General features: G+C 36.8%; 1 protein-coding gene and 1 long non-coding RNA gene across 5 annotated transcripts; one reads left to right on the forward strand and one right to left on the reverse strand.

Moving 5' to 3' along the window:
• Window positions 1-13970: 13970 nt before the first annotated feature.
• PEX2 (peroxisomal biogenesis factor 2) lies at window positions 13971-37310 on the reverse strand. 4 transcript variants are annotated; one of them, XM_088176488.1, is made up of 2 exons: window positions 36608-37310; window positions 13971-18470 (listed from the first exon to the last, which is right to left on the reverse strand). In XM_088176488.1, exon 2 carries the CDS (start codon window positions 18449-18451, stop codon window positions 17537-17539), a length of 915 nt encoding a protein of 304 aa, XP_088032614.1. In that variant the 5' UTR covers window positions 18452-18470; window positions 36608-37310; the 3' UTR covers window positions 13971-17536. The 4 variants fall into 4 exon arrangements, with proteins under 4 accessions (XP_088032614.1, XP_014726193.2, XP_088032617.1 ...); XM_014870707.2 differs by having other exon boundaries at window positions 37092-37226; XM_088176491.1 differs by lacking the exon at window positions 36608-37310 and adding an exon at window positions 29015-29030.
• A 285-nt stretch (window positions 37311-37595) lies between these two features.
• Window positions 37596-56246, forward strand: LOC148225510 (uncharacterized). Its single transcript, XR_015804534.1, has 3 exons — window positions 37596-37814; window positions 47266-47409; window positions 56052-56246. It is a non-coding gene; the product is annotated as an uncharacterized LOC148225510 (long non-coding RNA).
• The last annotated feature ends 15843 nt before the right edge of the window (window positions 56247-72089 follow it).

A 72089-nucleotide genomic window follows, 5' to 3' on the forward strand; every position in this document is an offset into this window, starting at 1 on the left:
GTGTCCTGAACTGGCAACTCTTCCTTTTCTTTCTCTCTTCTGTCCCTAATAGACAGATATACAAATTACAAATCACAGTACTAAAATTAAATGTCCACACAGCACCTGGCATGAGTCTACATGTTGTCTAATTCCACTCCTGTGACATTCCATGTAAAACTGTATTGATGGCACCATAGCCTGCACCACAGCATGCACAGGTACTCCTTCTGCCAGTCCTTCCATGTCTCACAGAGATCAACTTACACATCTTACCTTTATGCATGAAATGAATATACTTTTTGGAGGGTAAATGCTGTTCAAAGAAACAGTTGAACTCTATTAAAACAGCCTTGAAGGTAGGAGGGAAATAGCAGAAAAAGCCACATTTACTTTGATGATACTCTCACTGCTCAGCCAAAATGCAGGAAATGCGGCTCCCAATGCTGTTCAGAAACAATCTGAATTAATTTGTGGGTATTTTGATGCAAGTAGAGATAAAGACTCAGAAAAAATTCGTTGTGTGGAGGAAGAACTTCACAACAGCAAATCTTTTTCCTCAGCTACTGAATCTTAAATTCAAAGTTCCTTTGTGTGTATCTCTGTACCATAACTCATCCAACAGTATATATACTGTATGTTAGGTATACATGCAGGATATTTCAGTCAGTATTCTAAACTCTTCATGTAAATCCTGTTTGTTTGCTATGTGTCTGCAAAGAAGTTCCCATCTGTGAGGCAAATAAGTAAGTAGAATTATGTCTTTAATTTGCTAAAAACAAGTATTATGTAAAATAGAAGACTGTTTCTCATGAACAGTAGACAAATGATTTATTATATAATATATTAAGGTTTACATTCTGAAAGGATTTTCTGGACTCAGGCTCCAAAAGCAAGTAAAGTAGTGTATTGTAAGCTAAAATGGAAGTATTTTTGCTTTTACTAAAAAAAAAATGAAATGACACATTTTGTCTTGTGTCACGTCTCAGATTTGAACATAAAGGTACAAAAAAGAGTCTACTTTTTATTAGCACATAATAAAATAAAATCTTACTATTTGTGGTGAACTTTAAAATCATTTGGAGATCACACAATTGAATATAATTTAGGTCCAGTAGATAACGATGAAGAAGAAATAAAACAAATGCAGAAACTACTTCATTTAACAATGCATCAAATACCATAATCTCTTTATTGTTGACTCAGTTGTCTTTGACATCTATGGAAGCTGGTCATCAGTATCTCCCAAAGGTTGAACTCCAAGAAGATAGAGAACAGGCAGTCAACTGAAGAATAAAGAAGAGATATTAATTGATATTAAGTAGTTCTGACAAAATATTACTTTGTTACTGTTTTAGCTAGAAAAAAAAAAGGAGAACTTTCTCTGGGTAAGCACAGTGGTGAACCTACAGAGAAAAGAAGTAAATCATTAAAAGGACACATCTAGGTGCTATAAACTCTTATGTCTTTGACTGCTGACTCTCCTGCAGCCTAATCTAGAGCTGGTGCTGCCTCCTCACAGGTATGTGTGAGTTAAACTTCCAGGAGGTGTAAATCACAGAAATAAAATCTCTCACTTCTAAGCATTGTTATATTAAAAATATGGATATAGGCACGTGCATCTCTTACTGCTTCCTGCTGTGTTTTATTATGATACAGAGTTGTCAATGCATGTTTGGGGATCCTGGTGCCTGTCTGCTGAAATGCACCTTTCAGGAGACATGGGTGATAAGATAGTTGCTATATAAATCCCAAGTTCTCTTAGACACAAGCTGGACATTGTCATGCTCTGCTCTCCCCAAGCACTTGTACTTTTGGATATGCATAGTACCAGACTTAGACATATCTAAGAAATTTGCAATAGTAATAACATTATTGGTAGAAAGCAAGGTGCCTACATATTCCATCCTAATCTGGATCATTCTCTTGGATTTAGCTGTTGAAATACTTTTTTTGAACATATACATAGAGCCTGTTTGAGAACTAATCACATTTAATTTATTTATTATTTAGTCTTTTTTGTGACTAAAAAGTTTAAAATAAGTTCTCCCTTACATATTCCTAGGAAACTACTAATTTCTACATTTCTGCTTTCCGACCCCATACAATAACTATGACATTTATCCAGTAACTGCTGCCCCAAGGTTCCTGAGGAGTGGAAACTCTGCTACGTATTTTAGCAAATAAGTCATCTAAGGTACAGGAGGAAAGAAAGTGCATTAACTTATACAGAGCTTTTACTTTGATTTTTCCTTTACACAATAGAAATTAATTATTTTTGCTAGTTGTTGGTGATTATTCATGTTGTATTTCTGGTGAGTTTGGATTCATTAACTAAAATACATATTCAAGACCTGTGTTAAATTAAATTGGAATATAAACAAAATAGGCAATCCAGAATAATATCATATCATGTAAAGATGACTAAATGGTGATAGCAATCAGAGTTCAAACAAATATATTTTATTAGTGTTTTTAATTTCTCTCACAAAATAATAAACAGTATTTTTTTTCTTATTCACTTTTCTTTCTGGTAGGTGATAAAGGCACTGTTCAAGACAGGAATCTGTAGTGTCAGCCCTTTTCCATTTGCCCAGGAACCCTTACTCCAATCAGAAATAAAATGGTTAAGTAAAAAGCAAAAAGCTTGGAACTGTTAATGGAAGCAACTATAAACTTTGGATGTAAAAACTATTTCAACATTAGTGCTATCTCAGTCTTTTTTTGGTTTGTTTGGTTGGTTGGTTGGTTCTGGGTTTTTTTTCGTTTTTTGCTTTTTTTTGTGCACACAAGGCACACTTGCTGTTCTTCATTACAAATTAGCAAAATCTTTCTTTCCTAACTGTATTATTTTACTGGTTAGTGGACAAACTATCAGTTGCAAACTGGGTATATTCTTTCTCAAATTTGAGCTGATTATTAAAATCATATTTTAAAATTGTTTTTAAGAAGTAAAACATTGGTTCAGTTTACACTGTCTCTGTATAAGCTGTCATTTCAGTTAACATCACCAACAATCTATTTTTCCTGCACTGTAATTGCTTTAGGCATGACTATTTTCTCATTGCATGCAGCTACTCTTGATTATTAGAAATAATATGTATTTAGATATAAACATATTCATATAATACTTGATTAGAAATATTTAGTTTAGAATTAGTTAAGTGAAGGCTTGGTTAAAAGAAATGTCTGGATTTATTATTTATCAAGTAAAACCACCACAGAAATATTTTATGCTTTTATGATTTTTCCACATTTAAGATAGAGTGATTATTTTATTTCAAACTACCATTATTTCAAGAGCATTTTGTGATTCCTGTTCTGCTACTATAGACTTTTTTCCCTAGAAGACTAGCAAGATTTGTATCTAGCATAAGATTTTGCTGTCACTAGTAGGCTGAGTGATCAGCAGCCAGACATTGGACCAGTATCTCATTTCCTGTCTTCTGCAGGTGTCTATTGACATAAAGGAAGCAATTTCTTCCTGGCAGTCAAATTATTTTGCTTGGTTTGGATGGACAATCTTGTTGACTGGTTTTCTTGACACTGACATGAATCAATAAGGACACAATCCATTCTATGTTCATGAAGCTGAGGTGGTCATCACAGTAAACTGCTTATTATGCATTACCACTTACACCTAAATGTGAGAGAAGAGAGCCAATGTCTTATAGTTTCAGATTCCAAGCTATGGGACAAACTCGGATTCCTGGTTCCAAGAATCTAAGGACCATAAATCTTGCATGCAAAATATCATGCTAGTGTTTTCAGGGCATGATATCTGTTTAAATTGATATAAATTAAATCAGCATGTGGACACTGTTAGAGGTTTTGGTAAAATAAATCCTAGGACCCTTTTGTTCATGCCTTAATAAGTTACCTTTTCATTTAGGCTGAAGTTTCTTTACCATTAATTTATTGCTTAGTTTTCTCTCATTTTAATGTGCTACATATACAACATCTTCTCCAGTATCTTACCTTTAAATCAATTTGTTGCTTCCAAAGCAGTTGTCTCACCTTACCTTAGTTTCTACAACATGTCTACATGAGTCTCTAATAGCTAAATAATTTCCTTTTATGTTCTTTGGTTTTACACTTACTGGGTTTACACATTGGAAACATTTTCTCTTGCTTCTTAATATCTAGAAACTTCTAATCAAGTACTCTTGAAACTGTTGTGTCCTTCAGTTTTAACTGCTTGACTTGGTTAGCTTTACCTTGAAGACTTTCAATTCTCAATGGCTTTTCAACATATAAATTAAATATTTCACCTGAAATTTGACTGAACATAGATGCTTTCAATACCTTTACTCATTATCTGTTAAGTATGTTCATTAATCAACATTTCCTATTTTAAATAAAAATGTATTATTCTGACACTTGTGATTATGGTCTCCTAGCAACTTTCTCCAAAATGTCGTTTTCATTTCTATGGTCTAAGGCCAGAAAGGAGTGAAGATAACCCTAATTCAGCATGTGGTTTAATCCTTTTCTCCATGTGGTATAACTTTAATTTGTTAAAGGAGCTGATATCTGTAATTTCATTGGACTAATGATAAAGTACAGTATTAAACTTCCATTCTACATGTCAGTGTAATCTACATCATAGAAAGAAAAATCTTTTCCCATATATTCACTTGGACCCTGCAGTTAGCAGGCTGATTGTTTTTCACACAGAAAACTCAAGCAAAGCATCTTAAAGGAAAAACTTAATTCAATAAGTTTTTTCAATACCTCAGTAAGAATCAACTTTTTTCCATTTTACACACTGCTCTCCTCAATCCAACTGGCTGCATGAGGTAAATTTTCTTGTCCCCAGTTGCCAAGTGCCTTCTTTTTCAAGTCCTCCTTAAGCATTTCTCTGAAATTACTTCCTCTTCTTTTCATTTGTGTCCCTTTACCTATTGTTCTTTTTTTTCCTCCTGGAACATATTTTCATGTCCTGTCGCAGCCCATTCTTACAAAATTGTATAAACTCTTCTCCTTAGGTGCCCGATCTTACAATCTCTGGCACCCTGTGGGACACCTGCACTGCTTTCAGAAGAGAGAATTCTGTAATTCTACAAGAGTAGATCTTAAAAACAATAGTTCATAAACCACCTGTGCTGGTTACACCTGGGGGAGGGCAGACTCACAGAGGTTTTTCTCCATGAGAACTTCCTCTGTGAGTTGATGGGACCAATTGGAGGCTGGTTTGGTTATTGACAGCCTGAGAAACCAATTGGAGAAAGTTATTTTGCTCTGTGAAAACACATTTTGAAGGAGGTAACCGAGAAAGAAGCTCTCTTTCATTTCCTGTTTTGTTCAAGGTAACTAAAATGGCCCGGGCCCTTCGCCGGGGCCAGGCTGAGGTGGGCCCGGGAGGCCGCTGGGCTCTGTTTGCAACCGGGGGCCCCGATGGGCAGGAAGAGAAGAGGCTCATTTTTTAAAATCTTGGCCCCCCAATTCTCCCCCACGGGCCCATGGCTTGATGGGGCCCTGCTGCCACCTCAGAACACTCCACACGGCTGGGGAAGGCGGCTGGGCCTCCTGTCTGGGGAGCCGGCATGGCCCGGCAGGGAGGAGAGGTGGCCATGGGCAGTGGGTGCTGCAGCTGAGGCCCAGGGAGGCTGATTAAAATCTTAGCCATCCCCCATCTCCACCCTCCCAGCACAGCCTGAAATCCTGGCACAGCCTCTCCAACTTCTGTGTGAAACTTTAACTCTCTTAGTACTTGGATAAGACTTGCAGACCTCCAATCCTCCTTTAAATGAGAGGGAAAAGTAGATACACCAAAGTCAGTGAAGAAAGAGCTAAGTTTTTTAGATGGAAGGAGAATGAGGAGATGCTGTGAAGATGGCTGAAAATCCTTTTGTAACTTGTAGGGATGAACTGATATTGCACTGAAAATTTCTATAAACCATGGAAAAAAGACATGGGGGTTGGAGTGTTCCATTTGATAGATCATTTGACCAAAAGCACCTTTAGAATCTTTTGTCCCAAGGAAAGAAGGGGATCTCGATTTTTTGAGGATGAAGCATGAACAGAGAGACAGAGAGATGAAGAGAACTTTTGCTTTAGAACAGTCCATTCTTAACGGTAATACTCCATGAGTTTAACATGGCCCACAGGCACAGCTCTGGGAAGGCTGTGAAGTTGGGAGGAGTGTCACGGTTGCAGATTCCTGGACAGCTGCTACTCGTGAAAGTGAAGTCAAAAGAAAACTGTTTCTTCCCCCTCTTGGGAAAGAAATCCCTATAGCCAAACAAGAAGAAGCTCCTCTCCCTGAAGTGAACTGAATAAGATTATTTAAGTGGGAAACTAACTGAAGTGTCTTTGTATGTTGTTAAGAAGGAATGGGTGGAGGGAGTGGTCTGAAGATCTTATTCTGAATTTACTGTTTTCTTTTTCCTTGTGTAGTTAATAAAGTTTTTTATACCCTTATAAGTTTTGGGCCTGCCTTGCTTTTGCTCCTGGTCCTGTCTCACAACAGAAAATGAGTATATTTAAACTAGCAAATCAAAACTATAACATTATTGGTGCATTGGCCGAGAAATTCAAATTAAACTAAGACACCACCATATATCTTTATCTATGTATAAACTTACATATGAAGAAACACATTCTTCCTGCTATTAGGGTGCCATTTTTCATTTTTCACCAGACTTGAATTTAGGGCTGAACAGATCTGTTTGTGCTGGATTGCACTTACTCCATAGCTCCATCTTCATGGATACACAAGGAGAAAGTATGACGAATAACAACATCAGTGTTCATCCTTTCTATGTAAACCAGAGCTGTGAAATTAAGTATCTGATCCTGTTCTTGAATTTAAATTTGCTAGTCATCCATATTGTTTACAACACATTTTAATACAGGACAAATTCTGTAGCTTTTTGAAGAAGTAAGAGCCTGCATATGCCCAGGTCTTTAGTATGGGCTCAAGCTTTTTTCCTATAATCTGCATAGGGCAAATATAGATAGTTTGAGTGCACTGTCCTCTAGGAGGTATGACAAATTCAGTGTTTCTTTGTTGAAACAGTTAACATCCTGGTCGTGTGTGGTTTGGAAACAGATATAAGTTTAGAAAGAAAGAGCCTAGGAGACAGGTTCTTAAGTCATGCTTCAGCCCAGTCTAGGCTTTACCCCATTGTCTTTGCAGAGAAAGAACTTGAATGGGAATGAAGACATTATTTCTGTAGCACTGTTTTTAAGAAATCATGGATTCTAGCCTGGAAACATGGGCACCAACAGTTTGAGCTCCTTTACTTATTCTCACAGTCACAGGAGGCAAATCACTTAAGGATTCTGCCTGGGAAAGAAATGAACTGGAGAAGGAATAAGGAAGTAGAGAGCATGCTGGGGCACCCACAGATCCTTCTGCAGCACCACTGATGTTAAAGTTGAAACTGATGCTGCTTTTATGACTCCCTAATTCTACTGATGTCTTTTTTTTTTTTAATGGGGGTTATTGGAAGAAGGCAGTATGCATCCTCTGTTTTTATCTACTATTGAGCTCAGTGACACTGAACAATCTGAGAATACTTGCAATACATGGAGAATACTTAGCATGTGAAATTCATTTGAAATGACTTAGAAACTAACTCTCTGTGGTTGTTTATAGATAAATACACTCAATTGGGCTCAAACATTCAAAACCATCTTCTTATGATGAGTAGTGAATTTACTAACATAGATGGGAACTATGCCATGTATACTGGCCAGAGTACCAAAAAACCCAGGTCCAGACACATTTAGTTTTCTGGTGTAGGTATAGCTGTTAAATGTTGAACTTCTGAATCAGAACTAGTCAACAAAAGTCAATTGGATCTGTATTCTCCTGTTTTCTCAAACTTTGAACAAAGGGTTCTTCTTTAGGACTTTCACCATTCATTTTCAACATCAAATTACATACTATTTTTTTGGATAGAGATGCAAGACAAGGTACTGAGGAAGTGCTTACTGAAACACTTGCAATCATTTACCAGCAGTTCTGGATAACCAGGGAGGTCCCTGTTCTGTGGAGGTTGGCAAATGTGACACTCATCTCCAAGAAGGGACAGAAAAAGAACCTGGGGAACTACAGGTCTGTCAGCCTGACCTCAGGGCAGGGAAGATCATGGAGCTGATCATCTTGAGTGCCATCACATGGCACATGCAGGACAATCAGAGCATCAGGCTGAGCCAGCCTGCATTTGTAAAAGGCAGGTCCTGCTTGACCTTGTCCTACCTGCTGATGCAGCCTCACCTTGAGTCCTGTGTGTAGTTTTGGGTGCTACAATGGAAGACAGACATTAAGCTGTTAGAGAGTGTCCAAAGGAGGGCAACAAAGATGGTGAAGAGCCTTGAGGAGCAGCTGAGGTCACTTGGTCTGTTTAGCCTGGAGAAGATGACACTGAAGGGAGAGTTAAGGGACAGGCACTGATCTCTTCTCTCTGGTGACAAGTGACAGCTGACTGGACATGAGCCAGCAGTGTGCCTGGCTGACCAAGGCGGCCAATGCCTTCATGGCTTATAGTAGCAAGAGTGCAGCCAGGAGGACAAATGCAGTGATAATTCCCCTGTATTTAGAACTGGTGAAGCAACACCTCAAGTTCTGTGTTCAGTTTTGGGCCCTTCACTACAGAAAAGACATTGAGGTGCTGGAGCATGCCCAGAGAAAGGCAACAGGGCTGGTGAGGGGTCTGGAGCATAAAGTCTTATGAGGAACAGCTGAGGAAGCTGGGGTTGTTTAGCCTGAGGGATAGGAAACTAAGGGGGACCTTTTTGATCTCTACAACTCCCTGAAAGGCAGCTGTGGGTGAGGTGGGGTGGGGGGGTGGAGGGGTAGTTTCTTTGTCAGTACAATGAGTGATAGGATAAGAGGAAGTGGCCACACGTTGCAGCAGGGGAAGCTGAGATTTCTTATTAGGGAAAACTTATTTATGGAAAAGGTTATCAAGCATTGGAACAGGCTGTCCAGGGAAGTGGTTGAGTCATCATCATGGAGGTATATAAAAGAGCCGTGGATGTGGTACTTGGGGACATGGTTTGGTGATGGACTTGACAGTGGTTGGATTTGATGATTTTAGAGGTCTTTTACAAATTAAACGATTGTTTGATTCTATGGTTCTAGATTGGATCTTGCTGGTTTTAGTTCATTGATTCATTGACAAGTTTGGAGGAATATTCTCTCTATGCTATATTAAGAATAGCAGCAATGAAGAAAATAAAATGGAAATAGAAGACCTAGAGCAAGATTTAAAGCTGTATAGAAAATTTACCTGCTGACTTAATCTGTGCATTTTGCTACTATAAGCTTCTTCTCTAAGGGCTAAATTCAACCCCATCTTGAGAGATATCAATAAAATTAATTCCTCCTACTGAAAAAAAAAAAAATCTCTTTCTGGTTCCTGCTGCTTTCCAGCTACTATTCTAGTTTCTCTGCTTCAAACTTTCTCCATACCTTTTCACTTTAATCTTAATATATTCCTTTGTCTCCCTTCCCTCCTTCAGCTATAAGAATTGAATTTTGTATCTACATAAGTTAATGCAGTGGAAATATAGTAGGGTGGATTCTATATGTTATACAGAACAGAATTAAACAAAATTGCACACATTTGCAAGAAGTAGTTTTTAGGTTTATCCTTTATTTCTGGCTCATTGTGAAAAAACAGAATTGAATTAACCAGTTAATTACTGGTTCTTAGAAAAAATAACCTCTAATTTAATTATTTTTTAAAGAAAGTAAAAGAAAAGGCAAGTTTGTTAGACAATGAAAATTATGGGTTGATTACTACGGGAAATTTTAATATTTTTAAGTATTAAACAAGAAGGAAAAAATGGAAGAAAGGAATGAAAAAGCAAGAAAGAAGAAACGAAGGAGAAAGAATGAAGAAGGAGAGACAACTATGTAACCCAGTTACATTTTGTTTAACCTCAAAGGAAGATTTTGCTCTCCTGCAAGTTATTCACTTATGCACTCGCTATGAAATCAGCATTGTGAGCAAGTTGATAGCCTGTACAGGGACGGAAAGAATGGCAAGCTGATTACTTTATAGTTATTTCACAAAACTGATGAGACAGCAAATGATATTCAATCCTATTAAAAAGACTAAGCACAGCCTTTTTTCCACCCTTTAAAAAAATTTCCTACATTCCTTGTGCTGGGATTGGATGATATGATTCTACAATTCAGGGAGTCTGCAGAACATCTGCAATGAAATTGGTTTTCTGTGGAAAACTGATGAATCACTTACTGCCAATGACTGGAAGGAAAAGTACTTGTTTATGCCCTTATGTAATGAATTTTTATGAGGTGAAGTTTGCTGTTTATAAAAAATATACTTTCAGTTGCTGCAGATGTAAAATAATAGAATTCAGAATTTAGACCACCACATTACTGAAAAAGCAGTCACTAACGGAATATCATCATCTACTTACAAAATGCCAAAAAGGGGCTTTTACTTCTGTAATAGAATTAAAATTTCCATCCATTCCATAAAAACTTATGAGAGAAAAAAGAAAGGACAATATTAACAGTTACCTTTGTTAACATATTTTAAAATAAAATGAATACTTGTACAAAATATACATGTTCTGCTTCAAAAAAGTAGATCTAAAACATCATGCTCATGAGCAGCTCCTGAGAAAGCAAGCAGTGTCTCTCTGTAATCATGGCAAATCAATTACATGCTTTTCCTTGAATGTCTCCCAACAACCTCTTTAAAGCAGGAGTTAAAATAATAGGTGTAAGAACTTACCATTTCACTGTGAAAAGCAACTTCTCATAATCATATGTATCTTAAGAGAGTTTTATGCCTGCAAATTAATTAGTGGATCTAATTTTAAGAATTAATCAAATTATTTTATTCTTACATTCAGCAAGAGTTGATTTATTTTATATTTTAATTTCTTTTAGAATCTTGAGACATTTCAGTAAAGTATTTCACAGCTTCAATATTGTTTCTTTTTTGATCCTGACGTATTTCCAGGAATAGCTGTAGGTGACTGGAAATGTACAGATATCTATTCTTAATGACTAATGCATTTTGTATTTCTGCAGCAAAAGCTGTTCTGCTGTGTATGTGAAAAGCTTTCAAGTGCCATTTTCTTCATACTTTTAATCTTCATGTCCTGATATCTATATTGGTTCTGCAAGTATGGATAAAGCACCAGTTTTTCTTGGATCACTTTATATTTTTATGAAGTTGGGTTTTTGTGGCACTAAGCAATGATACAATGAGCAACCTGCACTTTTTTGTGCCTTGCCACTCTACCTTTGAAATTGTTGCAGGGTGACTGCTGTTGCTGCTATCAGTCACAGGGATTGTGAAAGGAAGGTCCATCTATACCTTCTGCAATGGCCAGTTTGCTTAAACCTGGAGACAACCAGCCAACACAACTGAACTGTTATCATATTTTCCACAACACATACAATAGAAGCTGTGCTACTTGGCTAATTGCCCATATCATACTTGCATCTGCAGCATGCTCTGGCCATTCAAGCATTGCTTTTGGAGAAGAAATACCACTTAGGACCATTTTGTCCTCTATATACGGAATGAATAGCAGTGGATGCAGTTTTTGCATACAACAGGCCCTCTGAAATCCTCATGTTTTTTACCCTGCAGCCACATTCCTCTAGAGCTCTGATTCTTTTGTCCAGCACCTGCCTCTAGTTTTGTCCTATTCTTATCCTTTTAAATAAGAGAATAAATCAGGGATGGATTGTTTTTATTGGTAGTATAGCAGTCATAGCGATGTTATGAAAAGTATCCTGAATAAATGGTCACTATTTGTTCTCTATTTTTGAACCATGTGACTTTATTAGGTGGAGCAATCCATGGGATCCACAATCTTTGGAAGCAGCCTGAGTAAAAAGAAGCTAGAATTAGAAGTTATCAAATATAGCACATACACATAGCTTTTATTAATGATGGAGTGTTTAGCAGCTATGGTGGTCACTCATAAGAAACTTAATATTTAAGTGCAATCAGACACAAAAGCATGTTAAGAAAAGCTAAATTAGCCCTGGGTCTGCATTATGCACACACTTCTTATGCCTTGTCATAAGCCATGCATCTCTACCCAAATAATTGGCTCTCACATTGCATGTTCATAACTTCTGTTGTGGCTTAATGCATCTGAAATTAAGATGAAGATCACCAGTAACAAACTAGGTGTCACCATCCAGAATACCAAACCCATTGTCCCTTACTGCACCATGCACAACCATGACTAAAGACTTTATATCAAAACTGGGTACAATAGGAGAGAATTCATTCAGAGTATACATGTAACAGGCAGTAGACCTCAATAAAACAGGACAAGTTTCAAAACTCTTTGCAAGTCTTCAGAGGTAATATATATTCCCATGTAAGAGTCAGTACTGCCACAGATGCAATTTACTGTCTTTGCCTGCTGCAACAGACACTCTCCTAGGGGCCTATCCCCAGGGAGTGCCCTCCCTCTAGGCAGAAAACTCTGATCCTTTCTGCACCCTGTCTTCAGACCACAAAGGAGAACTAACTACAGAGGGTAGGTGAGCCATCTTGTTAGGGAATCAGGTACCTAAAGACTTCTACTGAACCTGTAAGATGTGACTTTTTCTACATTAAGACAATATATCTCCAAAGATTGTCCTTGACACAGTTACTGCATCAGACATATCCCTGTCGATCGCACCATCTAGAGATGCTATCTAAGGTTATTTCCTTGGCACAGTGTGTCCTGAAGGACTATTTAGGTAGACTTCAAACAAGATGGCACACCAGCTATTGGCAAGTCACTAAAAGCTAGGGAACATGATAGGATGTTTTGGTCATGTTAATGAAAGTTGCCAGTTATGCAGTCAAGAAGTTAGAAAGAAGATTTCAATGAATATAAAAATGGCAGAAGAGTCAGCTTTCCCCCCTCTCCTGAGCTACTCCAACGTGCTATGACTAGTTTTCCATTACAGCTCTTCCAATGCAGTCTAATGCAGAGCATTTACAAGACTGACTACCTTTTTTCCCCCTGAAATATTCTTGAAATATGTCCCTGAAAGTAGACATATATGAAATGAATGGTAGCACACTGGCCAACTTCATCATACTTTGCACCAGTTTGTTCTATTAGGAGACCCAAGATCAGAGAGATATGCAGCTAAGGATTTTGTACTTATTAGAAACTGCCTGCAAGACATAGAACTACCTGCACATGCTGCTATACAGGTGTGCCCACACCTTTTATCTGAAATAGAGCTACATTTTCATATGCAGATCAACAGTTAAGTTTGAGAATTTTAAAAACCCAGGTGTGCTCCAGAGAACAGAAGAGATTTAGCAGATGCTCTACAAACATGCCTGTGCATGTTTGTGATTCATCTGGTGCCAGTCTGAGAGGGATTCTGCCTACAAATATCTTTTCCTTGAATGATACTTGGTCACTTTGCCAGGTTTGTGCCAGCTCCTCGCTTTGGAAGTGGACTCCCCTGGAATGGCAGAAACTTAAGACTGTGGTAACAATTTAGGTGGATGTTTTAATGTTGTCAGCATGTAAAACTCTCTTGAGAAGTTAACCAACTCTACTAAGAGTTCCTCTGGGAAATAGGTAAGGGGTTGAAGCACCATTTTGAAACTGCCTTCTGCTGTTTTCTGGTGATATGTACTGTGACTTGCAGCAGCTCAGGCTACCAACCTGTATGAAAAGCAAATGACCATGAGTTTTATTATCTGTCTGGGCACAACCCTATCCTGTGCCTAGTCATACCACAATATTATGTTTTCAGTACAAGCCAATACAGCTTCCTAGCAAACACACAGGAGAGTGTAACACCTATGACTAATCTGCTCAAAAGAAGAAAAGTGAAAAAAGATAATTTGCTTAAACCTAAAACTGAAGAAAATTTTAAAGAGAAGTCTAAACTAGTTTTTTCATTTTGCATTTTATTCTCATAAATGGCAAAGTATGAAGTCACCCACTGAGTAAGAAATATCCACCCTTCCAAAAAAAAAAAATCTCTCTCCAAGGAAAAGACAAATTTCACAGCCTCCTGTTTAAAAATATCATTTATTTGTCAAATTGGTTTACATAAGAATGACACATGCCAGAAAACAATTGCATTAGTATTCTCCAATAAGGACATTATAATAGATTGTATTTAGCGGATATGTATCTTTCATCTTTCTTTACATCGTCTCCTTATTAATGCTGACATCATCCCTGTCCATCATAAGTAAGTATATCCAGGTAAGGCAGAAATCAAATACTATCCCTCTCATTTCTTTTACAGAAACTCCCATTTTTTAGTCTTCTATAAAATTACTTATGAAAGACCTCCCTTAAAACATAGAGAGTACATGGAATGGTGACTGTTTGTGGAAGTAAAAACCAGCATTCTGACTCCTTTCATCTTAATGTCTCTTGAATCACACCTTGTGGCAACTGGTAATTCTCAATCAAATGAAGAAATTAAAAGCTTTCTAGAATGTTTATTAATGTAATTAGTCCGTTTCATTTATGCCTTCATTTTTTGATTTTTGATAATGAAAAAGTTCATGTAGCAAAGTCAAGAGAGCACAAAGAAAACTGGTAATACCAGGCTGTAACTCCTATCCAAGACTAAATAGAAGTTCTGGTCCTTTAGCTTCCTTAAATTCCAAGCATTCTTCATTTTCACTGATGCACATAGGACTACTCAAAGTGCATTCGAATGGTAGCTGAACACTAAACTCCCCTTTTAAAAAAATTAACATTCCAAAACAAATTTTATTCCCTCTTCTGCAGGAAGTAGGACCAGATGTAGCAGTCCTTTGTTAGAGTTTAAACCTGAAAAATATAATGCTTATGAGGACAAATTATTAATTAATATGTAAAACTAATTATCCTTTGATTAGTCTACAAATTATCTGATTTTTTTCCTGTAATATCTTCAACTAAGACTCTTCTGCAGCTTATAGATCACAAAACACTACAAAACAGAATTAAAATATTTTTTAAAGTATATATTTAAAGTGCTTCAGGAAAATGCTGAATATTGATTTTGAAGTACTAAAAAGGTAAGATGGTTAGCAAGTAGTTTTTCAATATTCAAGTTGGAACCCTGCCCTCATTAATCTCAGCTGCAACTACAACTGAGCAAAGATTTTACCATATGGGAGATTTAAAAAAATCTGCATCTGACATAAACAACCATTCTTTTCCCAAACCACCTACTTCTGTGAGATGCTTGGTACCTGCTTACTTGCATGGAAAATAAAAGAACTAAACCCCCACCTTAAGATCTAGGATCTTAGGATTAAAAAAAACCTGTTTATGCCACAAGACACAGACTTTACAAACTTTGTTAATGCTATGGGCTACAACCCAACATAAACCGAACATAGTGATGAGGAGGTGCTGCAAAAGAAGGCCAACGCTTTGCTATAATAAATCAGGCATAAGTTAAGTATTAAAAATTTAATTCCAGAAAAAAAAACAACAAAACAGTAAAGTGCAATATAGCAGAACTAGCAGAAAACAGCTGTACAATAGAGGTACTAAACTGCTCGAAACAGGTTTTGCATTGATAGTGTAACAGGGATGAAAAACAGAGTACAAACTTTACCTGCATGAAGCTGTAAGAGACAAAACAAACCCCAGGAAATTCATATAGCTTACGCATATCCAACAGCAGGACAGAGGGAGGTAGAATGAAAAAGAAAGAAAACATTCTTTATTATTCAGGAAAATGAAACATATCTAAATAGGAAAGAAGCTAACTCCTCCATAAGAAGGACATGACACCTAGCAGAGGCCAATACAGAGAAACCATGCTCTTTTGATAAAATATTGCTCTGAGACTTTAGAATAAATGAAGAGTCCACAGTAAACAAACGTCTGCTGTGATTGTACGCTACAAACACTGGATTTTGGACGCATACAAGTGTTAATTAATAAACATGGTTAAAGACCAATGTACCAAAAATGCTGATAATGTTTCTGGAGACATTAGATCACCTTGAAGTCAGGGCTGCTAAAATATTTATTTGGGAAAAGCTATTAAGTGATGTGGAAGGACAATTCATACAAAATTCCTTCAGGATTAAGAAGTAATTTCAGGATGCTCTTCAAATGACTTGCCAGTTTTCATACTCTAATAAAAACAGGTTTGCACCTGCTGGTTCTAATTGCAACAGCAAATAACAGAAATATGGCAGGCTGCTAATACACACATTTGACAGCACATAATATTGCAGCACAGTATCAGGAAGCACTTGCTCTGAAGTCTGTTGACTCACACAACAGTAGCAGAATTAATGAAGTTTCGAGCTGCCCACCTGCTAACTATATCTAATTACATCAGATGAAAGCACTGTGTGTCACTCTAGAGATCAAAACCTAGAATTTAAGATCTTCAAACAAATAGGCTAGTGGGTTGTTCTAATCAGAATGTAGAATGAAGAATGTAATAAACCATTTCATAAAAGTACATCAAAATTACTCAATCAGCTGTTACCCTGCTATTTTTGGGACTGAACTACTGATGACTGCAAATCAAGAACAGAGCCACCATAAAGCTATTTATTTAACTGTATATGTTCTTGACAATTTAAGATTCAAAAGAGGACATCATGTGTTTTTGTGTTAATGAGACTCTTCTGGATAAGACTGTTAAAAAAGATTGCAATTAGAAGGAAAATAATCTTATAAAACCAGATTGAAGAGTAAATGGATGAAGTGTTAGAACAATTAAAACATTGCAAAGCCAACTAAGAAAGCAAATATGAATGCAAAAAGCAGGAAATTATCTATTTTAATATGTTAACATGCACATAACTGTGTTCTGTGTGGAAGTGAACTCTGAGATTTGGCACCCACCAAGACCACACCAAAAAAAACCCCATGAATGGCAATTCCTACAGACAGCATCCTACGAGTAAACAGTTTTCTTCAGTGTCTCTAACTCAGAAGAATGTTGGTTAACCTGAACAGCTGCCACATTCTAATGGATGATGGGTTTCATCCCCCAGCTTCTAAGGGAAGAGGTAAAAGACAATATATATCTAATTAAAGCTCAGAGACATAGTTGCCAGAGAAAATTAGTTTTCATCTCATGAAGGGCTAGAAAGTGCACCGTTTTCCTTAAGCCTTTTTTACATATTTGGGTTTTTTTTAGTGTAGCATCACACTGGGAATTCAAATTTAAAATTATTTTTTAGCCACGAAAATACTAACTTTCCCACTAAATCCATCTACTAGCTAAGTTGGTAATGGCACTGTGTCTGGATAAGTTGAAGATTGCCAAGTCAAAGTTTGCCAACTGCCTTATTCAATTGGAATGTTCTGAAGTTTGCAAGTAAAAGTTCTTATTGTAGCTCCTGAGAATGTTGTTGTTTCTCCCACACTCCACCCAGAGCAAATCCAACTACTTTCCCATAACCTGCCAAGTGGGGTAGGGCATTATGGCACTGTTACTCAATAAAAACCCAAGACCAGTAAAAATACATGTTACAATAAATTACAGAGTCTCCAAAACCATCTTTAGGCAGTCTGCTTTCAATAATTTCCCGAATTCTTCCATTAATCTCTTCAATATATATCATGCACAGTATAGAACAACTAAATCAACCTCATATCACACACGCAACTCTGTCATTTCAATTTTATACTTCAATGGCTGAAGACTGTGTACTTCTGAGCCACATTTAGGACATGTAAAATACATATCAAATAAAAAATTACTTTTAATACAGTAGTAACAAAACACATGTGGACAGCCTATGGTATGTGGCATGGTAGGCCATTCCCCACATAGTGAACATTCCCTGCAGTGAGTTGCTAATGTGTTTTCACTATTGGAAAGACCTACAATAGGCAAGCACCAAGAGGAAATTTTAAGTTTCAGTTTCTGTACATTAATGAGTGGTAGCAGATATATCAAAAATTCAGCAAAGCCATGCCATAAGAGCTCCCTATTCATGTATTCAAATCCTATCTGACGAACACTTTGCGGCTTACAGAAAACTGACCTAATTCCTAGAATGCGTTCTGTAAGTGTTGCGAATGTTCCTTTCCGAAGAAAAATCAGAAAATTTATGAGTCCACAAAGTTTGAGAAGTCCAGATCCAAAACTAATATAGCTCTTAATTTTGCAGAAAGATTGCTGTTGACGATTACTAAATAAATCATAACATCTTTCTTCCAACCATCTTCCACCAACAGTGAAAATAAGATACCATAACTTCTGGTGTTTGCTCAGAGGCTGGTATTTATCTGTCTGAGATAAGTTATTCTTGTATTGAATATTGAGAATAGCCTGTCCCACTGTTGCATTCTTGGAATAGATGGTGAATTTCCATAGTATAAGACATAAAAACGCTTTTACTTCTGGTTCAAAATGAGCCAACACCCCTGGTTTAAATCCATGAAAACAGCTGGTAAACTGGGACCACACTAGTTGTTCCAGGGCTTTGTTTAGTTCAAGAGCATCAAGCTGACTTATTCTCAGCACAGGATTCACACTCTTTTCATTTCCAATGCTGGAGGCCATTTCTTCACAAAAAAACTTTCTAGAAATAAAACACAAATACATTTTAGTATAGTGGAATATCTCCTTTTTCTATTTTTATTAAAGATAACAAACTTGTAATGTACCAGCAGTAGACAAGAAACAACAAAGTTCTCAGAATTCTCTATAAGTATGTTATTAAAAAGCCACAATTCCTCTCAAGAAGCTTTATATTAATATAAAATTAGTACGCATTTAAATTAGTTTAAAATGTCATTTTTGGAAGAAATTATACTTGACTATTTCTCTGAAACAGTTAACACTGGGTTACAGGTGTTCAACATCATCTAGATATTCAGAAAAATCCAGAATATATACATATATATACATACTAATAAATGTACATATACATTTTTAAAAAATATTGCAGGGCATAATTGTAATATTCAACTGAACCTTAAAATAGATCAGAAGGAATAACTGTAACACTCTATGGTATTTTATGGAGAAACAGGGAAAATGAACATACTAACCAAAAAATCTGGAAAAGAAGAGTGAGGCAGACAAAGTGTTGCCATATGAACACTTCAGTTGCTACAGCTGAAAGCAAAACCATAGAAATACTGACAAATTTAGGAAGATATAGATGAAAATTAAGCTGGGAATGAGTAAAATTTTCTCAATGAAGGTAGTGAGCTGTTTAGAGAAAAATCATATGAGATTGAAGAAATATTCAGCATTCAGACATAAATTATTATACAGTACTTCACTGAAGTCTGCATATATTTTTTAGAGTGTTTTTTGACAGGTGTGGGATTGTGCTACTTGTCGTAGTACATTTCCAGGCAAGATGATTAATGTATACTAGCAACTTCTACAAACGTATACTCCTCTTGCTCAAGCATCACAGTGAAACATTAAAGTATTTTTTAAAATGGCTTGTTTTAAATGTCGTTGCATCTGGAAGTCTGATTGAGATATAAATGCAATAAATTGTCAAAGCAAAATACAGGTAACACCTCAATGCAAAATTGTGGGGTAACCAACTTTTGCTTCCCTTTGTAAACAAAGTGATTCAGAAATTATTTCAGACAGTATGCAACATATTTCACTTTCTAAACCAGATTCTTTGCGTAACAGGCCTGCAAGGAGTCCACAGCTTTCTGGAGAAAGTATAGAAGGTAGAACTTTAAATTCTTATTTATAAGAGAAAAATCTTATAACCAAACAAGATTACTGTGAGTAAAAGATGCTGCAGAGAGTCTTGGTAGCAATGGTTGCTAATGCCAAGAATACTAAAAAAAATCCTCCAAATGAACAACCATATTTGCTGAAATAGAACACCCCAGAAGTTTTAAAACACAATATAAAACATCATCTGTAGCTTTCCTGCTGTTTTCCACATTTGTAATTAGTTATCACTGCAAGGAAATATGATTTTTGTCCTTATTGTAGGGTGTGTAACAGTAATTTCCAATTAACTAAGACTGCTACATGGGTAGAGCATACAACAGCTCCACTCAGTTTTTTTTAAACTCCTCCTTCCATATTAGCAGGCAAAAGGTAGTATAAGGCAAGAATAAGTTTGTCCTCTGGGCAAACACCTATAGGGTTCATTGCATGAACCCACACCAGCTGGAAAAACCAGGATACAAAGGCTAAATACCCAAGCCTGTCTCCCTCACACTTAGTCTTTTCTGTAGCAGAAACCAAAGCACAGGAAACATTTTCCAGTATGATCCAAATAATTTCCCTCCTCTAATTTATGAACAAAGGGTCAATTCAACCCCTACTGGATTCTGCTGCATCACTTCAAAAACTCCAGCACCAATGACCATCCACCATCCTATCCCTCATCTTTTCACTCCACTACCATTTTAGAAACCAGAGCCATCTGCTCTGGAACCTGTCACTGGTTGTTCACTCATAACCCCTAAAAGTCTAATGGTGTCTTCATTTTCTCTTCTACTCATTTCAGTTTGTTCTACTTGTTTCAGTGTTCTATATAACTCCCAAACACACAAAACCTCCTCTAAAAATGCTAAAGTTACTCAAAAGGGACATCTTATTAAACAAGTTCCTTGATCCATCTACTAAAACTATTTTCCAACATCAGTTTAACCATCTTTTCCAACTGTTTTTCATTACCGCAGGTGCTATGAGCAATTTCTATTTTAAGTTTCTCATAAATAAGATAGACTAAATACAGATTTTTCTCCCCATTATAGCTATATTATCTAAAGAAACCTGAGCAAGTGACGAATGGGTCATCAGGAACTTTCTGAAGACAAAGGAAAATGTGTCAAATCCACAGGATTATGATGGATCATGAAATACACTTAGGCTGGGAGCCTGTATGACTGTGTAAGTGCTTTGAAAAAGAGGATGTGGGGATTCTGACAGACAGCAAGCCGAACACAAGCCACCAATGCATTCTTGCAGCACATTACCCATGTGTATAGCCAGCAGACTGAAAAACGTGCATATTACCCTCCACTTGGCATTGGTGAGGTTACACCTGGGATACTAAGTCTAGTTTTGCCTCTTTTCCATGAATAGAACAAAAGAAATGTCAACAAACGGAAAAGAGTCCTGTAACTAATACCATCAGGGAACCCCAGGTCCTGATATATGAGAAGAGCTTGAAGGAACTCAAATTGTTCAACTTAAAGCAAGGCAGCTAAGAAGTGGTCTATGAAAAATCTTATACTTCCTAAGGATTGCAGAGAAGATTAAGCCAAAGTATTCTGTGAGATGCAATAAAAGAAAGAGAGGAAACTGCGTGTTAAGTCACTAAATGAGGAATTCCAATTGGACCCAATGAAGCTGGAACATTTTGTCTACCAAGACCAAAATCTCCATCCACAGAAATTCTTGAAAGTTGACCAAATGATGCTTGAACCTATTTGTTTTAGCAATTAATTTATCCCTAATTTTCACAGGAGAGTAGACTAAATGTTGTAAAGATCTTCTCTGGGACTTGGAGTTCAACGTCCCCATTGCCTCACTGCAGAATCTAACTGATTTTTTTTCCATGTCCATCATCCTATACAGAAGTGTATTTGAAGGAAGTAATTTCATTGAATCTCTCAGAGTGCACTGGAACTTTTTATACAGAAAATGGGAACCACTCTTGAGACAACACACCTGAGCAGCACAACTACTGTTCATTAACCTTTGAAATTTTGAAATTTCTGTCTTCTTAATAAAAAACAGAATCAACCATATATACTGTTTAAAGGTGTTATGTTTAATATCCCTTCCTGAATTATCAGCTATCAAATTGATTGAACTTTTAGTCACATTTATACAGACTATACAGAACAGGAAGAATACCAAACAACAATAAGGATGCTTTTAAATTATGTTTGTAACATAGCTATGTTAAAAAAAGAAAAAAAGCTTTCTTTTTGATGAACAATTAAGTGTTCTCAATTCAAGCAATAAATATGGGCATTACTCTGAAGTTCTTTCCTGTTAAGAACATTTAAAGCTTGCTATAGACCATGGCTGTTAACTGGACCCTGTAAGTTACCTAAAGACTATATCCATATACTTCTGATTTTAATGTGTAAGCACATTTCAGTGTGCTTAGTGTTCTGCTATCCACTATGCTTTCTTCTGAATTTAAGGTTTTATTGCACTTAAAGGGAAGATATTTACTTCCTACAGGCAAATATTAAAAGGGACAGTCTGAAATCTCCATTGTCCTATGAAATTGTCTTCAAATGTCCTAATGATCTGAATAAGAGCAACTGTTTCTTTGAGAGACAAGCCCTGCATTTTAATCTCAATTTTGCTTTAAATTTTTCCCTTTAAAAATTACTTCTATATCAAGTCCTTTCAGAAATTTGTTGTTTTTCAGTTTGTATTGTTTTCGCAGGCAGTAGAACCTAGTAGAAATAAATGAGAACGACAGTATCTTAAAGGTAGATAAAAACACACCCTATGAGTTTTAAGACATTTATCTTGTACTTTTTTGATGTTTTGCATTCTATATTTTGCTGAGTTACACAGAATATAAAGAATGTTAATTTTCCTCTATGTTTTTTCATTAAATTGTATTTGTCAAATCCTTACTGTTTTAACTCTTATTTTAAATTGCTTAAAAATTAAGAACTCAGAAGCATAGACACAGTAATGAAAGGGACAGGTATCAACATTCAGATATATAATAAACTGCATATGTGATGAACCTTTTACATAAATACTCTTTAAGGCAAGAGTAAAGACTGGTACTTGTAATATTCTCCCTTTACTTTATACTGTCAAAGATATTGCATAGAAAAACATTAATTGCCTGCCAGAAAAAACACCTAAAATGTTCCTTCTTAAATAACCTATATTTTATCTGTTTTGTCTTTTTTATTCAAACAAATAAACAATCCCACTTGTACAGTACAAAAAAAATTACTGTATATCACTAGGGAAAAAGGAATTTCTTCTGGTATATATTAGTGCTGTTATTGAGCATTCTAGAAATTATGAATGAATATATTTTATTTGGAAACATGTTATTGACAGAAATCTATCAATAGTAATGTGAGTATTGTCAACAGCCTGTCAATATTAATGTAATTATAATTAAGGGGATAACATGGATTTTAGCTATAATACCAAGTAACATCTCCTGCATTGCTGCTATCAATATAAGCATTATTATTGACCTGTTCTGGGACTATCAGTAGGAGATGTATTACTGTGAGGCATATTTGTCAATGCATTCTGCCCACAAAAATTCTACATTTAAATTTACAGGTCTGTAAACTTTGCCTGTAGAAAAATACAAATCCAAATAACCTCTTGGGTGCCATTTTTCCACAGGGCTTTTCTACTGTGGATGAGTAATCAAGGGGTTTCTATGTCAGAGCTACTGCAACCACGTTCCCTTGCATAATCATTAGATGACAAATAGATATATATGCAGAAGCCTCAAAATAATTTTAAGTATGATCTGTCAAATCACTTTTTGAGAAGCAAAATAAAAACATATTTATTAAATTAAAACCCAAGATTTGTTCCTAACAGTTGGTGGCCAGTCACTAGTGGTGTCCCTCGGGGAATCAGTGCTGGGGCCAGTCCTGTTTAATAACTTCACTGATGATCTGGATGAGGGGATTGAGTCCACCATCAGTAAATTTGCAGATGACACCAAGCTGGGAGCATGTGTTGATCTACTGGAGGGTAGGGGGGCTCTGCAAAGGGCCTTGGACAGGCTGGATACATGGGCTGAGTCCAACAACATGAAGTTTAACGAGTCCAAGTGCCAAGTCCTGCATTATGGCCACAATAACCCCCTTAAGTGCCATAGGCTAGGGATGGTGTGGCTGGACAGTGCCCAGGCAGAAAGAGACCTGGGGGTACTGGGCAGCAGCCAGCTGAACATGAGCCAGCAGTGTGCCCTGGTGGCCAAGAAAGCCAGTGGCATCCTGGCCTGTATCAGGAACAATGTGGCCAGCAGGAGCAGGGAGGTCATTCTCCCCCTGTACTCAGCACTGGTGAGGGCACACCCTGAGTGCTGTGTCCAGTTCTGTCCCCTCAGTTCAGGAAGGATGTTGAGATGCTTGAGCACATCCAGAGGAAGCAACAAGACCAGTGAGGGGCTTGGAACACAAACCCTGTGAGGAATGGCTGGGGTAGCTGGGGTTGTTCAGCCTGGAGAAAAGGAGGCTCAGGAGACCTTCTGACTCTCTACAACTGCCTGAAAGGTGGCTGTAGCCAGGTAGGCAACCAGTGACAGAATGAGAGGACAAAGTCTTAAAGCTGCACCAGGATGAGTATAGGTTAGACGTGAGGAAAAAATTCTTCACTGAAGGAGTGACTGGGCACTGGAATCATCTGCCCAGGGAGATGGTGGAGTCATCATCACTGCATCCCTGGAGGTGTTTTTAAAAAAAGACTGGATATGGTACTCAGTGCCATGGTTTAGTTGATGAGGAGGTGTTAGGTCACAGGTTGGACTTGATGCTCAAAGATCCCTTCCAACCTAGCTCATTCTGTGAACTTAAAATTATATTTAAGATGCATAAGTAGCACATCCACTAACTTCACTGAGTTTGTGATTAAATTCTTTTACACAATCTCTTCTGTATAGACAAAACATGCAGTCTAACACTATACTTAGAGAGACATAGAATGGACTACAAGAGACCACAAAATCCTAATGCAGCACAAACACAGGGTCAAGAATATAATGACACGTGTTTAACTACCAAGAAAGCTAATTCCAGTTTTTCTATGAAGTCTGTTCCAGTGTTTTATGACCCTAATAATTACAAAGACTCTTTTCCTCATGTTCCATATAAAGAATGTTTAGTCAAATCAGGATGGTTGTCATTCCATACCAGAAACCGGGAACAATGAAAAAGAATTTCCATTTTGCTGCACCTTCTCAAGGGCAAAAAGCAGCAAGGCATGTGAGAGGATCAACTACCAGAGAAAATTTGCAAGACTAGACAGTATCTGCTTTCCTAAAACAGGCCTGGTATGATCCTCTAGAAAAAACAATCCAAACCAAAAACCCAAGCAAAATCCACAACTTTACTTTTTTTCCCAGCAGCAATTTACCTTGAGATCTACTATATCTTCAGATATTTTTCTCTCATTTTTCTATCTGAATAATTATTTCCTGTTTTCATGTATTTCCTGAATTCATGTATTTTGAGTTTTTCATGTTAAATTCCTGCATTGTTTTTCATCTTGTTGATTTTACACTTTCCAAGCTCATTACGACTGTGTTGGATTCATATCTTATGTTTAAAACTAAGGAAAAAAGAAAACCCTAAACTTTCAACCTCTCTCCAGCTTGTATCATCAGTAACTTTTCTAAGTACGTGCCCTCTTCCATCATCCAACTCACTAATGCAGTCTCATCTTGACAGGGTACTATAGATAATTACTCTGTAAAGGCAATTTTTCAACTTGATGCTGATAACACCAACCATCTAATGGAGACAATATTGATACTACGTTTCCCTAGTTTGCTCATGTAAGGAAAAAGACTTTATTAAAATCAAGCTGTATTGTACCTAAAGTTTTCCTTTTACTAAACTTGTTATTCTTATTTAGAAGAGAAAAATATTGAGGTTTCTTACAAACAGGTCTCACCAAACCATACTGTCTGTTTTTCCATCTCTCTTCTACACATCGTTAGATACAAATTAATTGCTAAACTATTTACTCCTGAACCTTTATTTGGAATCAAAACTGACAGTTTCAATAATTCTCTTAACAGAAGAATAAAGAGGCACAAAACCAGAAACACACAAACCCATTTTGCTGGCTATTTCTACCCTCTGGGATATTAAATAAATAAATAAAATCAGTAGTGCCTAATTCCTCAATCATTCTAGGACGAATTTTATTAGGATTTGCCACTTGAGCACATCTATATTAAGATTCCTTAGGCTATTCCTTCTGTGCTTTGGTTCCACTCTTATTTCCTGTCTAAGATTAATTTTATGAAAGCAGCAGGTCACAATATATCTCTTTTACAAAGTATGAAGGAAAGAATCAGTCTTTGAAAGTCTGTTCCTTGTTCTCCTTTCTTATTTAATAACAGATCTAGGTAATGGACTTATCCCTTCGTGCCTCCTCTTACTCAGATTTTTGGACCCTTTCATTGATTCTTTTCTTGTGCTTTGTAAATTGAAACTTATTTTATTTTTCAGAGTCATCCATTTTATTCTTACATTCCTATGTTATTCCTTTATATTCATCACTAATCATGTTGTATTATTTCTGCCTGGACAACTGTTTTAATTTTCAGGTCATGGAAGAATTCCTGATATAGTCTCTTTTAATATTCACTATTACTATTTTATTTTATTATTATAAACTATCTCAACACAAAGAAACAACAGGATATACATTAAAGGTAACAATTTTCCAGCCTTTTCAACAGACTTGATTCTGCCAAGTCCCAGCATTGAGATGAGTGGTCCAAGCATGAGGAAGCAGTATGTAGAGAAGGCACGCTAGAAATCATTTCCTATCCGGAGATAACTCTAACACACAGCTTCTTTTTCCTTTGGGAACGACAATACATTTGGTATTGTGAATTCAGCATTGCCATACTGGGTGTGTGTGAAAGCAGAGAAGCAAACTATAGCCTTGGTTTACAATACCTCCTTGATGCTCAAAGTTAGGGTATCAACAGATAGCAATGAAAACTACCTTTCCATCCATCACAAGAATGCTGAGAAGTTTTTTTAATGTGTTCTACCGTTTTCTTCATGAAAATGTGAATCATTTAACTGTTCTTTTTGCATACTTTCAATAGCAGAGGATATTTTAGATGTCAATTTAAAATCAATAAATTTTAAAGATGAGAAATCAAACGATACATATTCAGTTAATTTTAAAATCTTCCTTTACACCAACTCTCATAACACAGAACATGAACCCCAGCTGCTCAAAGCCTCATGTCTCACCATTAATTCTCATTGCCTTCTTCCTTATCAAGTGCAGAGAGAAATATCCTCAGATCAAAGTCTAATTGGGAGCCCCAACTGTGTTGTCTCTTAATCACAGTAAAATTAATTTATCACTATATCATTACCTCAAATAACCTTAAAAAAGATTGATTTTGCATTACTGCCTGGATTTCTATATCCTTCAGACAAATACCTATCATTTTCTAAAGAACATAAATTGATTCTTTAACTGTTTGGAATAACTACTAACACTAATTCAAAAGTCAGTAACACATGCTGCAATCACAGAAACTATTATTTATTTCTTATATTCCCGGGAAAAAGGACTGTTTCTCAAAATAGACGAATTCAAGGGAAAAACTGAATGACTATGTAACAAATCAATTCCACAGATAAAATTAAGATTTTTTTTTATGGTGGTTAAGTGAGCAACTAGTAAATAATCCCAGAAGCCTAAATGCTACAGTTACATTTAAAGTCCAAAGACCAAGCACAAGGCAAAGACACATTCAAATCACAGGTTGCTTTTCCAATTTTAACTCTGTAAACTTAGATTACATAAAAGGAGATACAAGAGATTAGCCACTGCTGAATGCCTGGAGACAGCAAGGAAACATAATGATAGCTCATTGATTTATCTTCCATAAACTACCTGCCAGAATCAAAATATTAGGGCTTCAAGTTACAAAATCAAAACCAGCTCAGAAGAGCCAGAATTGATACAACAGTAATGAAGAGCAGCAGGAAAGTGCTGCACTGTTAGAAGCTGTAAATCAGTCATTTCTGTCAGCATTTGATGGAAACTGAAAATCCCACATTAGTGTAACACATCCCCTCGATGAATGCTAGCAACCAAGACTATTACTGGCCACTCCTAAAGATATTCCGAATACTAAAAGCGTCTACTGACTTCAGATAAATTTGTCATCAGTCAGCACTCTGCAAAGACAGATTATTAGATCCAAACAATCAGATCTGCTAATTACCTCATAACTAATACTTAAAATACTACCTTTTAAAATTTGTGATGCTCAACTCAAGGCTATAAAACCTCAAAGTACATTTGTATTCCTTGTAGCATAGGACCCAGAGACAGCATCGTCCTACCAACTTTCTTGATATGCCCTAAGTTTCATTTATTGGAATAAACAGGAAGATAAGCATGTAACAAGCAAATGTTCCATCACTATTATTCTTAATACCATATCCTATTTCTCTTCCTCCTTCATGTTATTTCCTCCTTTGTCATCCTGCTCCTTAGTACATCAAATTACAAATTCATCTTTAAAGGGAAGTGACAGTTCCACTTACAAATTCTCATTCTCTGTTACACTACATGAAATCTAGCTGTTGTTCCTTTTAAAGCAATCAGTGATAAACCCCAAAAATGTAAAAAAAAAAAAAAGAAAAAAAGCTGCACTGTAACTTGAAGATTTCCAAAAAACATGGTTCAAAATTCCTTGATCTAGATGTTGAGAAAAGTATGTGCCTAATACACAATAGACCTTTTTTCTTTCGAACTAGGTAATGGGAATTATTTGGAGAAGTGCCTTACCTTTAGTCTTGATGAAGTAAAATGGTGAAGACAGAGATTTGGTTTAGTTGAACAGAGCAGCAATTGTGATGGTTAGCTGTGAAGAAGAAAAATGGGAAGAAAAAGCCCCTTGTAAGGAAGGGGCAACATCTCTGACTAAACCAGTATCAGGAGGTGTAAAAGCTATGCAAAGTTAATAATTAAATTAATAATGTAGGTTTCAACTGCTGATGTGATCAACAGATGACTGGGAGACTCCCATATTTGAAGACATTTTGGGTGTGATAAGGATATGAAGTTCTGGTAAAAGGATGGCTAAGTAATACTGCAATGCATGTGAAGCAGTGAAAATGCAAGGCTTAGTAAATGTGCCATCTTTTCTGTAAAGCAGATGAAATATCACCTGGTGGCAGAGGTATGAAGCTCCATTTCAGAATGGTCCAATGACAGAACATGAATGCACAGTTGTGAGCACAAGGAGGGCAGTTATAGCCATAACTCTTCCAGTGAGGGCAGTTATAGCCATAACTCTTCCTCTGCTGGTTACTGCTACTTTTCTGAAAAGTTGGTCTTACAGCTCATGATATATGTAACATCTGCATTTCATTGTAGTAAGGGCACTGTACCTCACATCACCTTATTTGTCAAGCACAGTGTCAATCCCAATTTTATGCATCTTTTCCATTCCCCTCCTTACATTTCTTCCATTCAAAACTACCTAAAAAACAAACAAAAAGTCATCTAAGTTAAATTCGCATTTCATAGCTCGTGTTCTGCCCCTACCTGTCTGATTCATATGAATGGATCACCAGATAAGTATGGAGATGCCAGGATGAAGATTGAGAAGATACATATAAGAGATTCAGAAGCAACACCTGCTCTATATACTTTGATACAATTTACCACAGATGACAGAACTCTGCAATTTTGCATTAAACACTTTATGCTTATCATTTATGAAACACAGTCACTGCCCAGATTTTATTCCAACTTTCTTCCTTTTTGCATACATATGTATACCAACTGCATAGTCATGAATATTCAGTAATATGCAAGTGTAACAATGCTGATCCAAGTACTGCTCTGCAGGAACATAAGGGCTTTTAACCTTTTATTAAAAATAATTATTGGCTAAGAATGGTAAAATCTGTCCTAAATGCCTAACTAAGTCATAATTAACCCCTGTTCACATCTGCACCCAAAGGAGGACTCTATGTAAAAACACTGTTGTTACAGACTATTGTTACAGACTATATTTAGGATTTCCTAGAACCAATGAAGTCCTGCATCAATAACAAGACAAGCCTATTCACTCTAGGTTTTAAGTTCTGGCATAATTTACAAATAATTGGATCTAATTGCAATCAAGAACTCTCAACTGGTGTAAGGATAAAGAACAGCACTTTACTTGACATATATGCCTCATTTTTCAGTTTTGTGTTCTATGAAAACCTAAGGTAATATAATTTTTGACAGCTACACTCACTGTCTCCTATTTTCCTTCTGCTGTGTATTCAGTCCTTATCTTACAGATTAGCACCAGCACTCATTTGAACTTATATTGAATAGTTTTTGCATGTTGAACTGGCAAAAAGCCCATCCTATTTAAACTTATTTTTCTGCATATTTAGTCACCACAGAATCAGATAACATATGTGCAGTACCGGTAAAAAGAACAACAGGGTCAGGAAAATCAGGTAATCGTGAAACCAGATGCCTTTGTATCTCAGCATCATACTCATATCCACCACCAGTCAACAGCAAGACAGAAACTCAAGCCTTCTGTCTGACCTGAAGAACTGTTCTGTCTTCAAGCTCAACGTGCTGAATGTTCAAGGAAAACATCACAACAGTGCAAATACAAATAATGAAACTTTAGCTGTCTTTCAAAAATAAAAAGAAAATAATTATTCGTACAAGTCCACTGTAGGATTCAAGCAGACTTGCAAGTGAGAGGTTACTCTGTTCAAGTAAGTAACACTATGCAATTCGTCTCTACTTTTAGCTTTTCTGGTATGATTGTACTTTGGAATGTCTGGCATACACAATAACTACTAGGGGTGCTGGGAAAATTTGATGTGTTCAGTGTCCCAAATCCTTGATGATTTTATTACTTGGTAATTATGGGAACTTTAAGCACACTGGAAGACTGATACACTTCCACCACACTTCTCCTCAATCCTGTAACTTCATTAACATTTTAGAATCAACTGAATGGTTGCATAAATATATTACAAGTAACAGTTTAGAAGAGGGATAATAATTTCCTTGCTAGGCAGTCTGAGTTGCATGCTGTTACAGCTTCTGAAATCCCTCTGCAATTCCAATGTGCATTTCCCTTCATGATTTAGTTATGCCCCACACTGTCATGGCATTATATCAGTTTCCTTTCCAGGAGAAGTTTTTCCTCCTTACCAAACCCCTCCTGCGGTATTTTTTGTCTGCTTCTCTGCCTACAGAATTAATACTATTTTTGAATACTAATATTTTAATGTGTTTTTTCAAGTTCTCTTAGAATTTAAATTTTGTTTAACTCATTCTTTTCTAGCCCTACTTAGAGTATTAGCAAAAACCAAGAGTGGAGATAAGGAGTGTTGGAGAAAAGATTTTTAGGGACATTATTCCCAGGCAGCTACTGATACAAACACAGTGAATATTAGCAGCATTCAATTCAACTTCCTTCTAAAGGCAAAAAACGTACTCAGGTCCTCCCTAGCACGAGAAGGACGAAGTGCCCAAACCCAGTCAGAATCAACCTTGAAGAGTTGCACTATTGCTGTAATTCCTCTTCCTATATTGTATATGTCCTCTTTTTCCTCCACCTCAAATTTCTCTACCTTTATTTCTCTTAATTTTCCCTCTCACTCTGAAAAATCTGAATTTAGTTTTCTTTTCAAAAGAATCTGAAATAAACTCAAACTTCTGAAGTTCTTGTATTCCACTTCCAAACCAAAAAAACCCTACCCCCATCTCTGAGAGAGGCATGTTATAGACAGACAGCATCCTTTCCTGAGGAATTTTTTAAAGTTTAGATGTGAACTGATGATGCTTGTAGTTGTAAGTCAGCTGTATGGCTGCAGGAACAATTTAGCTCTTGAAGAAGCTAAAGAACAGAGAGAGCCTGCTACCTTCTCTGTGCATATACAGCACAATCTGACAATGAGCCTGCATCCTTTTAGCACAGCACATTAGCCATTTTTAATATTTTTTTTATTTGCTGCTTTGAACTTTACAGAGAGTGCTGCATAGCAGGTGATGTTGAGAGCATGCTTGTTAGTTAAAATGAGATGAACAGAAGGGGTGTGACTCTCTTCAGTGGTCTAAGTGAAAAAGTATGTATGCTAATAGGTGTCAAAAGGAAAAAAAGCCCAACCCTATCCCTAAAAAAAACAGACCAAGAAAACTCAATAAAAACCTCAAAACAGCATAAGCAGCCTGCTTGAAAACACCATACTGAAGTAAACTTCTTCAGTCCAAGAGAGGTAACAAGCTGTAGTGCCTGACCTCATTAACTGCAGCAGCAATACAGTGAGCCCATTTCCATTTTAAGTCATAAACAATGTACTATCATTTAGGTTGAAAATTTAAATTCACTTTCTGGATGCTCTGAAAAATTGCATGAATTCAGATGTTTTTCCTAAATAGCTAACATTTGGGAAACAGACCTTGGCTAGGGAGAAATTTACATGAGGGTATTCCACTGAAAGACTGATTTTAATTGACAAAATTATCATCTTCTAACTGCACACATTGCATCATCCAGATCATTAATGGAGATGTTAAACAGGGCTGAACACAGTACTGACCCCTGGGGTACAACTGGAGTTACCAGCTTCCAACTAGACTTCACACAACTGATTGCCATTCCCTGTGGTCCATCTGTTCAGCACATTTTATGCTGACCTCACTATTTGCTCACCCAGCCCATACTGCAGCAGCTTCTCCACAAGAATGTCACAGGAGACACTGCTGAAAGACTGATGCAAGTATTTACTGCCCTCCCTCCCCCTGTCATTTCATGTAGAAAATTATCAGGTTGGTCAAGAATGGCTTCCCCTTGGTAAATCCATGCTGACTACTCCTGATCATTTTCTTTAATGTGTCCTAGAAAGGTTTCCAGTATTAGCTGCTCCATCACCTTCCATCCTTCTGGGGGATCAAGCTAAAGCTGATCAGGCTGTAGTTCCCAGAGTATTTCTTCCTGCTCTTTCGAAAACAGAAGGCACATTGACTTTCCTCCAGTCTACAGGCACTTCTCCCAATTCCTCAATCTCCCAATCCTATGATTATTGATTATTGTCCTCAAAATGGTATCAGCCAGCTCCATCAGCACTCATGAGCACATTCCCAGAGCGTTATCTATGTCCTACTTACTTTTCTCTGACCTAAACCTCTTCCAAGTGTTTATTTTCCCTGCTTCATACTTTTCCCTATGTTCTATAATTCCTGAAGGTCTTTGCTAGTAGAGGAAGCAAAGGCAGCCTGCAGAACCTCAGCCTTTTCCACATTCCCTGTTCATTCGGCCATGAGACCACATTTTCCCTAGTATTCCTCCTGCTACTGGTGTATTTACAGAAGCAATTCTTGTTGTCTTTGACACCCCACACAGATTCAATTCCACATCTATGCATGCTGAGGCACTGTCTATACTGCTCCCAGGTTATCCATTCCTGCTTCTGCACATTTACTTTCAATGTCTGATTTTCGTGATGAGCTCCTTGTTCATCAGTGTATGCCTGCTGGCATTTTAGCCTGACTTCATAACTGTTGGGATGGACTGGTCTTGAGCTCTGAGGAGGTGATCCTTGAGTATCAACCAGCTTTGCTGCATCCCTCCAGGGCCTCATCCTGGGGGATTCTTCCAAGTAGATCCCTGAAGACGCCAAAGCCTGCTTTCCTAAAATCCAGGGCAATGATCTTACTTTCTTATCCTTAAACCAGGCTCTCAGAGAAAGCTGGCACTAATATCACTAACCTACTGAATAAGAAATAGATTACATTAGTTTCTGTCAGAGACCATATAGCTTAAAGGAAATATTGCTAAACTGGCACAAACAGTGAACTTCTTTATTGAAAAAGTTATTACCTAGAGAGTCTTAAAAAAGCCCTCTCTGCCCAAAAATCATTGAATACATAAAAGGTTTAAGAAGCAAGGTATCAAAAATGTAATATACCATATCTTATTCTTCAGTTAGACTGATATTAATACAGAATGAGTTTATTGGTAATATATGAAGAACATTGCTTATTAAATACAATGCTAGCTTTTAATTCAAACGTTTATTCGTATTTCTTCTTATTATCTTAATTATTATTATTGGAGCACACCATGCTTACAAGCTAATTCAATGAAATTGTATTATGTCTGAAGCTTATCAGTTAGTGTTAGATGGACAAAGTTTATTTACTGAATAAATGCAGAAATTCCAAGTGCAACAATAGGGCTGTAGAATTTTTATAAGAACTTTTAGAAGTTTTTTAAAAGAGCAGGCCATTATAACCAATAGAGAAATAAAACACATGGGTAACAAGGTACTTAAATTATAATCTCAAATTGTTGACAGATTTTGTCTACTGTTTAATTTACCACTAATTTTCTTTCAAGAAGCTGTCCATTTCTTCCCTTCTTTGTCCCCCCCTTCCCTTCTCTCTGAATCTCATGGCTTTGAAACTACTGTCATATGTTTAACAAAATAAGAAAAGACATTCCCACTATCTCACATTTTGAACATGTATTTAAATATTTAGGGTTTTTTTCCTAAAAGACCATGTGTTTCATTACTACATCCAGCTATATGTTAAAACTGGATTCAGATATCACTCCCTACACTTCCACGGTTTATATATTGAAGAGTCACTTATTTTACACCATATTCTTGGTATTGATACTATGTAGCCATAAACTTGTTTCCTTCCTTCCCAAATATTCTCTAGGTAGCAGCTTTTAGCCATTTTCAAGACTGCCACATCAAAAGACTATAAATAGAGAAGATATAACATCTTTCTTGACTTACACCGCAGCATTTGATGTCAAAGAACAAATTAAGGTTGTTGGAGTAGTAAGTGTCAAAAACCATCAGAGTATAAAAATTATATTTCCTACTCTATTCTACGAAGCATTCAATCAAGTTTTTATATACTAACAATACCTGTTTGAAAGTTTAATTTAATTTGGTCCTTTACAGGAACATTTACTTCCTATATGTCCTGGATCACCTTAAGTATCAAAATCTTTCTGTGAGTCACTACAATCTTTAATGGAATTAAACATACAATCTTCACCTGCATGGGTGAATAATAAAAAAATCTAATAGGAGGCAAACAGAGCTGTCAAACAAACAAAAAATAATCCCTCCCAAATCTAAACACCCTCCTTGCACAGAACGGATATACATGTAGCCTAACCACCACTAGTACTCTGTGAACATGAACTAAGGCATGACATTCTAACTGCCTGGGAGCCCTTTAATAAGTGGGCAGATCCATAATGCATCTGAAGGCCCATTACCTAAGAAATATTTTTTTTTAATAAATTCAGAATGTGCTACTTTATATGTCTGTACTACTATACTAAGAGTTCTAAGATTAGCTATATGTAAGCATGAGCTAATTCAAATACACATAAGTTCGCTACTATTACTTTAGAGTTTTCAACATTTCTAAGAAAAGTAAAAGAAAGTTTGACGCTCATGCGGAGAGATATCTAATTTTAATTATTTACTTCATTAAAACAACATCAATGGGAACGGATTCTTTTTATTTGCTGAAAAGGAAGTTCTAGACAAATAAAAACCCACAATTTTGAACAAAGATAAGCCTAGGAGTTAAAAGGATGTAAAAATTGAGGCAAAATGCTAAGAAGTTATTTCAGTTGCCTTGGCCCCAGATTATTGTGCAATTTCACAATACTCTGTACTCAATAATAAGCATCCTCAATTTCAACTTTAAGAACTGCAAATATACATACATAACACTGGTGCTTTTGAAACCTTGATATATGCACAAACTTTCACTACATAAAAAGGCCCAAACACTCCACCTCTTTCAGACTCTCCCCAAAAATCCATACTAGTAGGCAAGAAAGAAGGTGCAAGATAAGATCCTTGCAAAACCTTCATAGACAATAGCTTTAAACATATTCCACTTTCCAGTCACAGACTCTGCCAAAAACCTTACGATAAGGAGAACACTACAATCTTCGTGGTAATTAAAAGTGTAAATCACAGAATTCTAGAATCATCTAGATCATCTAGGATTCTAGGATCAAGAAGGAAGAGACCTTTAAGATCATCGAGTCCAACCATCAACACAGCACTAACTCCAAAAAAGTATTCTTACTAACACCTAATGCTAGATGAACTAGTAACCAAAGCAGACGTTTCAATACTGACATGATCAAGTATTTCTGTACCAATTTCCAGAAGAATTAAACTATAAATGTCAAATCCCTTCATTATTGTCGATTATGTGCCCTACTGGTTTATTTCATTTCCCCTGAAAATTAAAAAGGAAAAAAAAAGCCCTTTTAATGAGATAATTTATACATTTATACATATATTTATAGATGTGAATTTAAACCCATAGCAAGTAATGGAAGTTGATAACTTCATGCTGTATAAGCAAACACTGAAAAAGCCCTCAAAATGTTAATTTTCTTCCCTTTAATAGCTTATTTACTACTCAAATTAAGTACCAGCAATGACACGTTCAGTTGTTTTACTACTAATCACTTCATTAGATAAACTAGTCATAATGGACAGCCAAGAACTGAAAAACAAGCTTCTGCTGAGGAGGAACTGCAACAGAAAGATGAAAAATAATCTGTAGAAAACACTGATAAAACAGATCTTCAAAAAGAATAAAAACAGCATTAGTCTTAAAAAGAAAAGTTGATATCAACAACTGTTACTAAGCTGTATGTCAAGAAAATCTTCAAAAACTCTGACATGAATTAACTAACTTGCAATGAAATCAAATGGCAAAGCATTTTGGAGACAAATTTCAGTACAACCTTCATCATTTAGTATAAATTTTAGTCACACCTCATCTTTGACCTCAGCAAACACCTCCCTCACACTGACAGGAGAAAGATCATACAAGAAATACACAGTGCTGTGGCTTCCAGTATGGACTATGCCATAAGCAGAATTTGTCTGTTTGTCAAAACATACTGGCCATTTAGAATAAATTCTTATTTGTTTTGTGGTAAACCAATGGTTTGTTACTTACAGGCTGCACAAAACCGGATTAACAGAAAGGGGAAAGGTGCCACCCTCATTTTTAGGTTTCTTTGCCACCTGTAGTAGCCGGTCAGAGGAATGACCCTTGAAGATTATAAATGTTTCAATCTCTCAGCTGGAATCAGAATACGCATGATAATACCCCTCTGACAGGTTAAGATGCCCTTTCCTCTCCGCAGAGGTCGTCACCAGGCTCTATCCTGCCGCACCGCACGCCTGGGCCTAGCTGGAAAGCTCCCCGTCCGCACCAGGAGGCTGAACGGCAGCGGGGCTCACGGAACGGGGGGATGGAGAGTGCAGGAGGCCAAACACAAGTTTTCATAAGCAGGCCCGGGGCCTGAGCCAAAGGGACTGCCCAGCCTGCCAGGCTGCGGGAGGTGCCTGGATGGGCTCCGCCGAAGGCCCCGGCTCCTGGAGCGGCTCCCGCCCGCCGCAGCCGCTCCGTCTCGTCCCGCCCCCGCGTCCCGACTGACCTGCGCCGCTGCCGGGCGCAGCCCTGCGCGACTCCGCGGGTGCGCCGGGCTCAGCCTCGAGCCGCCGAGCGAAGCCCTGCGCGGACGGAGCCGCCTCGGGCGCTCTCCCCTCAGCCGCCCCGGCCCGTGCGCACCGTCCCGCCCGCCGGGTCACAGCGGCAGCTGCCCGGAGCTGCGGCCGCACGGACCGCACTGCGCCGGCCAGCGCCCGGCGCGCCTGCGCAGGAAACGCTCCGGGACACCAGGACGGCGCGCGGGAAGGGCTCCCCAACACGACGGTCGTGCCAGGGCGGGCCGCGCACTGCTTGACTGACAGCCCGATCAGCAAATCAGCGGCCCGGGGAGAGGCGAAGCAGCCAATAGCGGCGGGGGGGCGGGGCGGTTCCGGGGCCGGTGCCCCCGGGTCTATGGGCGCGCTGGGGCGCGGGCGGCAGTGCCGCCGTTTGCGGTTCGGCCGGCGCCGGCTGCGGCTCCTGCTCGGGGGGGCCGCCCCTGTGGGAATGGAGAGACTCCTGGCCTGGGGTGGCGTGGTCACCGAGGAGCTGGGGGGCAGTCTGGGGTGGAGTCCATGGGGAGGCGGGAGGCTGTGGAGCGTTTGCGGGCAGGGTTCCCAGGCCTGTGAGAGGAGAAACAAGCAGACTGGGGAAGGAGCGTGGCAACAGCCCATAAGCACTGCAGGCGGTGTTTCTCCAGCAGCTGCACTGTTCCGTACATGGTTGCTCGGTTAGTTACTGTCATCGGTATCAGGTTTTCCTCACTGGCTTGAAATGTTTCAGGAGATTCAAAAGCTAGAATTTAATTGTGTTATACAGTTTAGGGGAGGCAAACTGCACTGTGATGTTGGCTATTACTGTTCTGGAAAGCAAACTAAAGGGAACTCTGTGAATAGGTTGGGGGGGAATTGTCAATGTTTATTAAACAAAAGTTAAAAGATACTCAAATAGTGATTTATTTGTCTCCAAACCACGACTATATTTTGTTTTGATATATTCATGAATACAGATTCACAGGTGACATTAAGGGTTTTAGTTTCTCAGATAACTTCCTGAGGTTATCTCTGCTGAGGGGGTATTCCATAGGTACATATTGTCAGATTTTGTACTGTTTTTTTTTTACTCATGAGAAATTAGATAGCACTCTATACTACCTCAGGTATCACAAAACAAAATGAAGACCTTTATGAATATCAGGATCCTGAAAGAACAGTTTTGTTCAATACTTACGTGTGGCTTTTCACAGTGACAAAGCAGTAAGGCAAAACAGATGCCTAACTTTATTTATTATGAGTAATTCCTGTTTTTTGGAATACCTGTTTGAAGTGAATAGGGCTAATTCATATGACTGATTTCACAAAAAGGGGGTTAGATCTTTTTGTATGAAAATTGCATTTTAAGCAAAATGAGGTAACTATCTTTTGAGTTAGAAAGACTCTTTCATTTAATGGAAAGACCTTGTAGTGGAAAGTTTTTATTACCACTAATAAAAACCAGTCACCCCCAAATATTTAAATAGTATACTATGTACACGAAGGTATTTGGGGTAAATTTTGCTTTGTTTTTAAAACACAACCATGTAGTAATTTACTTCTGCTGAGGAGTAGTTAATTGAACCATGACAATTTATTATCATTATTTTATCGTTCTATATTTTAGTTAGGAGCAAAGAAAAACACTTCCTTGTGTGGGGCACTGTGGAGAGCTTATAATTTAAGATCTTATGAAGTGAGACTTTGTGTCATGTGGGCATAGCAGAGAAAGGCAATAGAGGATCTGCAGCTCCAGAGTGAAGTCGTGTGCTGTTTCTTGGTGGGGCTGCTGCTGTGGCTGGCTCTGGGAGCCGTGCTCGCCTCTGTTTTGACCTGATGCTGTAGAGGCAGCTGGCTGTCTGTGTCCGTCACAGGAGGTCTGGTCAAAAGCTTGCAGAGTTAGGTTGTCAGTGCTTGGGATTCTTACAGACCCTGTAACAGGAAGTATCTTAGGGCAGTGCTGATCAAGTCTTACATGTAGAGTAAGAGTTTTGACATGAGCTCTGGAAGCTGAGTTTCAGAATAGTCCATGAGTAACTCTTGATGAAGACGCCTTGTTTACTCCGGTTGCTGAAATAAGCAGTAAAAAATAGGGTACTTATATCCAAAGTTGTCCTAATTTCTGCATTTCTGTACTTGTCTGACACATTTCTTCCTGCTGTTACTTCTACTCTGTTCATATGGAGATCATCTGGCCTTCATGCTGCTGAGAATTCTGTCTCTCCTTAGGCCTGGATATAGATAAAAACAGAAAATTTGTTGCTGAGCAGGTTGGTTTTACAGACTGGATAATCTTACCGTGTTGGAAACTGAAGAAGAACGTGCTTGCTTAAAATATACTACAGTGATGAAAAAGGGAGTTTTCAGGTGTGCTCTCTATAGAAATAGCAAACTAAGATTACCTTTCTCTTTGAAATACTTTAAACACCCCTTCCTCCATGCAAGCAGTACTTAAATGGTTGTGGTTTGCTGGTGGTTCAGTAATCAAAATGTTATTTGTAGTGTCTTTGTAGTAGGTTGCACAGATTGGGAATTTAGTCACTACTGTTAATATTCTTCCTGAAGCAGAAAACCACAACTAAGGGACTGAAATATGAAGAAAGAGAGGGGGATGGAAGAAAAATGAAAAGCTAAAGCATACCTTTGTCCAAGGTTTTCATTTGTGTGTAACCTTCCCTGTCATTTCTACCCTTCTAATTCTTTCAGGGTATGATAGAAAAATGTCTCCTCTGACTATAGAAAAGCACTCTCAAATTTCTGTGCCACTACTTGAAACACGGTGATGCTTTTAATGCAGACATTTTCCATGGCCTTAACTGCTCACAGGTCTGTACCAAACCAAAGTAGCCACTGTGAATACCTAGCAAGTACTGTTCATAAACATTTTTATAATGTTTGACCTTAAGAGTGACCTGAAGATTAATGGATATGTTGTATCAGTTTTAATGGGTCTCTTCTCCCTTGGATACACACATGTGACTCCCATTAGTCTTAATGGGAGTTATATGTGTGCCTAGAGGTTAGACAAGATCTCTAAAGGTGCTGTTATGCTCTCTTGTATTAACGATCACATAATTGCTGAGGTGCTGCACCTTTGCATTGAAAGCAAACTAATTAAATAGGTCTAGTATAAGTTGGTGTACTAGCATACCTGGCACGTATGTGTGTTTTCCTGTGGGCCCCTCAGTACACAGAGGGAGAAGCCAAATCAAATGTGGAATTTAAATTTTACATGTGACTTGACTTTCTTTGTAATTGTTTTTTGTAATCCAAAATGAATTCATGTGTTTGATTCCTAAGAAAGATGATTGTTCACGTGAATACAGAGGAAGAAGCTGAATGTGGTAGTTTATTTTATCATCAAAGCGTGTATTGAGAAAAGGGACTGAATTGATTCTTATTTTGATGTTCCAAATCATGCACTTTGAAAAAAGACATTTAGGTCTAGAGGATTAACATGCAGCTTGATGTTGAATTTTAATTATGGCTTTGTTACTCATTTCTTCCAAGAGCCTTTAGACAAAGCACTTCACCTTTCTTTGATTTCCAGGTATGTAAAATATCTGCTTGCTTCTTAGTGCTGCAGACATAATATCTGTTCTGTGCTTTGAAATTTTAAGATTGATAGGTTTAACAATATTCTACTGGCACAATCATTGAAGTACAGAAGGAGGAAAAAATCACAGTAGCCACTGATACAGCCAGGCATAAGCTCTGGTGATAATGCAGATCTCTTGAGAGAAGTGATTCTGTTCCATAGTTTGTGATACATAAAACAGTGTATTGGTGATGAAAAATGTTTGGTACTACATATATATATATATATATATATATATATATACACACGTATATATATATATATATATACGTAACCTGTCTTTTGGGCCGGATTTTTCAGTGAAAGCAATTATACAATAGGCAGATTGACTTTGTACAGACATTTGACATTTGTATCAATCAAAATAATGATTAGAATTTGATGGTCAGTGTGGAAATTTGTGCACTGTATTCTGTGACTGTCTCTGGACATTTGAAAATGAACCATGATGTACTTTTCTTTGAAAATACAAACTGGGGAAAGAATGAACCTTCATCTTTACATACTGGAGGAGAAGAAGCATTGATGCACTAACCTTCACTTTTAAACTTTGTTCATTGGGGTTTTTTTTCAGATCAAGCTATTATATAAACTCAATTTCCCAATTCAGTATTATTATTCGAGAAGTAACAGATCCTGGGGTTTGTTTTGGGTTTTATTGTTGTTTTCTTGGTTTTTAATTTTTTTTATAATATAATTATTTTATTTTTGACCTTATGTGTTTCTTAGTTTCTATTAGAAAGTAGCAAATATCTACTGAGACTGTGATGGTAATGTCTTTAGCTCTGTAATTTAAATGACCTGGAAAAATCTTGTGAATGGTTTTGTAAATATATTTCCTTACATTTGACTCCAATGTATAAAATATACGGATCAAAATTTTCTTCCTCATGTAAATTTCATATGTTACTTTCCTTGGGGTTTGTGAATAATTTGTGATTAGTTCTCCAGTACTCTTTATAGAAGAATAGTTAATCTTATTAGTGCTATATTTTAGGCTATGTAAGATATTTTTAAAGAAAGTTGAAAGTTAAAGCAAACCTTACCTAGTTTCAGTTTTATATGTCTGCTTATCCATAGAAAGAATTAACAGGTCTATTTTGCAACCATAGGAAACTGAATTTCCAAGGTTTTATGTGTGTTTCTATTTACTTAAAATTCTTTGACCAAAATTCTACTTTTATGACATACTGTAAACTTCTAGAGATAATTGTGTCCTATGTATTTTTACAGTATGAAGAACTTGGACTTTTATGAAGCAAACTTCTTTTGGGGAAATACAAACTCCAAGCTTTGCTAGTATCTCTGGATTCTAAGCAGAATAAGCAACATTATAAAAAAAAAAAAAGGTTTTAGTTTTTTAGGTTTTTGGGGTTTTGCTTTTTTTTTCTAGAATTAGTATGCATATATTATTTTTGTCAATGTAATGATTAACTGAGAATGAGTAATTAGTTCTGTCCCTCATATTTTAAGGGTGATCAAATACTGGAGCAGATTTCCCAAATGTGTTATGGAGTCTCCATCCCTGGAGGTAGTTAAAACTCAACTGGACACAGCTGTTAACAACCTGCTTTGAGTCAGGAGTTGGACAAGACCTCAGCCATTCCATGATTCTGTAAATTTGTAGTTGACTTGTTGAAACTTTTTTATTGTATACCAGCTTTCAAATACCAGTTCAGATATTTCAAATAATAATTGAGATAGGGATAAAAACTACTCAGTCTTCAATTAAGAAGCACATAAACTCAAGCAGTTAACATAATATTTCTGGCCACATGAAATGTGAGACTAACAATTGAACATATACAATGTGCTGTGCACAGTTTTTCCAGAATGGAGAGACAGTACCAGTATGCAAGCTGCCTATTTTTTTAGCCTCCTTTGACATGCTACCTAAGTAAATTCTGCTGTAAATATTAATTGTAAATATTAATTAAATATTAATTGGGTTAATTATACATGATTGCTTTTTATGTGTAGGCTCTTGATTGCTTTAGAAACTGCTATTGTATTAAGCATTCACAGTTCTGATGTGAATGAAATAGTAAGATCTTATAAGAGAGTTTTAGTGTTAAATTTTAAATGAAACATGGAAATATTACATCCTTTACTGGAAAGTTAATGTGTTGAAGCTAAGAACAAAAGTAAGGTATTGGAGTTTTTGAATTATGGCCTTTGAAAGCTACTTTTTAGTGGTCCTGTACATATTTTATTTCGATGTCTGATATACTGAGGGTTCCTGTGGCCAGCTGTTTTACCTCAGTTCTGTTAAAAGGTAGCTGGGCTGGTAAACTAAAGTATGAGCTTGCATTTCATGCCTTAACTAAGAGTTGTAAGCTTTAGTATTCTGAAAATGTAGATGATTTAGGCATTGGCACCCTTGATTTTTGACTGTAGGTATTACTGAAAGAGTGCAAGTGGAAAACAGATTTCTGATACCATCTCGGTAACAATCCATCTGAACTTGCCTGAAGTGAAAAAGTGATTGGTGATATCATCTCAATAACAATTTGTCTGTACTTGTCCTTAGGGCTCTTGAAGATTTTAGAACCTTGTCATTAGGTAGTATTCCGTACAGTTGTTGTGAATATGAAGTATATTAAAACTTACTGATTATGGCTATGGAAGAGGTCTGGTCCATTTCATATGCCCAAATAATTTTCAGGATGCTAATAAATCACACTAGATCAATGATTCCTGTATGAAATTAAAAACAAAATCTCAAAAAATATAACTCAACAACCCATTGTTGCTTTTTATCATCTTTACTTTCACACTTCAAAGATGGGAGAAATGGGGTGATTAAATTTGTTAGTGGTCTATGGAAAGATTGATTTGATATGCTTTCTCAGTCTTATGTTGAACCCAGGTGAGAAAATTAGTAACTTAATAGAAAAATGGTAGATGTCAGGGTGTGCATGGGAATAGGTTAGAAAGGGCCAGAGCTTGTCTTATTGTTTTGTATTTTTTATACAATAAAATTTTAATTTCACTGTGCTTTTTATTTTTGTTCATTTTTTTCTGTGGGACAAGGAACAGAGTCCAACTCTGCATTCTTTTGTGAGTGAGTAGTGTGTCCCATTCAGTTCATTCTGCAGCATGTCACAGAAAAATGCTGAAGGACTTCAGTGCTTTTTAACTCAATTTTCATAAAACACATACCTGAGATAAAAGGATTAATCTTATTCTAAGTCAAGGTAAGTAATGGATAAGCAGGAGCATTTCTTGGGTTTTGTGGGGTCCATATTAATAATTTTATCACTCTTATGCAAACTTTGCAAATTATTCTTATTTGAAATTAGAGATTATCACCAAACACTTCTTTGGAACATTGACTATTCATGTACTTATGTATACAAAATCATCTATGTTCTGCAGATGTCTAAAAGCAGAAGCAGAACTGGATGTTAGAGGAAACCTGTGTTGTATTCTGATATCAACAGCAACTTAGATCACATTGGTTTCACATCAGTATAATGTTTTAGAGCCTCTGCCAATTTAAAAATCAAATTGATGCTAGATTTGTATAGAACAACACGTTTGACTGACAGAAAAGGCTGTTATGGATGGATGTGATGTTCTATCCTTGTATAACAAGGGTTTTGACTGACAGTTTAACAATAGTACACTTTCTACCCCATATATTCTAAATGATTATTATTACAATACAAAGCATTTTTGCACTTGCTGTATATAGATAACATGTACACTTTTTGTGTAATAACATTCAAGAAGAGAGGGTTTCTTTTATGTCTTAAAGATGATGACAATTAATGAAGGCTCCATCTGACACTTATAACCAGTGTCAAGGCTTGCTATTGTGGTGCATGGTAATGTAAAAACTATCAGGGTACTTAGCTCCCGGTGAAGGATCAGCATAACTCTTGACACATGCTATATGGTGGATGAAATAAATCTCCTTGGAGAGCAATAGAAATATTTCTTGAACTGAAGACTACCCTTTCTGTTTTATAATCCCTCTTTTCAGCTTTCAGTTCTTTGCATCACTGTAAAATGCAGTTTTAATGTAGAAAGTAACTGTGTAAAATGGTACCTATTAATACAACAAATACGCTTTCTGTGCTTTGCCGTCAACATTCCTCTAAAATTAGATTTAAGATTCTTTTTCAGAACAATAGCTAGAGATAAGAAAGGTATACAATTTTTCTTATTTGGATCTCATTTATTTTGGGGAGATCATCCTTTAATATTTAATATAAAATTTTCATTTTGAATTCTTGGCATCCTTTTGCAGCACTTGATATAGGTGTCTCCTACTTTGTGTCGTTTTTTACAAGAGCGGGGGCAGTACCATGTGTCTCCATTATATTTGATGATAATAAAAAGATCAATGTTAAAGTCTAAACTTCTCTGTAAACTTCAGTTTAGTGTTGCATGCAACTAAGGAAGAAGGTATACTCTTTTATGAACCTCCCAACAATGAAAAATAGAGAAAGAATTGAATAGAAAACGTGGGGCCACATTGATCAAAACACATCTACCTCTTATCTTTTTGATTATCTAGATAGGAAAAACATGATAAATACAAATATTGCTTTTACAATATGGATTTCTTGTTTAAATTGGCTTACTGTTAAAGATATTTTTCTTAAATGACTTTGTATTTGGTAAGGGAATTAAATAGATTATTTTGTTCACCTCATTACGTATGATCAGTGGAATCTTGGTATCCCACATTTATTCAACAAGATTTTTTTTTCATGTGGAAGGACAACATCAGTATATGTTTTATCGAACAATAGAATTATTTATTGGCTTGGGGCAGTGATGATGATATTTCCTGCAAAGCACTGGAAAGATCTTTAAAGAATATTTGCCCCTTTACTGGTGGTGCCATTTCAACTCTATTAGTTTTAGATGTAATACCGGTACTTCTGTAGAGATAATCTATAATTTGAAGGAAGGGATAAAATAATTTGGGAAATAATATTATCCAGTTAGAAAGTGATCCCTCAGAAAAATTGTAGTTTTATCAATCTAGACTGCTAAGTTTTAAAGTTAAGCCAACTAGAAAAAAAAATCCTTGATGTGGAATTATATTGATTTCCACACACAGACATCTGGCACTTAATTTGAGAGAGCACTAATGATAAACATCTATACAGGTACCAACTTGTAGAGGTTGTTAAAGCAAGTGCTTTGTTGACCACTGGAGATAGTTGTGTTTTCAAACTCAGACTGAGTTCCAGTTTCTGAGCAGGATGTGTTCTATTGGTACAAAATTTTCGTCTACCTCCTCTCAGCTGGCCAACATCTGTTTAATACAGCCTTTCTGTCCCTGACATCATGCCCACCTTACTTTGTGTCCTGATTTTGCTCATTGTCCTTCATGAGCAAATACAGGTCTAAAACTGTCTCATCTTAGTTTCTTCCCCTTCTGATGTTTTTTTTCCCTCTGACCTTTTGTATCATTGTTCCAGTAGCAGTTGTCTGTCTAATCTACCTAATTGTCTTCGGTTTTCCTTGCCTCTTTTATGCTTCTCTCATCTGTGAACTCTCAGTGCTCAATTAGTGAAGGAACAAAAGGCACAGAAGGAAATGTTCCCTTGCTGTCTCTTCTTGTCTTTGGCATTGTAACAGCCTGGAACAGAGGCAACTACAAAGGACTAGATTAGCTCCTTCATCTCCAGCTTGGAGAGTACTCAGTAGGGATTTTTTTTTTTTTTTTAAAGAGACTTTTTCCTTTTGGAAGGAACTTCTGCTGAGCATATGCAAAACATAATTTATAAAGATTCACAGCTTGTCGAAAGGTGGGAGATTTTTTGCAGTGTCTATGAAAGCACAGTTTTGAGATAGGACATTATGGGATGAACTATTTTAAACTTCTGTGTTAAATTGTGATGAGGCTTACTCTTTTAAGCAAAATACTTCCTTGCTTTTGCTAAGGACAAAGCATTTTCTTTCTACTTCATTTTTAGTAAATGAAACATTTTTCTTGCTGTTCATATGTGTAATTCTTTCCCTCCTTTAACAAAAAGAAGTATAATCTCACATGAGCATAGAAACATGCCAAAAAGCAAGGATTTATTATTTGGGGAGCTGAAGTATTAGGTTTTAGAATACATTAAAGTTTGATGTCTTTAACCATTTACTGTGCAATGAACACCACTTACAAATATATGTGAGAGAAACATACACATTTGTCATGTTACCTTATTTTTCTAATTAAAAGGGAAAAATTAATCTCCGTAGCAGAGACATTTCCTCTCACAATAAAGACCTGATTCTGGAGTCTCATAGATATTTAATTTGCAAGATAGCATAATGAAAATATGTTAATAGCTTTTTCAACAAGTTAATAGCTTTCAAGTTCATACTAATTAGTTTGTTAAAATATTCTATTGGTAAAATACTTTCTTTCTTCCCTCCAGTAAAAGGTAAGAATGTAACACAGTCTTATAAGGAGGATCTTGCCAATAGTTAGGGTAAAATCAGTAGTATCAAAATTATTAGAAAAAATAATTAGCAAATGAGTCTTGAAGGAAGTTGCCATAATTGTCATCAAAGATAACTTTCCATAATTTTTACAGGGAAATCTGAGAGAGTATAAGTGTGGATCTTGCAGAGTTAAGTAAGCATTCTCGGGAACAAAGATGTGAGAGCAGACTTTGGTGTCATGCTTGGTCCCAGGTGTCCTGCATTCCTGACTACTTGCAGTGGCAGCTGCAGGAAGGGTGAGTGGTACCCCATTGTTTACCCATCCTTCCTGTCCAGAGCACCATGAAATTAAAGCATACATCTTCACATTGACAACATAACCCATCTCTCTAATTTTCTCTATTATTTCTCTATTGTTAGAGTAGTGTAATACTTTGTTCAATCAAAAGTAATGGATGGATTTTCTTTTACTTTTTTTTTCCCCTTTGGGGTGTGGGGGCAGGGAGTGAGTATTCTATATCTATACTGTTGTATATCTCCTCCATCCTGACACTGTAAAATCCAGCTTTTTGCTACCTCCCTATTCCTTTGGTATCTTTTAGTAGTACCCTTAGATCTCTTTAGAGCTTTCTAAAAAACTACTGCTTATATCCTTTATATATTCACTCTGAAATACTTTGAATCCTTCTGCATTTATCTTTGTATCTTTCTCATGTTTTTTTGAAACTTATGCTTTTAGTGCCCTCAGCTTCCTTTTGCTTCTGTTGGCTGGGCAAAAGGCATCATGTGCTCATACTTATTCCAAGGAATTCATGTGCTAAATGAGCTGCTGGTTGTTGTCAAAATGAATAACATCTAAAGTCTCCCTGTACTACTGTCAGTCAGGGAATTAACAGAGATTATTCTCACTTTTCTATCCCCTAGTCTTTCCCATTTACTGATTACCACAACAGCTGTAATGTCTTTGGGAACTCACATTCTCAAATTTAGTATAACTTAAGTCACTGTATTTAAGGTAATACAGTCGTAAGACAATTTGGAGTTGAGGAATTTTACTAGAGCTAATTTATTGTGAACAAACATGAATTTCTGATAGCTCTTTGAGTGTTAATAATAAGAAAATGACAAGCTGTTAGACTCACACTTCTATGAGCAACTGATCCTCCCCCTGCCCTGGTCTAAACAGGTCCAGAAGTTTCCTAAAACACCTGGATGACAACTTCATGGTGCAGGTACTAAGATAGCCAACTGGAGAAATGCCCTCCTTGATTTGTTACTTGTTGACAGAGTGAAGTAGAAATTGGTGGTCATCTTGGCCAGAGTGGCCATACAGTCAAGTTTAAAATCTCTCTTGACAGCAGGAAAAGTGCCAACAAAACTTCAGCCTTGGACATGAGGAGAGCAGAGTTCAGGCTGCTCGGGAGACTAGTTAGTAAGGTCCCCTTGGAAAATGCTTTTGCAGGTGCTGAAGTCCATCTAAGGGCACAGGAATAGGCAATTCCAAAATGTCAGAAGTCAAGCGGACAAAGCAGAAGACCAGCTTGGCTAAGCGGGGATCTTCTTTTGGAGATGAGGTAGAAGAGGGAGGCATATACCCTGTAGAAGCAAGGTTAGGTGACATGGGAAGAATACAGAGATGTTGGTTGCCACTCTGGAGAGAAAATTTGTGTCACCAAAGCTCAATTGGAGTGGAAGCTGGTCAGAAATGTGGAGGACAGTCAAAACAGTTTTTAAAACTACATTAATAGCAAAAGCAGTGCAGAAGTTACCCGAGCACATTGGAGGATGAGGATGATCACCCCACAAACAGGGATATAGAAAAGGTGGAGATGTTTATTGCTTTTTTTCCTCTGTCTTCAACACCATTGATGGACTAAAAGGGTCCCAGTACCCTGAGCTGGAGGACCATGAGTGTGAGAATGATAAACTCCCAGCTGACCCTGAAATTGTAAGGGATCTGCTCTTCTAGCTGGATGCCTATAAATCTATAGGGCATGATGGGGTTTATCTGACACCAGCTAAAGAGCTGGCTGATGTCATCATGAGGCCTCTCTTGATTTTTGAATGCTCTTAGGAATTTGGAGAGGTCTCAGTTGACTGGAAGCTGGTCAACATTGTCTCAGTTTTCAAAAAGGGCAAGAAGAATGACCCTGGAAACTACAGGCCTCTTAGCCTGAAGACTCACTTCAGTGCCTGGTAAGGTTATGCAGATTTTTCTGGCAGGTATTGCACAACACTTGAAAGGCAATGCAGTCATTGGTCACAGCCAGCACGGGTTCATGAGGGGAAGGTCCTTCTTTTCAAACCTGATTTCCTTTTATGACAAAGTAACCCACCCAGCTGATCAAGGGAAGCCAATTGCTGTAATCTTTTTGGATTTATGTAAAGCTTTTGGTGCCATCTGTCACAGGATCCTTCTGGATGAAATGCCCAGTCCACAACTGGATAAACCCATCATGGGATGGGTGAGCAACTGGCTCATGAGTCAGGCACAAAGGGTTGTAGTGAATGGGGTGACATCAGACTGGGGACCCATCACTAGTGGAATTCCACAGGGCTCTATCCTTAGCCTGTGCTCTTCAACATCTTTGTAAATGATTTGGATACAGGACTGGGAGAGATGCTGAGCAAGTTCACAGATGTACAAAACTGGGAGGAGCTGTTTACTTTGAAGGCAGGGAGGCCCTGCAGAGAGACACAAATCAGAGGGCTGGGCAATCACCAACCATATGAAGTTCAACAAGGGAAAATGCTGGATTCTGCACCTGGGATGGTGCAACCCTGGATGTGTGTATAGACTGGGGAGTGAGATGCTGGAGAGCAGTGCCATGGAAAGGGACCTGGGGGTCCTGGTCAATGGCAAGTTGAATCTGAGTCAGCAGAGCCCTGGCAGCCAGGAGGGCCAACCCTGTCCTGGGGGCATCAGGCACAGCATCACCAGCTGGGCAAGGGAGGGGATTGTCCTGCTCTGCTCTGAGCTGGGGCAGCCTCACCTCCAGTGCTGGCAGCAGTTCTGGGCTCCTCAATATAAAAAAAGGCATTAAGATATTACAGAGAGTGTACAAAGGAGGGCAATAAAAATGGTGAAGGGCCTTGAGGGGAAGCCAGATGAGAAGCAGCATTTGAGGTCCTATCTTTTTATGTTTATAATTAGTGGTTCTTCTTTCTTATGGAACATCTTTTATAATTCCTAATTATGCAATTAACTTTTCTCATTTGAAAAAAAAGAGTTTAAGATTTACATTTGGTTCAGAATTTCTAGGAATACAAAGTTCTGGTCAACATGTGAGTTTTCTTGCTAAAATGCCTTGCTTTTTGTTCATTCAGAGTTCTCTCAAATTGCCTACTTTGTTGTGACTAACACTTCAGAAAAACTCCTCTGTCTGAACAGAGTGTCTCATTTTTACATTGTATAAAACTGGATAGGTCACTTTGTTTTTATATTTTATCCTGATAGTATTTTTAGTTTGTTCCAGAAAATAATTTTTTGATTCCATACCCTTTGGAGTATATTTTTTTCTGCTGGTCATTAAAAATTTCAGCATTTTTTTATCATTTAATTTTCAACCTTAACTCTCTGTATTTATTTGTTTCATGTGAAACCTGGTGTAGTCAAACATGATACTGTTTTAGCTCTCTTGTAGGAAATTTGTAAAATCCAATGTGGTATAGGGCCTGAATTTTAAAATATTGATATAATAATTATTCATTATATACTTGAAATTATGTTGGTATTTTGCAAAGGAGACAAAATCCTGTTCACATGGGGAAAAGGATGGAGCTGTAGAAAATGATAAATATTGTATTTTTACTGTGAGTTAGAAAAATAATTTGACTTCTTCCAGTCTTGGTGGCAGTCATGAGTTTATGGAAGGAGTTGAATGAGGCAAAGAAGTTTGTATAGCAAACAGGGTTAGAATTGTACAAGGAGCTAAAATTTGTCTTGGTAACCATCCAAAAGCTATACCCTAAAGGAAATCACGTTGTTAGTGTGTTACAGAACCTTTAACCTGTAGTTCAGTCTAAACTTTTAATAAAAGTATGAAACCTTGCCCTTTTCCTCAGCTGTTCCTTGGGGCTACATTTTAAATATTTTCATTCTGTTTAGTTGGGTTTTTTTCAGTACATATTAACTTACATAGGCATGCTTATTATGACAATTAGGAACAAAGGAGTGATGAAATAATGTTGAAAGATTAGGAATGAATGAGTATATTAAATCATGGTAAATGCCAAAATTTTGAATGACTTTTAAAATTATTTTTTCTTTTGTTTTCAATTCATTTGTGAATAAGAATATTTCAGATCTGTATAAATGACCTAAATGATCAAAATACAATTTTGCTTCAAACAGCTGAATATTTTGCAAGAATAGTATAATGAAATTGCTCAGTCCAATGATTTTTTTAGAACCTAGATTAGATAACTAATGTAAGATAATTTTTCCAACTTTATGGTTGCTTGTTATTCTGACTTTCTGCTTCTGTGTTCAATATACATATTTTGCCCATAAGTTTCTCCATAAGCTTGGGTTTACCATTTCTCAAAAATATTTGCTAAATTGGATTAATATTATCACCACGATTGAGATAAACTAGAATGCTAATTTAATTAAAGACGTTTCTGAAGAGAATTAAGTAAAACTTACAGCAACTTAGAGGAAGTTTCTGGAGGTAGGGTCTTGCATCTAGGAGAAAGCTGAGCAGTTTGATGCATGTTAGATGAAGTTAGATAAAAATTTTATACTCGGGGTACTTAACCAGTGGAACAAATGGTTTGGAACAAATGGTTTAGGAATGTGATTGGCTCTTTAGAGTCTGAAGTCCTTTAAATAGGAATTGGAAGTCATTCAGTACAATAAACTGTTCCGTTAGCAGGATTTTATAGATTTAATTTGAAATCGTATAATTATGTTGTCTGCATTTTTCAGGAGGTCAGCATAGATGGTCATGATGATTTTCATAGCCTTAGGTTCTCTAAATCTACAATTCGACCTCTTCCTTATATGAGAAAGAGCAAAATAATTATCAAGGAAGGTAAAGGAAGAGCACAGTAGACTTGAAGATGAATGATACTGTGACAGAAGACCTGTCATTCATTTCTTAGATAGCTACTCAAATGATGTTCCATAGGTACAGCACTCAGCTCACGGCAGGAAGATACTGAAAATAGGAGCTGCGAGGGGATTCTAAAAGCATATCTGCAACTTGCAATGCCATCCTATTCACAGTGTGCTACCAATGAAGTTATTAGGAGTGAAACTACTGCTTCTATATATTATTTTAATATGGCATATAAATATATTAGCTGATGATGTAGTGTTAATTTGGTTGTCTCTAATGTGAACATTGTGTTGCATGGCCTTACTGTGCCCTTGGAGTTGCAGTTGACTTTCTTGAAAGCATTTTATTTTTTAGGAATTCCTCCTTTTCATGCAAAGAAGAAGCATCAATTAAATGTTTAATGCATTTTGTTTTATTTTGGAGCAACTATAACACTTTTCTAGGGAATTTTTGCTTTTAACTAGAGTTTGTTAGTTTAGTTTGATAATGGATTTTGTGCATCTATGTTGTCTCTGACAGACAAATTCATTTTTACTGCTGGTCAAGTCAATAAAAAAGAGTAATCAGCTAAAAATGATGCTGATATGACTCTGCCTCTTATATTTTGACTTGTGTGCAATTGGTAGATGTATAGACTATCAGTATAGTTAATTATGTCTGGTTTATCTTTTTAGAGGTAAAAGGTTTGATTGAGAATGTAAGGTGACCACTCCAGCATCCCTTTAGCTCCTTTGGTATGTCTTTATACAATAAGAAAGTAAAGTACCTTAGCTGCAGATGGAAAGACACTTGCTTCATCCTTCATTTACAGTCTGAGTATGTCTGCCTGCTTTCATCAGGGCATTCATATGGTGTAGTGAATCCTTTTCCTTGTTTCCTGTGGATAAGTATACAAAAATGACCACCTTACTGAAAGGTGGGAAACGTGGTCTGTAAGTTTACAGTGCATCAACAAGAACGTAGGATGGGAGTGTGGAATAAGGGAAAAGAAGTTGGTGCTAAGTTCTGGTGTTACTGAAAAGTGTTTCATTGTCATCCTCCCTCATTCTTCTATGCTGGGAAAGAAAGAAATGCTCCTGTCCTCCTTGGGAGGTTCTTCATTCTCCTGAAATGGAAGTCAGTCTCAGTAGAGATGAGAAGCAGCCATGTGAACCCTGGAAGAACAAGCAGCTGTCAGTTGCAAGAAGCAGCATTTTTTCAAACAACCACTTTCTCCTTATGGGGAGGCAGCAAGAATCGATAGTCAGCCAGGTCTTGCAGCTCTTGCAGCTTCTCATCAATGTTTACACATGCATAAAACAAAATTTGAATGTGGGATAATAGATATTTTTAGAAAAGTCTTCTAAAAAAAAAAGAAAAAAGTTTTGACTTGCATTTGAATATGGGTAGCAATACTTACCTCTACCTCATTTAATTGTGGTTTCCTCAAATAAAACGTTCAAAATTAAGAGCTAAAAACACAAATATCTATACAAGTAACTGAAATGCCATAAACAGGCAAATTGTTCTCCATCTGAAGCAATCTTGACTGTGCTTATAAATTACTAGATAGAGTATTCTATCCAAGTGCCATATAATTTTTTAGAGTTGTCTTTAGCTCTAGCTGTATGTTGTGTAATTTTTAGCTGAACTGACAAGTAGTGTATCACTCTTGGGCATGTCTGATGTTCCTACCCTGAGACCATTTTCTAGAATTATAGGAGGTAGCTTTGCCAGCTATCCTGTTGGAGTGATGAATTTACAAAAGGCAATACCCCGCATAAGCAAACAGTTTGTCCATTTCAGCCCTGAAGTCTAGAAAATCTTAAAAGGGAAAATTTTTGAAAAATATTTTTAAATGAAACGTTCTTTTAGGTCCCTTCATTTAAAGGACAAGTATCTAGAAAACTTATATATAAAAATTAATTTAAACATTAAATAAATGTTAAATTTGCCACTTAACTTATCTAAATAACATATATATATTCATCATCTATGAATATATTATTTCTGTGATTTATACTTGTAATTCAGTATATATAAATTAGATACCATAAGAGATTGTGTTCCTTGCTACAAAGAAAAATGAGTGGAAAATAAGGTACTATACAGCATGGTATTTTTATTTTTTAGTGTCAAAACAAGACATGGTTAGTTTATTTATTTTACAGTTTGGTTTTAACATGGCAACATTTCTTGTTCTTAATATGTTAAAAATAAGATAATTTTCATCCTGTGCATAAAAAGCTACAGACTTCTGTTACATGTTGCTGTATGTTGGAAGTAGTAATTTTTTTGTTTATTTTCTGCATCTTTTGTAAGCCATGATTGCCATATTGTACAGTGCTTCTTGCAGAATGTTTCTTGGAACACATAATTAACATCATACAGTAATTTGGAAAAGTGCGGTTAAAAAAAACAAGATAACATCCCAGTTATTTTGCTTTCTTTTAACCTTCACAGGTGGTAAATAGAAAAAGTAAATTAAATAGTTAATTTTGGGGTTTCATTTTTATTCAGTTTGTCTATTTTGTATTTTTATAGCAATTTGGTTTAGTAAACTTTTTCTTTTTGTGCAGATTATAATAGCTTTTCTTCCTGTATTGCTTTTCTTTTAAGACAATCACAAGATTTATTTTAGAAGTTCTGATGTTTCCCTATTTCAAGCAAGGTGCTACATATAACCTCATTGTATACCTCTGTTGTAAGTTTTTTTTATATGAACTTGAGATTTTGATCAGGATTTTTTCACTTGTCATGTGTCTCATATTTTTGATACATTTTTTAAAATTATGTTTTTTAAGCTTCCAAAGGGAAGTAGAAAATATTTTTATCCATTTTGCTTAGATATAAATAATAAATGTGTAATTAAATTTAATATTTTAGCTTTGTAGATAAATGTGCAACACTGTTTAGAAAACAGAAGTTTTTGGTTTTGTTTTACACACTGTATGAGAAGAGTATGTGGCATTAATTTATAATAGCAATGAAAAAAAAGTGTCTTGAGATGAGAGAGTAAGTTTAGATTAGATATTAGGAAGAAATTCTCTGCTGTGTGGGTGGTGAGGCACTGGAACAGGTTGTCCATGCAACGATGCAAGTGCCAAAGCCTGGCAGTGTCAATTCCAGGCTGGATGGGGCTTGGAGCAACCTGGTCTAGTGGAAGGTGTCATTGCCCATGGCAGGGGATTTGGAGCTACATTATCTTGAAGGTCCCTTCCAACTGTCAGAGAGTGGAATGTTTTGATTTATGGCTTAAGTGTTTTTTGAGACTTTTGCCTATTACAGCAAAATTGTATAACAAAGCTGCACCATGGAAGCACAACCCAAATAGGCCTCTGGTTGGAACCCTGAACTGTGAGTCAAACTGCCTAAGGCTACTCCAGATAAGAATAAGTGACACTATTGCTCAAAGCATCTCATGTCTGGAAAGTAATGGATAAGGCTGGGAGAGCATTGGAAGAGCCAAGCCCAGCAGCTTCAGGGTGGAAGCCAAAGCCCCAGGCTTATCCATTGCCAGGTTTGCAGGCTCCCTTCTCCAGCCCAGGGAGGAGGAGGAGAGGTTTTGAGTGTGTGAAGTAGCCTCTGGTGAGGGGCAGGGAATGCCCATCCTCTCTTACACAAACTGGCTCAGCTGCAGGGACCCCACCATGGGAAAGACACATCTACAGGGCATTCACATGAGTGGCAGCTGAGGGGGTGTCATGGTCCATCCAAGGGCCCCCAAAGTGTACCTCAGACCCTGCACCCCAGAGCACTGCACGATTCGAAATGATGCAACTGACCCAAAGTCTTGTAAGAGACAGTGTCAAATTTGCACCCCCTCGGGGGAGGTACTTGGGCATTCCCACCTGGCCCAAATGTATATTAATCCATTGGATTCTGTTTTTTCATAGGGAATCATCACCGCCAAGATGACCACATGATGGGGATCAACAAGATGTTATTGGAACCCATGGAGTGCTGATATGTTTCTATTTAATCTGTCTTCCTGTCCTGTCTCCCAGCCCTCCATCCCTTTTGCTATTTCTTTCTTTTTATTTCTTTCTAATTTTACTATTAAATAAAATATGTCCAATTTTTTGTGTCAACATTTAACCTTGTTTGGTTTTGATCTTGTTTTGAGGAATAGTCAAACCTCGGGATTCTATCCATAATCCATAAAGTGCTCACTTTGCTCCTCTGTGATTAGAGCGGATCATAACACCACCTAACCCAAACCATCCTGAGGTCGTGTGATTCAATGGAAATATCCCTGTTTTAAAAATGTGCAATATAGACCAGATACAATACAAATTGTGGATATACAAGAAAAATATTGTATCCTAAATTTATAACTATTACATATCTCTATGGGTCTATGTATGGATATTTTTATTCTGGAATAAACGTGGCCATGGATAAACTTTTAGTGATAGAAATATCATCATATCTAGTAATATAAATTCATAATTACATTATGTAAACAAGTTGAAGTACCTGTGCCATATGTGCCTGTTCACTGTGCCAGGCAGGGATTCAAGCTGGCTGTGCTAATGGATCAATTCTCCCTGTGTGAATATAAAAGGAAGCAAAGTGGAAAACAATGTAAAAAGCATCAAATATTTTAAAATTTTATGTGCTTTACAAATAGTATAGTACTTAATTGAATATTTTGAAAACTTTTCCAAGTAAAACTTTCATATTTAGAAAGCTGAAACCAGTCAAATCTATATATTTAATCTGTTATTAAATAAATGTGGTTCAAAACAAGTAAAATTCTAACTTTAAGATGTTCTACACGTGGCATATTCCTTGTGATGGACAACAAAACAGAGCTATCATGGGACTAAAAGGGCCCTCAAAAATTTAAAGCACCACCTCTGGTAAGTGCTGTAAACCATTCTCTCTGTGTTGAGGGACAGAAATATGTGAGTCTTTCTCACACTATGCAAACTCAGAAACACGTTCATTTGTAAATATGAAACCTGATGTATTTCTCCATTATGAAAACAGAATAGCCATCTTTGATCAAAGAGGGCTGTTTCTGATTTTTCCCAATTTAAGTAAAACTGCAGATAATGGAGCTATAAAAAAGAACTTTGGGAGTAAAGTCTAATAATGAATGTCCTCTCTCTTCCTGCTGCTGCTTGTGGTTTGTAAATAAGACTTGTAAACACAGAGAAGATTGAGTGATGACAATAAGACAGGTAGATACTGCTTAGATTATTACTGTAGCTGAAAGAAACTGTCATCAATGTAGATCTTGAGACAATGGGGTTGAGATTTTACAGAACTCTTTTTCATCAGTTTCTGAGACGCACAGTAGTTTGCAACAGGATTTATCAATGCTAATTTCACAAATTCAAGTCATATTAAAAATGCAGAACATTGAGGTGAGCTTCAAACCATTCTCAAGATGTTTGTATTCCCCTAATGGTACCCTTTTACATTGTATGCACTAACATAGCTTGAGAACTGCTGATGTGAGAGACATTACCTGATTGGGCCTCAGAATTATATTTTATTCCTTGTTGTTGATCTTGCTATGGACATTTTCATTCCTAAGTAGCATCTGTTCTGCTAGTCTTAAATGATGAGTAAAGAAAGAGTAGGAGCTTTGGAACCAAACCATTTGGCACTGTAGCTATGTGGGGATTGCTTAATGTGTGGATTGAGGACATGAGACAATTGCAGAGTAATAGACATTACAGATGGAAAAAGACCTGTTAGATCATCCAGTCTGTCTTCTTACAAATTCAGGACTATTCCCTACAGAACATTTTCCAACATTTTGTCCAGTTTGGTTTTAAATATCCTAAGTGATGGAGATTCCACTACTTCCCCTGGGATGCTTTTGTGCTGCTTTGCTGGTCTTATTTCCAAGTAGTGTTTCATGATACTCAGACAGAGCCTTGTCTTTACTTTTTAAAAATTTACTGTTGCTCCTTTTAAAATTAATTTCAAATTCTTTAATAATTGTAAAATCAGTCATATAAATACTATGTATAATTTTTAATATCCCAGTGGCTGTCTGTGATGTCACTTAATCATCTGTAGTAAAATTGTATCTTTAATTTTCAATTTTTTTTTACGTGTCAATATTGCTGACTCTGTAATCACTTCCATTGGCCTTCTCAGTACACTTATTTGCTTATACTTACTTATCAGTGTATATGAGCACACCTTCCTAGTGAACTTCTATGATTTCCTGGTGGCCACATGCTAGGAAATGTTAGGAAATATTTTGGGTGTGTTGGTATGGACCTAAGATTAGAGTTTCTATGTTATTTCAGGGATTTGCAGTGACAGTGCAGCAGAAGAAAGAAGGAGTTGATCATGTGTGTACATTAATGATATTCCTCTGTCACAGCAACGTGGAAGTAACTCCTGAATGCAGAAATGACCTGTTGCTGAACAGTTTCACGTACAATCTTTACAGTTATATAATTAGATGTAGGTTGTCACTGTTACAGATGCTTATAAACTGATTTCATGGCATTAATTTGGGAGTCAGATATTTCTTAATAGCTCTTTTCCCACACATTTTTTTCGAATGCCAGTGTCAAGCATGATAACTCTTGAGGAAGAGTAGCTGTGTTTTGTTTCCAAACTTTGTACAGACATTAATTCCCACATGTGTGTATTATCTGGGGAGCTGATTCATTAGGCTCCATTAGCAGTTTGACCAGTTGATTTATGGCCTTTTAGATAGTGTTGACTCTTCTCTGACATTAAGAACTGTAAGATGTTTTGGTGTGAGGCAGCACTGGGGAGTAGTGGTAAGGTGAAACTGAGACTTACCAAATCGATTCGTAGAAGTCACAAGAAAGAATGTATTTTCTTTCATTGCTAATCTGTTAATGTGTTAAAACTCGAAAATCCTTGCATTTAATTTCTAAAAATAAAAAAGACTGGAGGAATGAAGAATCCATGTCCTTCATCAGGTTTTAGCTTCTATTCTTGCAAAACTGTTTTCCAGAGTCTGCTCTGAAGGGAAAGTGTCCCTTTGTAAGCTACTTGTTTGTTGATGCAGTTTGGCATTAGTTTCTCATGTTTCTTTCTGTTCCCAAATATGTTTGCATTTTGCCTTAGTCAAGTTTGAGTTTCGTATGATGAATTCATATTTGAATGCACTACAGCTGCTCCAGTGATGTTTCTTATCTACTTTGTCTTCCAAAAACCATCATCCTGATTTTCTTATTGATCACATATATTCAGTTATTCCTAATTATATAAAGTTCTGGACCAAACCTTTCATGTTGTCCCTTTAGATTTCTGTTGTGGCCATGAGTGACTTGATTTTCCTTAGCTGTCTGATCTCAAACCCACTCAAAACCTGCCACTTATAATGTGTTATTTGAAGCGGACCCACGTTCTGGTGTATTATATGTGCCAGAAATACGTAAATATGAAATATGTAAAAAGAAATTAAAAGTTCAGGTCATGTGACTCTTGTTTGAAAGATAATAAAAACCAAAACCAGTTCAAGAAACCTCACACAAAACAAAACAAAATCCAACCAAAAAAACGCTCCCAAAGGCCCCCCAAAAACCAAACATAAACAAACAAACCCAACAAACAAACAAACAAACACCCCACCACCAAAAAACCAACCACCCTTAAAATTCTAAGGTAAAATTTACAGAGGTGTGAATTGACTCGCCACCAACAGTTTCTGTGAACAACCAGGGCATGAGTAAAGGGCCAGAGCGACACATTTTGGGAGAGCTGCCCTCAAATAAATGTCCTAAGTTGGGAAAAAAGTTTTCAAAAAAATGAGAAAACTAAGCTTTTCGCTCTTGTGACCAGTGACAGGACTCAAGGAAATGGCATGAAATTGAGTGAGGAGAGGCTTAGGTTAGGTATCAGGAAGAGGTTTTTCACCCAGAAGTTGATTCACACTGGAAGAAGCTCCCCAGAGACGTGGTCACAGTATCAAGCCTGATAGAATTTAAGAAGTGTTTGGACAATGCTGTCAGGCACATGGTGTGACTCTTGGGGTATCCTGTATAGGGCTAGAGATTGGACTTGATGATTGATCCTTGTGTGTCCCTTCCAACTCTGCATATTCTATAATTCTAAGTATGATGCATTACTTTCTTATACTACAGGCTTTAAAAAGTCTTTCAGGATGCAACAGTCATGGCTGTCAATCCTGCTTTGAACTATGGTTGCAGTTTTTCTTTGCAATTTTGCCTTTTCCTGTGAGGATTCTTTAGCTTCTCACATCCACTCTGTGTTCCTTCCAAGTGAACTGCAAGCTGCCAGATTCAAATGTCAGGCATTTGCCGCAAGACCTCTCTGTCTGTCAGTTCTTATTTAATGGGGCAGAATTACTAGCTTTAATCATCGTTTTAGTCCTTAATTACGCTCAAGTGCAATTCTGTCTCAATGTTCCATGTCATGATGGACTGATTTGTGGTCCTGCATAAACTATGATACTTCATTATGGTGGTCTTGTGCTTTATCTAAGGATTGAGCTGGTTCCATCTCTTTCCAATTTAACACAGTAATGTAAGTGTGGAATAGTAATCTCCAGTGCAAAATATTTGTGTCACGTGTGTGGATTCTTTTTCTTCATCTGCAGACACAGATCTGCTGTAAACAGCAGGACTATTTTCTGTAACAATAAGGAAAGCAATTTCTGGGTGTAATTTCATAGTTAGCTTAAAATGTTCCTTGCTGTCCTTCTCATCTACACAGTAATACAGAGCAGCTAGCTTTTCAGGCTAAAGGTCCAGGAAAATGAAAATCAATATTGTTCTTGTGGGCACAAGGTAGCTGCTACAGCCAAAGGACTTTCTGGAACAACTTCTAGAACATGAGCATTGTGGGTTTTTTTTAAGGCAGCCCATATTTGACAGTTTAATCTGCCATGGGTATATTCTTAGTGTGCCCCCTCCTACAGAGTTTATCCTTTTTGATTTTGAGAAAAACACCCAACCACCCAACTAGCTATTAATTGCAATAGGTGCCTCTGAATTCATGTTATTGTTAACTTTGCTTAATATTCTGTTGCAGGTTACATTCAACCATGTCCTCGCAATTCTTCTGTGCCACAATTAGACATGAGATGAAAACACTAATTATAAATCACATGTAATTGTAAGGCAAGTAAAACCAAGTATTATATGTGTTTTTGCTGCCCCTCAAATTTATTGAGATTTGGAAAACTTATATGTGTTTCCTTTCCATAATATAATCTGAAGTCTTGGGCCCATGGAGCTAATATCCCTGACTATGTACATCAGCAAATACAAGGTTTTTAGGTGCTGTGGTTGTTGAGGGTCTTAGAGGGATTCCTGTGCTTGATTAAAAAAAAAAAATCCTTTACTATGAAAATCACAGTCTCCATTCTTGGTATCAGGCGCCTAAAATCTGTAGGCAGAAGACCTACTCATTGTTATACATGCCAAAATACTGTCCCACTTACTTGTGTCCTTCCTCCCCACTTTGGTTAATACATCCAGCACCCTTTAGATATTTCATCTTTTTACTTTTTCTGAATTGAGGGCCGCAGAGAGAGAAAAGCCTCAAAGTGTTTCCTAAAAAAAATAATTTTATATATATATATATATATATGTATGTAACCTTTTCAGTCTAATGGGAAAATGTTGAAGTTCTATATGAAAAGATGTGAAATAACTTGGTATCCTGGTTGCAACTTACAGTCCCCACCCAGGAGACTGAAATGTACTTGAACCTGGTCCCTGAACTCCCTCCTCACAACCTATGTTTAGTAGCAAAATTCTCAAGTATGTGATGGTGCCATTTACATAATTTAGATTTTTATCCTCTGTTAAAAATCGGTTATTAAGAATAGAAAATGTGCCAAAAAGAGAGATTTTGTATATATTTCCAGTGAATTATCATCTTTCACATCTAACTTCCAAATTCTTTTTTTTCACTAGAGAGAATTTTTTCAACACATCTTTTTTGTAACTGTGCTGTTCACATCATTGATTGCTGATTTTAGTAAATCTTGGTATCTTTTACCAAGGGTGCAACTTTATAGAGCTAGTTCTCAGCAGATGAACATGAAAATGAAACTAGAATTTCTTATGTTTACAAAGACTGCTAGTATTTTCAATAATGTTGACTTAGGACACCTAAACATCTGTGGCTTAAAAACTGATTAATGTACAATTTTTTGACAGATTTTCCTTACTGTTGCTAGAGCTGTTGATGGCTGATAGTTGCTGTAAAGGTTGAAATAGTCATTTTAACAGGGTTTGATGAAGGAATCTATAGGGTAATTTCTCTACAAGTTTCAATTGCTGCTGGGGTGGTTTTGGTTGTGGGGTTTTTTTGCATGTTTGATTTTTTGTTTTGTTTTGTTTTCTTTTTTCCCCCATAAAATATACTGCTTGTGAGTATGCATTTATATTGAGAGACAAAAAGCAGAAAAATAATTTGACTTTTCACTGTTTAAAGCATAAATGTTTTTCATTTTCTTCAATGAGGTTTACTGGATTTGAGTAGTATTTAGTGAATATTGAGCACCTATAATATATGTCCTTTTGACCAATGGTGATCTGTAATTGTTCTTTTTTTCTTAAAACACTTCCACATTGGAAAATGATGCATACACAGTGTTTTTAGATGTTAATTTAGATGTTAATTTATGGATAGATTTTTAGAAGCAAAAGCAAAACTTTTGGTGATTATGGATATAAAAGAAAATTAACACTGAAGATCTCTTCACAGAATTCACTGAATTCAAGTTGAATTCTTCACAGAATTCAAGTTGCTTTGGGCAGCTATTAACAAGATAACCACAAAAAGTGAAACCTTAGTGTAGCCTTGGAGCATGTTAGTTTTGCCATGGGCAGCATTTGTAGGCGGTTTCAATACAAACACAGACAGATTAAAGTGCACCAGCTCTTCCTTACTATCTGGAAAAGGCAGTATTCTTTCAAGAGAGCTCAACTGAAGTGATAGGAAGTAATACATTGTGTAGGACTGAGAAATGGTAGTTCTAACTAGCTTAGCTCTTTAGCAGTACTGAAGTAGTCCTCTCCCACCCCCTAGACCAGCAGGAAGGGAGATCTCTTCTTAGCAATGACAATAAATTATTGGTGTGGATTACTACCTAGTAACCGCAGTAATAGTGGTCATGGATCAGATTTCTGTTCTAAAGCTGATGTGCAAATATAAACCCAATAGGTGCTTCTTGGTCAGAAGTGCTCAAAAAAGTCAAAAGCAAGGAAAGGCAAATGCTCCACCTGTGTCGTGGTGTTTCACCTTCAGAACTGATTTGCATCCAACGTGTCCACACAGTTGCATTGCTCTGTAGTTTGCCTTCATTTGTCTCCTCTGAAGCACAATTGGAATGGCTACGTGGAGGAGTGATGGAAAGGGGTAACTGCTGCCACTAATATTATTCACCTACCTTGCATCAGCTGCTGAAATTTAGTATGTTGTCAAGATGCCAGCCAAAAACTAGCTGTGGGATGAACGAATTACTTTGAGGAAGGCAGTCTACTCTTACCTACTTCTTTGTTGTTTACTCCTCAGTTATGGAAAGGATTAGATATTTACTATGCACATGGAATACAGTTGAAATTTACAAATAAAATATTGTCTGGACTCAGTGAATTTATTGTGCATTTGCAGATTGACTGTTGCATGCATATTTTGTAGAAATGCAGGCAGTGGGATTTAAACCTGGGGGATGTAGTATGTTAACAACTTGCCACTTATATCTTGCTCTAGAATAATATTATTACTCTTCAGTATATTCTACAACATTTGACAGAATGTTTTTTCTGCCCATGACTGACTGTTCTTGCAGGCTTCTTCTTCTTGGTCCTGCTGATTTACTTGACTGAGAGTTTTGGCTGTCTCTAGCAGTCTGTCTATAATTTAATGAGAATCCTGAACCTGTTCTCTTTGGGCCATAAAATTTGCAAAGAATGTCCAGCTTCTCAGCCTCATTACTTAATAGCACAGCTTCGCTTTGAAACTTTTACTTACACTTCTTAATTGCTAGGACAGTGTTAAAACCTACATGCTATATTGTCTGAAGCTGTCTCCAGTACAGTGCAATCCTCAAAGAAAAAATAAAAAATGCTACAACAAACAAGAGCCTCAGCAATCATAAAGAATTAATCTTTATAGATCAAATTCCCAACTCTAGGCATGCCCCTGCCTTTTTTCTAATGTGACATACTTCCCAGATGAGCCATTTTGCATGTGCACATGAGCTGTTGCTTTGTTCAAGAGCAGGTTCTGAGCAGGTTATGGCCTGCTTAACCCTTGGCTCTTTCTGATCCTGTATGAGCTTGCTGCAAGTTGGATTTCTGTTGGATTTTTAAAGATACTTTCTGGAAAATAATATACATCTTCTTATATCCAGGGCAGTTGTGTCAACAGGTTCCATTAGTAATCTGTTAATCTATGTAACATAATTTAACCTAATATGGGGAATTCAACTATCGAAAGCAAAGGTAAACAAAATTAGACTAAGACACTTATTCAACATATAAAATTTTCAGAAATGTTGAGGGTTTTTTGTGTCACAGAAGAAGAGGGTTGGGAAATAGAACAGTGCACTCCTATGCTCTGTTTCTTTTTTCTTTTGAATCTTTTATTTCTTCAGCCTGTACATTAGTAACAAAACTGGAATTTAAAAAAAAAAAAATTAGATAAATTGGAGGGAATTCTCCTGTCCTAGAAGATTCCAGATTTACTGGAATGTAGCTGCAATGTTCAATGAAACATTGCAAGGTACATTGTTTTAAATGAGTTTATGGTTGTGGATTTAAAATAAACATACAGAACTACTTGAAAATTCATACCTAACTAGTTAAATAAAGGAGGTGTTATAACAGAAAAGTCCAGGGACCTCATTTTGGAATGTGTCTATGCAACCTTGATAGGGATATTTCTTTGTTTTTAGGCCTAAGCATTTTCCTTTTAATATACTTATTTTTATGGAATTATTATAAAATTATGCATTATTCATTACTGCAATTGGTCTTGCACTAATTTTTGTGTAAAAATCCCATTCAGACTTATGCTCTCTTTATTGTAGTTTGAGTGCTGTCTTCTAGATGAGGTTATATATTTGAAATGCTTGATAAATTCAAGCAGAAAAAAATCACTGATATGTTTCTGTACCACATTCTTATACACATATCAAGTAGAAATAAATAAGGTAAAATAACCCCAAATCCTACTAAGAGAAATGTTGTTGCTTGATAAAGTCCTTGGGAATTGCAATAGGTACAAATAAGTTCTCCACTCTTTGAAATGATCAATGGCAGGTAGGCAGTCTCCTTTTGGTTATATTTCTTCTATTGTTCAGGAATGGACAATTACCATGTCAAAGGACTTAACCAACTGCTTTAAAATGTCATTAATTTTCTTAAATGAAATGTATCACAGGAAATAGCTCCAGTGCTTAATTTCAGAAGCTTGGATAATATACTGTGGACCTATCTTGGGACAAGCAGTCCTCTAACATTTTGTTTGCCCTTGAGATTTAGAAGGAATCATATCTATAGTATTCATAATAAGTAGCAATTTAACCAAGTTCAAATTAGATGTGAACAAATGGATTAACAAGCACCTCATTAAAATTTTAATTTCCATTCCATTTATCACTTTTAATAGAATCAACTCTGTTTCGGGGTGGGGGAGGATTAATTTCCAAGTATAACATTAATTTCACTTGTTTTTCTCAATAGCTCGAATATTTTCCTAGAAAATTTGCTTTGTATAGTTTCAAAATATGTTACCTGCATATAGAACTAATAAATTTTGAAAGAGTAAGGAAAATGTCATTGATTTAGTGGATTTTTTTAAGTACTGAACTTTACAGTACTACTATATGTATTTTCCTCTAAGTGGTAATATATGCTTACTTGTAGTGATTTTAAGAAGAATAAATGAATGTGAAATAAGTACATTTGGGGAGTTATCTAAATAATTTCACTGAAAATATCAATGTAAATATTCAGAAGTAAATTGTGACTTTTAAACTTAACATTCAGATTCCAACTTCAAAGCAATATTTTAAAGTACTTTGAATTCCTTGGATAGCGTATATCATAAATGTGCAGAATTTTCATAATTTAATATTTTCATTCAAATAAAACTATTCTAAAACTCTAATGTGAATATATCTATTAGTGAAGAATGATTTTATACAAAAAGGCATTCCTTAAACCCATGGTTTATTAGCAGTTGTTTTCAAGGGAAAAATAAACCTAATTATAAGAATGTAAGAATTTTATCTTTTGGGGGTTCATGTGTTCTTTGAAGTCTCTGTATTCTGTTGTGGTGTGTTCTGGGTGTGAGGTGCCAGTTTTAAGCTTGCTTTTGCTGGTGGGGTTGGGTGAGAAGCAGAAAAGACCTTGGTTCTGTGCAAGAACTGTGCAGCAATAACTAAGACATACCTGAATTATCAAAAGAAAGCTTTTTTTACAGGCATGTTTTTACCTCAAGTATTTTCTTCTTTTTTTGCATTTTGCACTGATATTTGCTGTACAGATCACTGAGAGAAACAGGATAATTGTTTAGGGCCCTCTTTCTGTGTAGCACCATTATGAATGTCAAATTCCTAAGTCTCTATCAAATAAAATTGAGATATCTAAATCACTTAAAATCTTTACACAGCATGTGGGAAAGCAAGTAGTTTTCAATGCAATGGCAGTCTTGAGAGAGAAGAGAAAAATTGGAATAGTATTTAGGCACTTGTGAGATTCTTCCAGCATGTGGTTTGAGCAAGAGAGAAAATAACTATATGAACAAATGTCTGAAAAAGATTTCAAAGCAAAGAAGTATGCTGTTTAAGATGCAGAAATTTTTTAGTCTTTTTAGGTGTCATTACATGTTGAGGCTAAACTTAATATTTGTTGGGTGGGTTTTTTTAGTGCTTTTGCATTTGTGCTAGGTTTTTGTTCTGTTTTGTTTTTCTAAATAAATATATTTAATTGTAGCTTCTCGGTAATTATATAATCAATTTTAGACAGTATTTTTCACTGAATTGATTTCAGCTATGGTGCAGAAATCTAAATAATTCCCAGAGCATTCATTAGGGTCTTAAAAAATATCCATAAAATAAAAAATAAAATCACTCCCTAGGAATTAATTAAAAATTAAACCAATAATTCCAAGAGTAGCAACCTACTATACTGAAACATGAATAGATCTTTCTCACTGTTTTTCAGGTAAAGTAGTTCTGAATGTTCTTTCCTGTTAAGGGAAACTACCTTAACAGTTTATGAAAGCTATGATTCAGGAAAATGTTCTGATTTCACATCTGAAACATAAAGAAATATTAAAGATAAAGAAAGAAACCTTGAATGAGTGCATACATATAGGCCTGTGGTAGTGCTTCTTGGTTGCTGCTGAGGGTGGCTGCCTGCTTCCTTCAGGAAGAACTGTATTAGTAGGTTAACAAGGAGAAATGGTTGTCTGGATCTAAGCAATGCATCAGGTCAAATTAAATATGTTGTGAGACCTTTGTTGTTTAACTTCTTCAGCAGCCTGACTTTCCCCTCTGCAAGATTCCTTTATGTGTTTGAACTTCTCTTTGGCAAAAGAGTGAATTGAATAATTTTTTTCCTCCAGTCTACTTTCTGTTCTCGAGAGTTTTGTTTTGTGACAAGTTTATGTTCTCTTATGTGTAATTATATCTCTGGTATTAAGATGTCTAATTTGATATCCTTCAATTTCACCCTAGGTCTACAAATTCATTTGTATCACTCAGATTCAGAGCTAACTTGTAATAGGTGCCAATTTGTAAATGTCATGGTTTAACTCCAGTGGAAAACTAAGCACCATGCAGGCACTTGATCACCTTCCCCCACCCTGCTTTTCAGGGGATGGTGGAGAGAGTTGGAAAAGTAGAAAAAAAGGTGAGAAAATTCAAGGGTTGAGATAAAGACATTTTAATAGGTAGAACAAAAGTTGTGCACACAAGCAAATCTTAGTAAAGAACGCTTCCACCCCTTCCCATGGGCAGGCAGATGTTCAGCCATCTCTAGGAAAGCCAGGCTCCATCACATGTAATGGTTCCTTGGGAAAACAAACGCCGTAACTTTGAGCTTCTCCTCCTTTCCTTCTTTTTCCCTATCTTTAAATTTTGATCCTAATGCCATGTGGAATGGAATATCCCTGTGGTCACTTGTGGTCAGGTTTCTTGGCAGTCTCTCCTCCTAGCTCCTAGTGGACTCATGGCATGTTTGCTGGTGGGGTGGGGTGAGAAGCAAAAAAGACCTTGGTTCTGTGTAACTGTGCAGAAATAGCTAAGACATGCCTGAATTATCTACGGTTTCCAGCACAAATTCTAAGCATTGCTCTTACTGTGTACTCTGAAGAAAATTAACTCTACCCCAGCCAAAACTCGCTGCCAAAAGTCTCTCAGTAAATCATGCCTTGCTTTAATATTTTATTAAGTAGTGTTTTGACAGATTCTAATCAAACTTTTCTTTCTAACCTGTTGGAGACAAAAGAATATGTCAAAGAACTAAAGGGTACTTTGCGTTATTAAGGTAAATTAATTCTGGTAATTGCTATGAAGGTAGAAGATTGAAGTACAGGCTAAGGTTAATAAAGATAATTTAGACATTTTCTTTATGTATATACACTTTCTGTCAGAATGCCTGCTTAGTATGGATTTCAATTGGTGGCCTGAATGTAACCAAAGACTAGGAACATACCTGGAAAAGTGCAACTGCTCCTTTTCCAGAAGGTATAGTTTCTCCTGCAAATTTAAGTCACAGTTTATGGTAAAGATGTCTTGACAGAAAAAAAAAAAAAAAAAGAACAAAAAAACAACCAAGAGATAAACACCAAAGCCAGAAAAAAACAGAAAAAGAAGTCTGTTAACCTCATTTGGCTGGGTGTTTTCAAAGACACAGCCTTGTCTTTCTGCCGTTAGAAAAATCACATGAAAAAACCCAATCTTTTAAGGAAATGTCTGTATTTTACAAAAAGGCAGATACAGTGAATAAGTATTTCCCTTCTGAGTATTCTGTTCTGTGAAGTACTAATACACAACACGATGATGAAATATTGTCATCAAAGGCAAGTTTCCAGCACTGACAGATATTTAACATCTTTGTGATTGAAAGACTCGGAGCACTTTTCTTTTTTGTATCTTTTTAACATCTTAATCAAAATGTCTAAGGTACACAGCTGAATGCTTACAAAAATCTAACTAGTCTCTGGGGCCCTATGATGGCTTGCACATTTGTGATGTTATTTGATGGATTATACATTAGGCCATTTCAAGCATTGTTCAAGTCAGTAGACAATCCAAAACCATAGTGAAAAGTGGTTTTCTGTAAAAATTCTAGTGAAAAGATTTTTTCCCACTTAAGTGAATGAATGGCAATAATATTTACATAGAAATGCTCTTCTGATGCATGTTATGACTTATATCTTTAGATCTTGTGTAGATCAGTTTCAAACGAATATTATCATAGATTCTCATACTGGTTCAGATTAGAAAGGACTTTAAGAGGCCAACTCCCTCCTCAAAGCAGGGTAGGCTGTAAGACTATGCAGTCTGGGACTGCAAATTTCTAAGGATGAAATCTGCATAACCTTCTGGGCAACCTACTCCATGTTTGACTGGCCTACAGGTTGAAAGTTCCCAACATCCAGTCACAACCTTTATTGCTTCAATTTAAATGCTCTTTGTGTGTCACAGGGTATGGGCTTTGTCCCCTGATCATCTTGGTAGCCCTCCACTGGCATATTGCAGTTTATCAATGGCTTTCTTGTAGAGGAGGAGGCAGCGGAATAGGATGTGTTATTCTAGATGCCAGCTAGCAAGTGCTGGGATAAAGTGCTGAAGGTATATTATCACTTCTTCAGTCTACTGGCTTCACATAGCCTAGGATGGTGCTGGCTGCCTTTGCTGCCAGGATACACTGCAGGCTTATTTCAGCTCACTGTTTGCTAAGACAGCTCTTTTCTGCAAGTGTTGCTCCCCAGGCACTTCACCCACACCTTGTAATGGCACAAGAGTTCTTTCCCAGCTGCAGGATTTAGCCTTTGCCCCCACAGTTTGTGTTAGACCACTGTCCTGTCCAGGACACTCTGACTAGCAGCCCCACCCTCCAGCATATCTATGGAACCCGTTCCAGTTTGGTGTCATCTGCTGAATCAGTGAGGGCATACTCTCTGTCCTCCTCACAACCCCTCATCATTGTTGGGGTTAGACAGGAGAGTTCCCAATACACATCCCTTTAGTACTCCATTTGTTGCTGGCCTTCAGGTAAAGTTTATCACATGAACCCCCTGAGCTTGACTGTCCAGTCTTTTTTTTTTTTTTTTAATTTGTGTAGCAGTCCATAAATCGAGACGAACATCTTGCCTGGGGTATATAGTGGAGACAGTGTTTAAAGCTTGATTGTTGATAGTGGATCCCAGACACAGCTAAAATGTCTTGGAACAACACTAATGTCTTTCAGGACTTTTCCATTGTCTAGAGATAGTCCATATCCTGATGGGCAATTTCATCATTTTTAAACAAACAAATGTTTGTGGAGTCAAATTGTTTATCATTTGTAGATAAGTTGTTTAGAAGCGGAGCATCACTACTTGGAGCAATTTGATAGTTTGTGATCTTTTCACAGAGATCATAAACTTGACATATTTAAGTGTGAAAGCCTTAATGTAATCCAAAATGCTTTTTAAAAACTATCATCTGTTACTCATGTGTACTGAGTTTGGAAACCTGTAGCAGAATAGAAAAAATTCTGAAATAAAAATTCATGCAAGAGTAAGAGAGTGATTTTTCTTCTGAGAACCTGAAAAGTCTGTGGACTGAGTGAACTGACATGGTCTTTGCTGTTGTTTATTCTTCCATAGTTTTTTAAAACAAAAGCAGTAGTCTTGACTTGCATTTCAAGCTATCAAGATACTATATTTCGTGCATATAAAGTATCTCTTTTACTAAACAGTTTTTTGATGGGTAGGCTTATATTTTTTTTCTCATCAGGAAAACTCAGCTGGCTGAAAATTAATTTTTTTTCTTTCAATGTGGAAGAATCTCAGTTAAGATAAATGCATCGTTTTAACTTGACATTCACGGTACTCCATTTAGATACACTAACAAAGAATTCTTAGCCAAAATGGCCCTATGTTTTCATTCTGATTGGTATACAATAGGGTTTTACCAGTCTTATTTCTTTCTAAGTGGCAAAACTCAACCTTGTAGAGCTCTTTCTACTGTGAGGCTGTAAGGTTACTTACTTTCAATAAGAGATTTTTTTTTAGTTGTTCTGTACTGGTATTTTCAAAAACTTGTCTTAGTTAGAACTCATAATTTTACTGTCCAAATTCCATGTGAAGAATAAACTATGCTTGTGGAGATTGCTATGGGTTTTAGTCTTGTGTATCCATATGCAATAGAAACTTCTGAGTAAGACCATCTGAAATTAATTTGTGACTACTGTGATGTTCACATTAAGATGTCCTAAGGGTCCAAGGTTAGGCTGTGAGACCTCACCTGAAATGCTGTGTTCGGCTCTGCAGTTGCCAGCATAAGAAAGACACAGACCTTCTTGAGCAGTTTCAGAGGAAGGCCATGAAGGTGCTGAGTAGGCTGCAACGCTTTTTCTAGGACAGGCTGAGAGAGTTAGGATTGTTTAGACCTTGGAAGAGAAGGTTCTGGATAGACCTTACTCCAGCCCTCCAGTTCCTACGGCTACCTTAGAGGATGGATGGAGTAGGACACTTGATTAGTGTAGTGATAGGACAAGAGGTAATGGCTTTATACTGGAAAAGGATAGGTCCTGATTAGATATAAGACAGAAATTATATTCTGTGGTGATCATGAGGAACTGATTGCTCAGAGGAGCTGTAGATGCCTCATCCCTGAAAGTGTCCAAGGCCAGATTAGATGGTGCTTTGAGCAACCTGGTCTAGTGCAAGATGCTCCTGCCTATGGCAGAAGAGTTGGAATTCAATGATCTTTAAGTTCCCCTTCC

The sequence above is a fragment of the Sturnus vulgaris genome, chromosome 1, assembly GCF_052056855.1.
Source record: "Sturnus vulgaris isolate bStuVul1 chromosome 1, bStuVul1.hap1, whole genome shotgun sequence".
NCBI classification, from domain to species: Eukaryota; Metazoa; Chordata; class Aves; order Passeriformes; family Sturnidae; genus Sturnus; species Sturnus vulgaris.

Excerpts from the sequence above, each read along its gene's own strand:
- PEX2 (XM_088176488.1), bottom strand. The coding sequence starts at position 18,451 with ATGGCCTCCAGCATTGGAAATGAAAAGAGTGTGAATCCTGTGCTGAGA.